Raw genomic sequence first — 55,765 nt, forward strand, 5'->3', positions numbered from 1 at the left:
GGGATGGGGTTTTTAATGGCCTGAGACTGTGTTTTAGCAGCATTCCAGCCACAGAAGAGGTCCTCACGTGTTCTTAGGAGGTGTGGAGGATGGTCAGGTGTGCACCAGGGGCTCATCCTCCTTTTGCAATGGAGATGAACTGAACAGCATTTTCAACTCCCCAAGCCTTGTCCGAGACATGCTGTGAGTTGCCTTTTGAAGTTATCCGTCTTTTCATTAGGATTCACCATGTTTTGTCTCTTCCTCTGGGTGCCTTAAAACTCCAGCCTGCTCTTCCCCTTCCCACCGTTGTCTCCTAACGGCTTGAGTCTGCCCTAGGTTACCCCGAAGGTGACCTGCACCCATCTTCCCACCTCTGCAGGGGACAGTGGTCTTCAAACCTAGGGGGAACCCACCCTGACTGATGAAAGTGCGATGGAAAAAAACAAACCCAGCTGAATGAAGAACAATATTGAGACCAGTTTTGTATCATCTCCTGCAGCAGCGGAGGGGCAGCGTGCTGCTCTCCGGTCCCTTTATCACATCTTAGGCACCATGTGCCAGGGCCTAAGGTGGTGGCGTGGGCTTGGTTGCACAAGAGGAGTCCAAGGACTGTATTGGAGCTGTCTGATGCCCGTCATCAAGAATACATCTACAACACACCCAAGGCAAATGAGTGCATCAGCACAGGTAAACACACGGTCTTCAATTATTCAAGGGAAGGCATCTGCTTACTCGCTCCAGCCTAAGTAATGTATGATCATTTGAGCAGCTTCACACCTCCCCTGGAGCCAACAGACACTAAAAAGCCATGAGATTGTGTTAGGCATTAAGGGATGCGTTGAGTGTCTGGTTATTTAGTATGTCCTGGCGTTGTTGGAGCAAACCTCCACCCGGCCCCGACCACCTGGGGAAGGGCGTACCATATATACGCTGCTTCCCCCACACACTCCTGCCCCCCACGTCTGACTTTTCCCAGGCCAGACATGGTTTGTAGACACGTAGGGACTCCCAGTGATTGGCTTTTTCATCGTTTCAGGGACTTTTTTTAATGAGAGGTATTTGGGAGGCTGGTCGGGCAAAGCACAGAAATGGGGGTGTTTCTACAAGCTGGTGCTCCCACGTCTGGTTGTCCACCGGGATTTTGTCTGGATAATCTCCATCTCTTACCTGTCCAGAGCTGAAAATGGTTCTCTGAAGAGCGCTGGTCCTTCCACAGACCAAGGGTGAGCCCTGTCACTGCCTGTCCAGCCTAATGTTCGGCGTGGGATTGAAAATGTGACACTAACAGTCCAAGAAAAGACCCAGCACATGTAAAGAACCATCAGAAATGAAAATGATTTGACAAAATACCCAAACCTGCTTTTTTTCCTCCTTGGGATGCATCTCACAGAGAGGCAGGGCTCATCTCCCCCTTTGCTGAGAAAGGGAGAGACTGTCCCCACCAAGGATGTGTGTACAAGCTGAGGTTTTGGCCACATCTCTCCACAGTGCTGGAGATACCCCTTCTGCCCCGGGGTTGCGATCTCCTCCAGAAGCAAGAGGCAAAGCTGGAGAAGCAGTTAAGGAGTTGTCGTGGTTTAAGCCCAGCCGGACTAATCACCACACAGCTTCTCACTCACTCCCCTTCCTCAGCTGGACAGGGGAGAGAAAATATGAGGAAAAGGCTCGTAGGTCGAGATAAGGACATAGGGAGATCACTCACCAATTACCATCATGGGCAAAATAGACTTGACTTGGGGAAATTAGTTTAATTTATTACCAATCAAAATCAGAGTAGGATAATGAGAAGTAAAACCAAATCTTAAAAAGCAACACCTTCCCCCCACCCCTCCCTTCTTCCCGGGCTCAACTTCACTCCCGAACCTCTTCCCCCCCCCGAGCGGCGCAGGGGGACGGGGAATGGGGGTTGCGGTCAGTTCATCACACGCTGTTTCTGCCGCTCCTTCCTCCTCACACTCTTCCCCTGCTCCAGCGTGGGGTCCCTCCCACAGGAGACAGTTCTCCACGAACTTCTCCAACGTGGGTTCTTCCCACGGGCTGCAGTTCTTCACGAACTGCTCCAGCATGGGTCCATTCCACGGGGTGCAGTCCTTCAGGAACAGACTGCTCCAGCGTGGGTCCCCCTCGGGATCGCAAGTCCTGCCAGCAAACCTGCTCCAGCGTGGGCTCCTCTCTCCACGGCTCCACAGGTCCTGCCAGGAGCCTGCTCCAGCGTGGGCTTCCCACAGGATCACAGCCTCCTTCAGGCATCCACCTGCTCCAGCGTGGGGTCCTCCACGGGCTGCAGGTGGATATCTGCTCCACCGTGGACCTCCATGGGCTGCAGGGGGACAACCTGCTTCACCATGGTCTTCACCAGGGGCTGCAGGGGAATCTCTGCTCCGGCGCCTGGAGCACCTCCTTCCCCTCCTTCTTCACTGACCTTGGGGTCTGCAGAGTTGTTTCTCTCACATATTCTCACTCCTCTCTTCTCCGGCTGCCGCTTCCCGGTTTTTCCCCCCTTCTTAAATATGTTATCACAGAGGCGCTACCACTGTTGCTGATTAGCTCAGCCTTAGCCAGTGGCAGATCCGTCTTGGAGTCGGCTGGCATTGGCTCTATCAGACATAGGAGAAGCTTCTAGCAGCTTCTCGCAGAAGCCACCCCTGTAGCCCTCCCTACTACCAAAGCGCTGCCACGCAAACCCAATACAGGAGTCACCCACCAGCTACCCCTCGATGACATCCTGCTCCCATGGGTCCCATCCTCGTTGGTACCCCACGTTGTGAAGATGCCTCCATCCTTCCCCACTCCCGTGCAATGAAGACAGAAAGCTGAGAAGTGCAGTCCCTCACCTTCAAGAGCCAACCCCGAATGCTCAGAAGAACCACCACTTCGCCCAAATCTATTCATTAACCCACATCACCACTTTATTTAAGTGCAAAATATGTTTCTTAGGGTGCCCTTCCCTCTTGCTGCAAGATGAGGAGGGGGTATCCCCCTCTTGGGGATGTGCTGCTGGCCAAGAGAAGAAGGAAAGCCCAGCCAAGGTGGTTTCCAGCCCGTCGTCTCATCGTGGAGAGCTTCTCTGTGGCTCTTCGTGCAGACGACAGAGCCCATTAGAGCTGTAAAACGCTGGCAGAAGGGAGGCGTTAGTGAGATGTCAGAAAATAGATCTGTGGCGCTTGGCCGGTGATTTGTGACTGGCAGAGCTCCTGTGAGGGGTATTTTTTATTTGGTGGTTTTGTCACACGCGGTCCAGGGAGAGTGTGAATAAATGGACTCAAATGGGAAGTGTAATCATGTGGAAAAGCAATAAAACTACCCTTTCATGAATCTCTGTCATATCCTGTGCCAGGTAAGATGAGCTTTGAGTGAGAACACATAACACAAGTGATGCATTTCCCATTAGGATCGTAAAAGCATCACTCCAGCCCAACCACCTCTGACTTGAAAGCTCCTCTTTGGGTTTACAGGACCACTGCCGGCTCATAACACCACGGATAAACACCTCCGACGTATCTACAACCTCAGAGTGGGGATTTGAACGCGCCCTGCTTCGAAAGAGCAGCTTCTCCTGGAGGTCCGTGCTGCCAAACGCTGGGGCATCCAGAGGGCTGTAGTTGTAACAGTGGGGAGAAACCAAGAGTATTTTAAGGTGCAGATAATTAAATTGGTTGGACTCAATGATCTTAAAGGGCTTTTCCAACCTAAATGATTCTACGATTCTATGATCTGCGGGCGGTAACATTAGAAAAGATGCATTTTCATGGAAGCAATGGAAAGTCACTATTTTTATGAGTGACTTTGGCATATAGAGTTGGAGATTTCTACTAAAAACTGCTGATCACACCGAGTTGCGCAGCAGCACTGTCAATACTGGAAGACGTGGATGAGGTCGGATGAGCTGGAGTGATGGATGTGACACTGGAGTTCAAACATGCCAAGTTTAAGGGAGACACACAAGCACCTGGCAGAAGGGGAACGGCAAGATTTGTGTGTCTTTGATCATGGGCCAGCCAAAAGCTATCAAGGCTTTGAAGCTATGGGCAAAGCAAATGCGATCCTCAGCTGTTCGGGATGGCATTTTGTCAGAGGCATGCGTAGGAAACCCCCTGGAAAAGGCACCGGTCAGACTCCAGGAGTTCTGCATTCAATTTGCATCACCTACAGTAATGAAAAATGAATTTGACAGGAGACTCTTACTTGTTTCTTTTTCCAGCTCCGATGTGGCTGCCCTGGATTCACCCAAAGCTGCCTACGCAGCTAATAAATGTAGAAAATTATCTGAAATTAAACTTTCAGACAGTTTTCCCCTGTCCACCCCAGCTTTGCCCCGAGATTTACTGTCTGAAAGATCCTTCCTTCCCAGTAGCTGGCACTCAATTCTAATTTTAAACTGAATTACAAATCCAGATGACTAACCAGCTCCAAGAGAAAACTTCCAAGGGGCATTTATAAATCAGTAGTCGTAAAGACTCTCAGGAATGCATCTGTACTTTCATAAACTCCCTGGTATCAAGATACAGACCTGGGGGAGGTTGGACTCCTCAGCTGCTGTTGAATTTCCGTAAAAGGAGGATGTTCACCTTATTTGCACCAAAGATGAAGGGTGCAAGACCAATTTGCAGGGTTTGTCCGTCGCAAGTTTGCATTTTGCAGGCGTGCTGCTCCTTTCCTTTGCAGACAGAAGAGAAACTGCATCCCTGTGCTGCTCTGGAGAGAAAGCCACAGCAGCAGACATTCACAAACCACAGCTCAAAAAAGGAGAGGGAAAACCAAGCAGTATTGCAGCAAATGGAGGTGATGGATTCAGCAAAGGACACCTTTTACAGATTCTCCAGGGAACTGGGGAACTAATCCACTTAGTAAAACACTTTCAGTCCCCATTTTAAAGCAGACAAACTAAATTTTCAGCCAAAAAATTAATCTGCACTGCAACAGTTTCACTGGGGAAAGCAATACAAAATCCAACCTGTTCGGTGGCTTTTGTCAGTTCTTGTATTGCCCCAGAAATGCCAGTTCCCACAAAGCACAGCGGCCCGAGCCTCAAGAGATGTGCTGAGTGCTGCAGGAGAAATTTTAAGCTTTCCATTCGGTGTATCCTGAAGTCCAAAGACTCTGGGTATCTCTTGGTGATGGAGAAATAAAAGATTCAGGAGATACGTCAGCTCTCATCCTTCCACATCTGTACCAAACTCCACAGCGCTGTTCTCCCTCAGCTGGTGATACAGGAGATGAAATCTGAGGCTGGCGTCCACCTCCACAACGACCACCAGACCCAGAATCTGTATTTTAAAGCTTCACAAAAGCCAAGAACTCAGGGTGGGCTGAAAAGCCAACTCACTTCACTCTCGTCATCTGTCTTGACATTTAAAATACATGGATAAACATCTCTCCTTATGTGCACCTCTGAGAGCTTTCTCACGTGATGAAAACTGCAGAACTAAAGCAAACTCCCCTATTTAGCTGGAAACATAGTGGATTTTATTACTATTATTATTATTCCTGCTTCCATATTGGCTATGAGAAGACTGGCAGGCAAGGGGACCCTAAGTTTAGCACAGCGCTACCGTCCTTCTCTTTACTTGTGGCTGGAAATGCCCCAGTATAATTTAGAGGTTCTCCAAACGCTGTTCAGCCTGCCACCACCTCTCATGGTCTGCGAGGACCCACCCAGAGCTTCATAGCTGGTCTACACATCCATTTCAAACGGCCGTAGATCTGAGCTGGTTGGCACTACCAGGCTGCGTGAGAAAGTCCGAGTGGAACGTTGGTCTCAGTCAAAACGGTCTGACTGACCAGCGGAAGACAGCTGTGAGGATGGGACAAGGGGATGCGGTCGGAGAAATACCGGTATGAAGGTTGCTCGGCCACCTGAAGGACTGCGGTGTGTGGGAAGACGGAGGCTGCACGGAAACCACATCCCTAGAAGGGATTCTGCGGAGCAGGATGAGCACCGGCCGCTGGTTAGTGCTACCTGCGCATTCCCCACCAGCGCGACAGGGAGAAGCAGTGGTCCTGTCCTGGTCTGGGAGATAAAAGCAAGCTTTTGTGGTCAGGAGATCACGTTTACATTCTGGACATTCAAAATTAAATGCATTACCGTAGGGAACAGTGCTGAAATTGGGCAGCTGTAACCCGTTCCCAGAGTTTAAGGCTTTATTTTGGAGATGTGACAAACAGCGGCTTACCCAGGGAAGTGGTGGAGTCACCATCCCTGGAGGGATTTAAGAGACGTGTAGACGTGGTGCTTAGGGTCATGGTTTAGTGGTGGACTTGGCAGCGTTAGGTTTACGGTTGGACTCGATGATCTTAAAGCTCTTTTCCAACCTAAATGATTCTATAATTCTATGAATGAAAGTGGGGAAAAAAAAAATCTCAAACAAGTTGATACTGTTTAAATAATACACTCTATTTTATTTTGTCTTAAAATAGTTTAACCTTTATGCTACAGACTTGTTTCAAAAAACAGAAGGTCTCATCTTGCACCAAAAATATATATATTTTTATATATATAACACTCTGTTTTATTATTATTTTTTCTCCAAAGACCATTAAATACTAGATGGAAAATGAGAACTAAGTAACGAGTGTCGAGAAGAATCAAATTTTTTAACTAGAGTCGCACGTTTTAAACATTTATATTCTAAGCAATGATTTGTCTTCACTACAGCAGATTCCAAGTTCACACTCCAGCAATTCAGGAACTGCTAAAACCGTGAAGGGCTTGAGCCAATGCACACTGAAGTCGATGGAAAGCCCTGCATCAACTCCAATGGGTTCCGGATCAGGCCCCAAGTGCATTGGTTCGTAGCCATACAACGGCTAACGTTTCTCTTTCCTGCTGAGAAGAGCAAAACCATCCAGGCACCTTTTGCTCTCTTTTTTAAAAAAAAAAAAAAAAAAGGAAAACAGAAAAAACAAAACAAAACAAAACCACTTCCTAGCTATCCAGTGATTGCGGTTTTCGGATCACTACCCTTTCAAATTTGTGAAGAATAAGAGAAAATACGTAGTGTTTTAAATAAAAGAAAAGAAAACCTGCATCAGACTACAATACATGAATTGTTTAAACAAACACAGTGCACAATTGGAGGAAGTTTGGTTAGGACGCAGTCGTTTTTATATATACATGGAAGTCACATCATATACAAACTGAAAAACAAGAGAGTTAGTTTGCATTTTTCATGGAAGGACTACAAATGGGTCCCTGCAGCTTTCTTCAAAACTGATCTTTAAAAGACTTGGTGAAACAGGCAAAAGCAGCCACACTAAATCACTGTTCCAAAGTTACCTTTACAGCGCGTGTGCTAGCCCACTAAAACGACGGCCGAGTTGCGTGATTAAAATATGAGGAGAAAAGATCGACAGCCACTACTGATACAGTGCCCCAATAGTACAGGGGCTTTTCCCTACTGCGATGCGAATGGGCTCCGTCCACACGCCGCTCCCTCCCGCCCTCCCTCCCACCCCCCGAGAAAGAAATCGCTCACTAGAAGCACCACATACATTTTTCTGGCCATGCAATACACTTACGTTCAATGTTTTCGGAAGCTTGAAATTGGAATATCAATCCCTTACCTAGTTGTTCTTTAAAGTGCAGTCATAACCGTTCTGCTTATTAAAGAAAGAGCTGTTTGTTACTAACTATACCACCACTGCTGGGTTGGTTTTTTTCCTTTTAAGTTATGTGACAACATAGGTAATTTTATTTATTTTTTTTTGCCTACAGATAAAATTATTGGAAGCCAAATAAATTTGGAAACCAGCCAACGCAAAAAGAAAACAGAACTTCCCATGTCCTGACTACCCCCATTCAGCCTTAAACGGCAAAAAAATCTGGTGATAGAGCTGTACAAAATTCCCACTAGAAACATTCTGAATACAAAGGAACATTTTAATTGCACAATAGACGTTTAAAGTGAATATCATCTTGTTAAAGTCTAATCTTTGGTTTTTGCCTTGAGAAAGGCTCAAAATGACAGATGAGGGGCAGGAATTTCCATATACACTACAGAAACTACAGCCTGCTGAAGCAAGCAGTTCCACTGATATCAGTAAATATTCTGGTAGGAAGTGTTCCCTGGATCATACCCTAAAAACAATTCCAAAACTAGGATAAGAGACATGACCTAAAGCCAGGAAAATGATGCAGATCTAGTTAAAAAAAAAAAAAATCATCACAACCTTAAGCCCTGATCCTGCAACATCTTTTAGGACAGAGTGTTAAGCACTTGAATGGCCCCACGAGTTTCAGCGAACTATCCGAGCTGAACGCTATGCAGCTGCTAAAGTGCTTTGCCAGACTAGGGCTCTGGAAAGGGTTGGGTTGGGTTTTTTTTTTTGAGATGGTCAGTGAAGCAAATAAGCAACAGTAGAAATGTGGACTACAAGCAGAATGTTTCGTTTCTCTCCTTCTCCTACTCCAGGCAAGACTTGGATATAGGTAAAAAAGTTCAGCTATATTTAAGAAGGAGAGGGACGCCAGGCCTTTTTATTACTTTTCTTTTTCTTGTGCTTTTGCAATAATCAGCTGCTAGTAAGTCACTACTATTACTATTTTAAACCGTAACAAGCTGTGGGAAATGATCAGTGAAACACAGTAGTCAAGCAGACAGAAGACTCAGCACTGAAAAGAGTGTAAACTATAAATTATACTGAAAATAAAAAACCTTTAATTAAAAGCTGTTCAGTGCATATGTTATGGGCCGTTTGTATTAAAGACAGTCCCTCCTGCTGGTAACATAACCAAATCAGCTTGGGTATAAATACTCTTGGCCCAATTTTCGGAAGTGTTGAATACCCCCAGTTCCACTGAAATCAGTGAGGACACAGCATTTCTCAAAATCTCTGATGCTCACACAGCAAAACACTAACTTCTACTAACAAACTCAATATACTGATAAATTAAAAATGTTCTGAAGTCGGAGGTGGGAAAGGGTGGGAGGACGTAAGTTTGCACACAGTTATTTCTTCAGATTAACACAGCACAAGTTAGTAACTGTAGATGCGTTTTAAATTTGGAGCTATTGGCTTTTAATTCTGGGAGGAATCCTCCTTTGAGAAGGCAAACCCATTTAAAATTATATTGAAATTATACTACATTCTTACAGAAATTAAAAACTTCATGAGTTTGAATTTTGTAATGCCAGGAACAGGGCTTCTGAAGCTGAAGCTTTAACAATGAACTTCTGTGCCACAACAGGGAGAAGGGGTGGGGACACAAACACAGTGACACTGCATTACAGTAGATATTTGCGTCTGGTATCCTCATCCAAAGTGAGGTCTACTACTTCTGGGGGCGAAGACCAATTCTGCTGGGGAGTCACAGCTGTCCATGATTGTGTTTGCTGAGTGTTAATGTACTGTGAGCCTGAGCCATGCTTCCAGGAAGACACACTCTGAATCACACCTCCCCTGGGATGCACACACCTGTAGCAAGGCAAAAAACACAAAAGATTAAAGCTATTATTGAATTTAGGCACAAGATTCTTAGCTTCAGTGTTTTATCACTTAGACATCTTGTTAACATGTCCCTCTCCAAAATGTCCTCATGGTTTTTCCATTTGTATAGTCCATGACATCTTACATACCCAGTAAACAAAGCTGAGACTACACTTAAATTTAAACTTGGGGGTGGTGGTGGTTAAATTATTTTTAAGAACTGAATTCTACTAGTGGGTGTAAAGTGATATTCCTTACAAAATACGTGCATGGATCCCAAGGATCATGAAGAAGTCTGCCCCACCATGTGTAGTACCGTGCATTATTGAGAAGCGGTTTCCTGCTAGCAGTTTTACCCACTGGACTTTTAAAAAGAGAAAAAAATTAAGTGAGGTTTGATGAGGCACAAAGAAAAGCTATCTTTCTACATGAAAACAAAACCATGTTAAAATAAGGACATAACAATACTTTCATTACAATAATTACAAGAGAGATCTTGTAATTACATTATTACAGCCATTACACTTGATTTTTCTTTGGTCTTCTGAACTAAAAATGACAAACATGCTGGGAAATGCTCACTGATAACAGTACAGCCCCACTTCAGCAAAACATTTAAGCTTTCAGTGATTATAGTCAATGAGACTAAATCATGTATTTAAAGATAAGCACACACTCAAGAGCCTTGCTGAAGTGAGGTACATATCTACTTATTTGCACTGTATTTTTACCTATTATATTCATAACAGATACATGACAATTTAAGTCCAAGCTAATAATAATTAGAAAAAAACGAAAATGAAAGACAGACTTTCTTTTTTTATATGATGATGACAAAAATTTACTGGAGTCTTTAAGATGATCACTCCATTCCCAACTATAAATCTTAAACAAGTGCTAGTAAAACCTTATACCTAGTGGTCCAAAAATTGTTTTGCTCTTATAAGCACTGGTGGTGGCTGTAGCTGCTCCTGGCTGCATATTTAAGCAGGAGATGTTTGGCTGCTGGGGTAACCTTCTCCCGTTTCTTTGTGATGGCACGTGTACCATATTTCAGGAACCCAGGTCTTCTGCACTGGTGAAATCATAGAATCATCGAATGGTTTGGGTGGGAAGGGACCTTTAAAGGCCATCTAGTCCAACCCCCCTGCAACGAGCAGGGACATCTTCAACCACATCAGGTTGCTCAGAGCCCCGTCCAACCTGACCTGGAATGTTTCCAGGGATGGGGCATCTCCCACCTGCTCCAGTGTTTCACCACCCTCATAGTAAAAAATGTCTTCCTTATATCTAATCTGAATCTCCCCTCTTTCAGTTTAAAGCCATTACCCCTTGTCCTATCACTACATGCCCTTGTAAAACGTCCCTCTCCGGCTTTCTTGTAGGCCCCCTTTAAGTACTGAAAGGCCACAATAAGGTCTCCCTGGACCCTTCTCTTCTCCAGGCTGAACAACCCCAACTCTCTCAGCCTGTCCTCACAGCAGAGGTGTTCCAGCCCTCGGATCATTTTTGTGGCCTCCCCTGGACCCGCTCCAACAGGTCCATGTCTTTCCTGTGCGGAGGACCCCAGAGCTGGACGCAGTACTGCAGGCGGGGTCTCACCAGAGTGGTTGCCCTGACCCAGGTGTAGGACCTTGCACGTGGCCTTATTGAACCTCATGAGGTTCCATGGGCCCACTTCTTGAGCTTGACCAGGTCCCTCTGGATGGCATCCTGTGCCTCAGGTGTGTCAACTGCACCACTCAGCTTGGTGTCATCTGCAAACTAGCTGAGGGTGCACTTGATCCCACTGTCTATGTCATTGATGAAGACATTGAATAGTACTGGTCCCAATACAGACCCCTGAGAGACATCATTTGTCACTGACCTCCATCTGGACATTGAGCTGTTGACCACTACCCTCTGGATGCAACCATCCAACCAATTCCTCACCCACCCATCAAATCCATATCTCTCCAATTCAGAGAGAAGGATGTTGTGGGGGAGTGTGTCAAAGGCCTTACAGAAGTCCAGAGAGATGCAACCCTTAGCTCTTCCCTTGTCTACTGATGTAGTCACTCCATCATAGAAGGCCACTAGGTTGGTCAGGCAGGACTTGCCCTTGGTGAAGCCTTGCTGGCTGTCTTGAATCACCTCCCTGTCCTCCATGTGCCTTAGCATAGCTTCTAGGATCTGTTCCATGATCTTCCCAGGCACAGAGGTGAGGCTGACAGGTTGGTAGTTCCCAGGGTCCTCCTTTCTACCCTTTTTAGAAATGGGTGCAATGTTTCCCTTTTTCCAGTCACCAGGGATTTCACCTGACTGCCATGACTTTTCAAATATCATGGAGAGTGGCTTGGCAACTACACCAGCTAATTCCCTCAGGATGCTGGGATGTATCTCACCAGGTCCCATAGACTTACGTATGTTCAAGTTCCTCAGAGGGTCTTGAACCTTATCATCCCTTACAGTGGGAGGGACTTTGCTCCCCCAGTCCCTGCCTTGTGGTCCATCCACTTGAAAGGTGTGGGAAGAGAGGCTGCCACTGAGGACTAAGGCAAAAAAGTTGTTGAGTACCTCAGCCTTCTCCTCATCTGTTGTTATCAGTTTGCCAGTCTTGCTCATCGGAGGGGTATACTTTATTTTACCTTCCTTTTCTGGCTGACATAGCTGGAGAAGCCCATCTTAGTATTCTTTGCATCCCTTGCCAAGTTCAGCTCCATCCACGCCTTGGCCTTCCTGACCCAATCCCTACACAACCAGGCAGCTTCCCTACACTCTTCCCAGGATACCTGTCCCTGCTCCCACTGCCTGTGCATTTCCTTCTTGCCCTTTAGTTTGACCAGCAGGTCTCAACTCATCCACGCTGGTCTCTTGCCTTCCTTGCCTGATTTCTTACAGCTGGGGATCGAGAGCTCTTGCGCTCTATAGAAAGCGTCCTTAGAAGATCTGCGAGCGCTGTTCTGCTCCCTTGTCCTTGAGGGCAGTTTCCCAGGGGGTCCTGTTGACTAATTCCTTGAACAGCTGGAATTATGCTTTCCTAAAATTCAGGGTCCTGACTTTAGTCTTTGCCTGACCCATATCCCTCAGGACTGTGAACTCCACCAGTGTGTGATCACTGCAGCCCAGGCTGCCTGCAATCTTGACATCACTGATTAGCTCACTTGCTTTGGTGACCAACAGGTCCAGTATCGCATCCTCTCTGGTAGGGCTGTCTTATTACCTGGCTTAAGAAGTTATTCTTGATGCACTCCAGGAGTCTCCTGGATTGCCTACAGCTCGCTGTGCTACTTTTCCAGCAGATTTCAGGGTGGTTGAAGTCCCCTAGCAGGATGAGAGCCTGCAAGCGCGATGCCTCCTGTAGCTGGAGTAAGAAGGCTTCGTCATTAGGCTCCCCTTGATCGGGTGGCCTGTAGAAGACACCAACCACAAGGTTCCCTTTGTTGCCCTGGTCTCTAATTCTTACTCATAAGCTTTCAACCTGCTCGTGGCTGTTCTTCAGAGACAACTCTTCACACTCTGTTTCTTGATGTAGAGGGCAACCCCTCTGCCCCTCCTTCCTCGCCTGTCCCTTCTGAACAGCTTGTAGCCATCAACAGCCGCACTCCAGTCATACGATTCATCCCACCAAGTTTCACCAGCAGCAATTAGGTTTTAGCTTTCTAGCAGCACGGTGGCTTCCAACTCGTCCTGTTTGTTGCCCACACTGCGTGCATTGGTATAGAGGCACTTCTGGGCTGTCAGCTGTGTCACCTTCTTAGAGGAACACCCCTTAACTCCTTTGAGATATTTCTCTGGTGTTTCCCTGTTGGCTCCTACGCCCTCAGGAGCCCCTGGCTCATCTCTGTAAGACTTCAAATGTGCTCCAGTGTACCCAGCATGTCTCAGAGCAACAGGCTGAGGGCCTTTACTAGCACTTTATCCCTCTAACCTTGGCGTGTCACCCCACAGCTTGTCACACGCAAGCCTGATACTATCCGTCTCTCCCTTCAAGTCTAGTTTAAAGCTCTGTCAATGAGCCCCACTAGCTGGTCAGCAAAGACTCTCTTCCCCCTTTGAGAAAGGCAAATCCTATCTGACGCCAGCAAGCCTGGTGCCACGTAGGCTATCCCATCAGCAAAAACCCCAAAACTGTGGTGGTGACACCAGCCACGGAGCCATGTATTAATAGACTGGGTCTGTCTGTTTCTTCCAATGTCACTGCCCACAACTGGAAGGAGAGAGGAAAAAATAACCTGAGCTCCAGATTCCCTTACCAACCGCCCCAAGGCCCTGAAGTCTCTTTTGATCGCCCTTGGGCTACACGTTGTGGCTTCATCACCACCCACATGGAAGAGCAGTAATGGGTAATAGTCCGAGAGCCATACCAGGCTAGGAAGTTTCCTAGTGACATCCCTGACGTTTACATTTTATTTGTTTTAATTTAAGTAGTGCAATTTATTTACTCCAGTACTACTTAGGTTATGCTCATCTCTCTTAGCTCTGGTTAGAGTTTCATGAAATAGAATGAAAAATCTCATTCTCCAAGCTCCAACTTCTCTGAATATAAATGTCTCATTTCCTTCTGAGATACGCTATTTAGTTTTGGATGTGATGTTCAAAATGCCTTTTTTGTTACTTCTTCAGTCTTAAAAATATATACTTAAAGTACGTATCTACAAAGAATTAGTAATAAGAGACTGGAACTCTAACAAATGTAGGGGATTTATTTAAAAAAAAAAAAAGCTTTCTTTTAAGAAGAAATCTTTTTAAGCATAACTGACAAGAAAAGCTTGTAGCCAAAGCAAACTAAATACGCTGTTCGGTCTCAGGGACGATGGTCCATAGTTCTGATACAGAACAGTCCTCAATGCTTAGGCAAAGCTAACACTAACTCTTCTCCCTGAAGATGACAAAAAGCAAGCTATAAGTAATCTCACAGAAATGGTATCTCGCAATAATAAAAGTGTTCATCCTCAAACAAGTCACACAAGCAGCCAATAGCAAAATGTTCAATCAAACATTAGCTTAGGGAACATGCTTTCCAATCTGTAGCTAAGGGGAAGATACCAAGTAAAGGCAACCAAAAAAAAAGGAAAAAAAACTAGAAAAAACAGAGGAAGACTGTTTTATACACATGCGTGATAAAAAAAATAATCTATTGGACAAAAAATAAAAAAACTAAAAAACATGACTTGGTGTCCTGAGTAGATGCCAAGTAATAGTCCACCGATGGAAACACCACCAATTCACCAGCATCTGAAAAACTACAAATGATGGACAAACTCTTGGGTGTCACGACTCACACCAGTCCGACAGTGACATGGAATATGCAGCACGATAAAAACCAGTGTGAGCAGAAGTACTGAATCCAAACACCATACTAACTAAACATGCAAAAAATACTGATCAAAAACCTAAACCTTTTCCAAATGACAACCCTGTCAGAAGCCCATCAATACTTCATAACTCCAAGCCTAGACCTGCAAGAGAAATAAAATTCTAAATAGGATTCGAACAACTGAAATGTGTCAGTCTTCAATGGAGCCAGTAAGAACTAGTCTTCAGGAGACAGCAGATAAACTGATTTTAAACAGCAACGCTGCATTTACTTAACATTTCCGTTCTTGTACATGGTAAATATTATCGAGGCAAGCAGCATGGAAAGCTTTTGACCAGGGGACCTCAAGCAGAAGGGTTGTGTGTACACAGTGCTAGAGAGATTTACACAAACTGGTAGTAGAGGACAAGTCCACACTGCTTATCATTAGGAGAAAGATCCTCTAAGCCCTGGGTCTGCTGGATAAACAGGCAGGAGAGCTACCTCCTAAGGAATTAGTATCTTCCAAAAGAGTTAGCCACGCAAGTACTTCCACTATTCTAAAAGGGAAGACGAAATCTCTCTTCCTGAAGCACCTTAAAATTTCCTTTTTTCACATCCAACAGCACTGGATTGTGCCCACACTATCCGCACAGTTTCTGGCCTGGGAAATTGGGTCCTGCACACTTTCCTTCTTCCTTTCCTCAAGAAAGATGCGGTGAAGGGATGACAAGGAAGAGCTCTGTTCCTTGTCCCTCACATCCCTTTTCTGCCTTCAAGCATCCACCAGGCAGCAGACTAATTTTGGAAAGAGCTTGTCTGTATAATGTTTTACCCTGCTTTTATTCCACCAAATTACCCCTCTACACTATATGAAAACACCAGTCTTGTTCAACTGCTCCATAATACCTTAAGCCAAGGAAAGATCATAGACTAAAGATGAAGAGTAACATGAGAAAACACCTATCAAGAGTAACAGTTGAAGCACAGCTGGACAGCTTTCTATCTAAGCTTGAGAGAAACCTCTGGCTTCCTTGCCTTCATCTACTCTGGGTTTGAACTCTCTTGTATCTTGAAATAAAACCAAGATTTGTAAAGATCCGATTTTTAATCTAAAAGGGCTATCTTACGACATTAGCCATTGAAACATTGATAGTATTTTTAGAGCTACTAATTAATTAAATAAACCGGAAGCTGAGTAAATGCTTAAAATTAATGTTTTGAAAGGAAACAAGAACCCACATAAATATTTTTGTCTATGTATTTGCATATTCACATTACGCCCTTAAAATCTGAATTCCTAACAATGGTTCCTGAAGTATATAAATTTAGTATCTCAGTATTTGGTATCTCAATATTTGGTATTTTAATACTACATGTGTTTAGCCTGCTAATGTTTGATATTGAATCACAAGCTTAATCTGAATACATATGAAGATGATAATGTTCTAAAGAAAAACACATTCTGCATCACCGTGACCAGCAGAATAAAAAAACCAAGTGCAACGTTTGCTACCCTTTGGGCATCAGCCATGGATGGATAACTACACAAGTGGAAGTCAGCAGTTTTTTTCCTTTATTAATTTTGGCAATACAGATATTCTGATAAAATGAAAGAAATATTGGAAGTGGAAAAAGCAGGAAAAAGGAATTCGTACCTGGCATGTTCCTGAACTCCAACAATCTCTACTTCACTATCAGAAGAGGCAATATTAATTTCTTCATTGATCTGGGCATTACCAGAAGAGGTTTTGTCACTTGCAAGGAAGCCTGGATCCAAATGACCTACAGATGGGGAAAATGCAAATACAGCTGATGTTTAACAGCTTACACAACTCAGAAATCAGCTGGAAACAGAATTTCTCAAGCTAGCAAAAAAAAAAAAAAAAAGGCTGAAACACTGAGATAGAACAATCTTAGTAGATCAAGTTACCCAACTTTCAGTTCATCACCTGATACAGGATGACCACCGGATTTATCCAGTCTCAATAGCTCTAGTGATGGTGTTATCACACAAATGTGAACGAAGCCTGACTATTGCATCAAGGACACTTGATGTAATTAGGCTTTCCAGCTGTTATTTTACAACAATGCTAAGAGTTAGACTGCGCCTAAACCTCTTTGAAATAAAGAAACATGACAATCTATTGTCAATAAATCAAACACAATGATACTGTGGAAAACAAAGCTTATAAGGCTGGACAGAAATATCACACACACCAAGGAAAATTAATTTATTTTCTTTTTAAAAAAAAAAAACAGGGGAAGCCGGTCAATGAAAAAAAAAAACAACAAACCCATCAGTTTCTGGTCATGCTGCTTCACACAGCTGCTCTAACATTATCACAAATACTTGAAAAAAGCTCTGTTTTTCAGAAGTTCCATACACAGCAGTGTTGGTTTTTTACTACAGTTCCTCAATGCTATCCAGTTCATCAGTCTGTCAAACAACAAGTCCTCTCTAAACACTCACGAGCGTAGCAGGTTTTGTCTTTTCTGCCAAAACTGCTAAGGAGGTTTTTCAGCACAATTAGTGAAGCTGTGTTGCGACATATTAAATACTTGCATGGAAAACACAAAACAGGCAAAATTATTATTTGTTTTACAGAAAATGAATGATTAAAAAAGTCAATTAAAAAGTAAGATTTCAATAAAAAGAGATAATGTCTACCTTTTTTTTTTCCTAAAAAAAAAAATTAAAAGAAGATTACTTCTACTGCCTCTCTTTTGCAGTAATTTGGGGGATGCTGGGCAGCCCTGAAGCAGATGAAACTACCTACTTCTTGGAAACCACTCACTCAGCTGTATTACACAGGGAAAGAATCACTTGTCGAGCAGGAAATTTCAGATTAGATGAATATATTATGTATATCTAGTTTGACTGGACACCTCTTCAAAGATGAGAGGAGGATTCAGTAATGATCCACAGAATTTCAAAGGTGTGCGAACATGCAGAATTGATTATCCCCCCAGGTAGACCAAGAGGACACAGAGAAGAAATTAAACTTAGAACAAGTGCCAGGGAAACCTTCTAATGACTGCTTAAAGTACTTGGAAAAGATGCAAGTGAGACCATACTGTATGTTCAGTTTTTGGAAAGCGAAGACCCTTGGCGCAACATCTGATCAGGGTTAGCCAGGGAAGGAAACCTATGTGCTGCCGTGTACCCGAAGGAGGAGTTTCCACCTTGCAAGACAAAAAAGATTTGTCAGCTGAACTTAAACCGAATTAATAGCCCAGGCAGACTTTTCCTAACATTACAGTTCAGCTGAACACTTCTTGGCAAACATCACTGACTGCGAGAAAAATCCCAAAACGGGTCACGGATATTTCTTTAATAGCAGCGGCTGGGCACCGTGAAACATGAAACAGAAGTGCTCAGAGGCTTTGATTCATGTGCTGGCGATGCCAACCGGGAGCTTTACGTGATCACCGCCCCGATGATTCGCATCGCCCCGCTCCTGAACGTCACTGCTGCTACAGCACAGGCAGCAGAACAGCAACACGATCCTTGGTCATTGATTCACGCAAGCTGGTATGGATATCAACCTGCCTTAATATGTTGTATTAACGCATTAATGACGTACCACCATTCTGCACCCTTTGCTAGACAGGGTAATGTCTGGCAGAGGGGCAAAGCAGACCAGCTCTTAAATAGCCCCCAAATGAATCCCCAGAGGTAGAAATGAAAGCCCCAAAAGAGCCCTCATATATTACCATAGCTTTAAGTTCAGACAACAAAAAGGTAATTAGCAGTAGAGAAACCGTGATTAGCAGAGTAAATATTTCAACAGTAGCTGAGTGTAAATCAGGATTATAGCATACAGCTAGATTTACAGCCTCTAGCCATACAAATTTAATGCCTAATAACATGCCTAAGCTGTTATTTCTTTGCACAAACATTAGGATGACGCCCAAAGGAGATGTTTTGTTTGCCCTACAACATCAGGGCTTGCAAAACAGCCCCAAATATTTGACCATGCACAAAGATGTGATAGTGTGTCCTAATAAGATTTTTCACTTAGATAAAGCTTATGTCGTTATTTTCCCATGGGAACACATCATTTAACGTCTGTTAAACTAGATACAGGCTGAAGATTAAATTTGGAAACAAGATCTAACGTTTGAAAATTCTGCTATCCAACTGTGCAATCCCAGACATGGTAAGAAAAGGCCAGTACTGACAAATGTGCAGTCAGAGGGGTATGGAGGCTACAGGGCTCTGGGGCAAGGCGTACGCAGGAAGAAAAAGAGATTCATCCTTTCAGACGTTGAAATGGCCGCAGCACCAGGAGCAAATTTGTCTGGACACGTTCCCATAGGGTCAGGGATGAAGAAGCTTCTTGAAGTTTTCGAGTTTTCTTTTACCTGGCAACCTCTTCCTCGCAAGTCCCCTTGGATGTAGGTGGAAGAAGGAAGACAAATTTCTACCTGCATCGCAGTATTGTACTCGTAAGCAGAAAGTGGAAGAAAGCTCGGTAAGAAACATTACTTTTTATTTCCTTACACTCCTTTGAAGTACCAGTCCATTAGTGCTAGAGAATAAAGTTAATTTCAGCTGTTCTAATCATTTAATAAATCACTTTATAAAGGAGTGCTAACTATCAGTCAGCTGCTATCCTGCAAACAATACCAGTGAGCTTGGAAAACATCGGCTAGCTTCAAACAGGCTGCAACCACATCCAGCCACAGACCACTGTGAAAATAATGCAACAGAGATTCTCATATTCAAATAAGGGACTTGTCCACTATACAATAATGGAACATTTCTTTCAAAATTTGCCATATACTTGTATTTTTTTAGGCCTTATAGAGATGGAAAAGTAGCTCAGAGCTACCAGGACACTTCCAACGTAGGTGCCCTTTGGCAGGTTTACATTTGGAAAACACAGCATGAAACAAAATCTGCTGTGCTCCACCACTGCAGGCAAGACTCCGTGTCTTATGAAGCTAAAAATCTTAACAGCATATTAAAAAAAAAGAGTGGAAACGAAGGCAATATGTTGGTATACAAGGCTACGGGATGAAGTCTACAGGAAACATTCCCTGTTAGCTCTCTGCATCCAAACCACAGCAGCATTTCACGTTGCTGTTTAACTCTTTTGTTAGTGAAGAGTTGCAAGCGCTTAGTGAAGCTGAACAATTTTTATGAGCTACATGAACTTCCCTGAATTCTTCCACAGTATTCCTGCTCTTGCTTTCATGAAGGAAATTTCTTTGCTGTCTCTTGATGCTAAGCCCACTTACCAGCACCTTTTCACCCTTCACCTTTCTCTGATGCTGGTCTGTCCTATTTTCTAAGGCATGTTAGAAATGCAGTTGGAATATGGGAATAATTAATACTTGTATTTTAAAGAAATAAAGAGACAAACAAAGGAGACATGCACAGACAATTACAATACTTAAAATGAGATTATGATTGGTTTACTAGCTGGTGGCACGGGTCATCGTAATCAACCATTCAGTAACAAGCTTATCTCACTTTCATTTAAAAAAAAAACACAACACCAAAACCCCAGACCTAAGTTCCAAGAAGTCATTAGAGGGAAAAGAAGAAGAAAAAATAATTAAGAAAATTAGTGTCAAAAAATACATTGCAGTAATCTTTGTCAATTTTTATCAGTTGTATTTTGGAATAAGTGTCAGACCTTTTTAATAAGCACCTGTACTGTTGTATTGCAAAATCCACACAGGGAGCTTTTAAAGGTGTATAAACTACAAAAGTACTGAAAGCAAGAAAGGGAGAGGCATCACCTGAGATGCTGGACCAGGTATCAGAGGAAGAGAATTTAAACAAACCTGTATCAGCACTCAGTTCATCTAGCAGCCCTCTGGTTCTCCAGGTAGATCCCGAGTCTTGATTTCCTAAAGAATTATTGTGCTCTTGAACTACTGCAGCTGCCAACAGATTGTCCACATTTACCACTTCTGGGTCCGAATTTGTGTCTGATATATCATAGTGAGCTACAACTGGAGGTCCATCTGCAGAAGGAGAGAAAAGCAACACGTATTAGAAGTCAGGGTACTGTGAAAGACACCTTTAAAAGTATAAATAATTTGTTTAAGGATTAATGCAATCTCTACATGAAGCTCTTAAAGAACGATAAATTATATGAATTTCTTAAACTTCAGTTAATGAACACAGTCTGAGATTACAGAGACACTTTGATCTTTGCATACACAGAAAACAAATGTAAGAAAAAAACGTTATCAGTGTATCAGTTATTTGTGTATTATCTTTTACATTAACACATAAACATCTCCATATCTGACAATGTTACATTTACAATCTTAAAAGGATAAAACCTTCAGTTTAAAATAAAAAATAGTGAGTTACAGGACATTAAATTTGGCAAGACAAGATATTTAACTAGAGAATTTTACAAAACTCAAGTGACAGCTTACATTACTTTAGGGTTGACTGAATAAAACTAACTTTTTGATATAACTGATCCAGTGACAATAAATTTAACATTAGGCAACCTTCCTTACGTAATATTTACCTGTCAAGGACAGGGGAATTTTTCAAAATGGCCATTTTTTTTGGTGTTATTTTTTTAAGATCAAGAATAACAAGAAACAAAACTACACTGTGCAGTGATAAATATGCTTTTAATTCAATATGATTACCATACACATTTTTGGCCACCAAAGTGAAGGGGGAAGGAAGGGGAAAAAATTGCTTACATGATTCTGAAATCTATTCTTGAGGAATAACAAAAAGCTATTTTTGGTCTGTTTTGTTAGGACAGACTATTTTCTTTGTGAGGAATGAAAATCACCTATAATTGGAAAGCATGCTAGAAACAGAAGAGGCTCAGAAAAAAGTCGAATCGAAGACAAGGATTAAAGTGGAAGCAAAGAGAGAATGGATAAATATTGTAATTCTGAAAGGATGCACATTTTAACTCAAATGCCTCGTCTCAGCTACAGCTTATTGACTCGGGGTGGATGAAAGTGGTTGGAGTTCCCACTCCCCAAATGGCAGAATCAAAACTTTCTTTGGGCCAAGACTTCAGCCACAAAACCAAGTACAAAATAGAAAACCACGTTGGGCCAAAGCTCAGCAGCTTTGCTACTGCAATTCCTTAACTCTAAAGGAGTTCTGGCAGTTGAGTGTCTGTGGGACCTTTTTGTTACCGGTATGATACATAGAGGGTATAATTTGTAGGGGGTAATATAAAATAATCATAAACTAACAATGTGTTTAGGAAGATAGCACCTTCAGAGTTACAAAATGACTAAAGAAATCCTTAAAAGTCACAAAGAGTAAACTGGAAAGACTTTTCAGGCAATATTGGGTGCTTTTAGGAGTGTTAAGTGCCTGCTGAAGACAGAAAGAACATGATGAACTAAAAGTTTCAAATTTAGTTCTCTGAAAAGCTGTTTCTACCGAGGTTTTTAGGCTGGGTTTTTTTTGGTTTTCTTTTTACCTTGGCCCCTGAAACATAATTCAACCCACTATTATAAGAAACGCCTATTTTGCGATTAGCAACACACTTCATTAAAGAGTGACCATATTGCTTAAGTTGTACTAAAGATCAGTTTTGCAACAAGGTATGAAGAAATTCACAAAATATTTCCAATCAGACCTGCCTCCAAAACAACAATTTCATAAAGCAATGTTATATTACAAACTTAAAACAGACCCGACAAAAATAAATGGGTAGTTAAATGCCAATGTATTAAAGACCAAACTGTTCGCAACATGAAACGCTGATGATGATGACTGGAAAAGAAGGCCTGATAATTAACTGAAAGGCAATCTTTGTCTTTTTAAAAGGCAATTACAAAATAATGGAATACCAAGTTCAAAATTAAGCTGGCTGATGTTCAGTTAATTATTTGTGAAAGCCGATGATTAAATTACATGCAGAAGTTGCAACTGGACTGAATCATGAGAGGCATGTTTTCTTTCAGTCTTATCATCAGAGTTCAGCATGAACATATATAATGTGATCTATAGAAATAAACAGTTGAGTGCAGAAGATACGAGGGTCAAGTACAATATTGACTGTTTGACCATTTTTTCAATAGGTTATCTAAATTTTCAGGAGCTATGTACTGTTCCTTCAGGTCTTTGTTTCTCTCGCTTCTTACTACCATCTCCAAAAGCAGAAGCGGAATTTGATTTTAGATAGACGTGTCTACACAAGTAAAATTATATTTGGACAAAAGGCACCAATAGTCTCAAGTCAAAATTGTACCACTCCTACATGTATAATCATGCAAAAATGTATAATAAATGTATATACATGCAGAGTGATATTCTCATCACCTACCCATAGAAATAACTTGTCTGAAAGTCTTCATCAGTAGGAAATACAAGCATAAACTTGTTATCTGTAGCTCCACTCTTGTATCTTCCACACTTCCAAACAGCACACCTTATAACTTAGCTTATATTTAGTATACATCAAACAGACAAAAATATTTTCAATATAATTTACAAACTGTAATTATATTTGTCAGTGTAATAGCCACCAATTTAACAATCTGGAAAAAAACAAGCTGCCTATTTACAAAGCAATCACAGCAGAGATCTATTTTTGCTTTTCTCAGCCTTGCCTTTCAGGATCAGATTTGGAAATGAAGGGCCCCCGGCACCAGGGTTATCCGTACCTGTCACCAGTAAATGACCTACGAGGTCAAGATAACAGCGATGATGCTGCAACAAATCCTAGGATTCCCAGCGTGTATAAAAGAAGAAATAAGCAATAAATGCCTTTGTGTGCTTAAAAAAACCCAATAAATAAACCAATATATAAGTTGTAGACAACTACAACTAGATGAAAGTTGCAGCGAGGCATGTAAAAAAAAAAAATCCTCTAAAAATCCTTGATTCCCAAAAGCCTGTTTCCTTTTCAGTGCCACAAGGATGGGACAGGAGGGGTTAAATTTGGAAATAAATAATATTTCCCTAGCCAACTACGTGATCATCCGATGATGTGATGCAAAGTGAATGTGTGGTACCAAGAAATAAGGACAACTGGCTTCAGCTAGGAAATAAGGGAAAAAATGAAAAGGTAAAAGGATTAACTACAACCATAGCTGTAACTTATCATCTTCTCTTTGCAACAGAGCCACTCCTCCTAATTACTGACTGTAACAGGATTTCAACCCATAGAAAAACAGGCACCAAACAAACCATGCCAGAATCAAAATTCAATGTAGCACAATTAGGAGGTTCCCCAGTCAGTAATTTAAACAATCTATTTAAGAAAAATCGCGTCTTTTGAGAAGCCGAGGTAGCTGGAAGACTTACATTTCCCTGGTGATAAGCTTTAATTCATTTCTAAAGCAATAAATGCTTGAAAAAGACAAGGCTGAAAGTTAATAAGTACCAGCAGCAAAATACAGCTGTTGACATTTAATGTTAACAGGGGGAGGGAAAGACTGCTTTTTTTATTTTTTTTTAAAGAATTCAGAGGCAGAGGTCATCACGGGGACAGCGTTTCCAAGTGTCCAATTCTCCCTTAATTTACAGAGCTCATCAAAACTAACTCCGCTCGGGACAACTGAATCGGAAGCCACACGCACAAAAATTCACGTCTATACACGTCGATTTTTATTTTAAGCTTGCAACATAGAGAATTCAGTAATTTCTTATTTGCTAGCCACTCACATGCTTTTCACAGAGCCACATCTCAACGTTCAGCGGTCTAAACTGTGCCGTAAGATCCACAGTCCTATTATCCCTTAATTCATTATAATGGCAGCACAAGGAAAAAGGGGGAATCAACCGTAAAATTCCAGCTGGAGGTTAAAAGCAGCGATCCTATACGAAGCACCGTACCTTCACGCTGCAACAGCTGTGTATCAATGGAAGGCAGGACTTTATCACAAGAAACAAAAGATACTCGCTAGCAGAACCTGAATGGGGAATTTAGTCCTTGAAGTCATTAGTTCTCTTTAGCTTTCTTAAATTTAGGCACGTAGGGCCAAGCTCATCACCTAAACTCCCTCCCACTGTAGCCTGAGAGAGGAACTTTTCAGGGTCAAGTAATCTCAGCCTGGAAATTGCAGCCTGGAGCATCATTATCTCCTCTCCTTTCCCAGTAAACAGAAAGAGCTTAGACAACCACCTTAGACAAGACACCTAATTTTTACCCTGCTGAAGTTCAGCAAGATGAATTCCAGCCTTAGGGATGGGATCTAAACTTTGCTGTATTCTCTCTACGAGTAGTGGAAAAAGACTGCAATCTCCAGAGGACTATCCTGATTGAAATAATTTCAAAATTAAAAGCCTAATTTTGGTGGTCTGAATCGCCCTCTGGAGTCATCAGTGTCTTTGCAATGAGGTGATGTGGAGCCTTATTTAGGTGCGAATATCACCCTGTGCTTTAAAACACACATAACAGGTACAACAATAATGGCAATAATAATTACAGCACTTTATTCTTACAAAAAGCTTTCCATTAGTGGATCTCAAAGAGCTCCGAGGTGGTTATTAACCTCCTTTTGCCCATGGGGGAAACTGAGGCAAGCAGAGATTTCCACCGTGCTCAAGGCTAACAAGCAGAGGAGCTCAGCTTTACTGAAAACAACACTCCCCTCAAATTACTGAACTATTTTTAACTAGTAAATTATTGAGGAGTTTAAAAATAGGGTTTAGGAACGCTTTCGTGAAACATGCAAAAGCTACAAAGGCAACAGACAGAGGCACCCGCGTAATGGCAAGCCCGAGGAGACACGGCTTCTTCCAGCCTCACCTCTGCATCTTCGCTGTGAATGTAGGCACTGCTTTGTCTCAATCTCAGTACTCGAAAACTAAATTGCATTTATTTTTCTACAACAAAAGAGAATACTGAGACATCTTAAAATAGTAAAAGATCTAAGAATGCCCTCCTTTACACTTACATTTAAGAGTTAACTCCCATTTATTTCAAGATGAAGCAAAACATAGAATGGACTTTAATACCTATATAAATTTTAAGATCAGATGATCATTACAGTAATGGAAATAATCATATTTTGTGTGCCAAAAACTGGAAGAGTCATCTTAAGTGACTTGCCAAAATAGTTTTACAGCAGACACACAACCGTAACTTTGATCCAAACAGAAAGGCTTCATATACAAGACTACAGTCTGAAGTGACAGTCTTTTTGTTTTACCTAAACAATACAAACCTGATATTATTTAAAACATCATCCAGAGCTACGGTTTCATAAAGAATGTGCAGTTCAAATGGCATAAACTAGCTGAACCCTAAAACAATTCCCAAAGGGGGGTGGGGGGCAGGAGATCTGTGCTTTTTAATGTCATTTGGCAACATGAAACACTTCATTACTATTTGTATTTATTTATTTATTCCAGGTTACAGTAGTTACATTTCAAAATTTACAGGGTTAGGCAAAGAATACATTGTAAATACAATAAAAAACAATAGTAGTGTAACAACATTCTCTCTAAAATCATAAAGTGAACAAAAAGTTATAGATGAATCCACTTTCCTCACATTTTCCTTCATTTCCCACAGTAAAGCTTTTGTGTTTGGTTTTTTTACCATAATAATAAAATAATAAAATCAAAACAACATCATCAAATGAGTATCTGTTCTCAGACTGGATCATTCTTAATATATCACATCAAAAGAGATCTCAGAAATTCAAGTCTTGCTGATCAACATTCATTCTTTCAGGCTTTTTGATGACTAGATGGAAAATATCTTGGGTTTGTTTTAGCAAATTATATATAAAGACTTTATTATGTCTTTTTCATTGTGCGTTAAGCAAAGGCACATGGAACCTGGCTGTGGATTGAAAATATCGGGGAGCGGTGTGCACTTTGTATCTCCCGATAGGATTTATTTTCCCTGATGCCACCTAATGACTCATTAATTATGGAAGCACATATATTAGCCAGATCTCTTCCCCCGTTTTACTTGCAAAAGTGTAGCAGGAGGGTTTTGGAAACCATCACAACTTACTCTTACATAGCTGTGACAGTTAAAAAAAAAAGAAATTCCCTATGTAAATAGAACTTACATTAGGAAGAGGCAGGCAAAGACGCACCCCATACGCACCCCTCCAGAAAACATCACATTTTTGCAAGTCCAAGCTACATCTTCCGATGGACGGACCGATACAGCCTTGATGCAAAACTTTGGATGGTCCAGACTAACCCCCCGCTCAGTCAGTCTGCGAGACCGAACAGAGTGCTTGAAATTGCGTCTAACTTCATAAGCCTATTTTCCATGTGCCTTCGTTTTGCTGATCTAACACTATGAGACTAACCAAATCCGTGAGAAAGACCGGTTTCCAGCTGCGTGTTTTGCAAGGTACTGTCCACCTCTATCAATCAGCCTGAATATTTTAGCTTCTACAGTAGAAATTACACATCGCGTTTGTTCTAATGCTTCCAAATGTAACTGCAGTGGTCACAGTGCAGACCTTGATTATTTTAAAACCCATCTACTCAGCTGGCCTGATTTACACACACTCATCAGGCAAAGACTCCCCTTAAAGTCAGCTGAAGGATTCTCTGACCAAAAACTGCAGAATAAGTTCAATTCCTAATGAGGTGAAATGCTAGCCCCATGGAAATTAGCAGAAATTTTCTACTGGTTTTAATGGGGCTAGGATTTAATTTCTTAATGCCCTTGAATTATTACTTTAAAAAAAAAAGTTGTACAGTATGTGGATACAGGAAGAGACAAAATATATTAACAAGAGAAATCAGTGATAATAAATACGTTTCAACTTGCAAAATAACTGCCAAATATAATGCCATTTCATTGAAGTTAAGCTTGGTCCTCCAGTCTTAACTCTAGCAGCTCAGATAAAATAACCTAACAATCCTGCAAAAACACTAAAAGACGCTGTGAACTTAAAAAAATAGAGATGTATATTTCTGCCTGAATTGTTTTGTTCTAATACTGTTAAAAAGAACACTGAAGAGCAGTATATCTGAAAGGTTTAAGATTTTTCTTTTTTCTTCCCCCTGCTCAGTTATTTTTTGCAATAGAAACACTGAATAAAGTTTCACTGCCTTTACTTGAATTTGTCGTGTATTACCTTAATAATTTTTTTTTCCTAAATAAAACCTGAAAATTCAGATGTTTTATCAGAAGCACGTGAAGCAAAACCCCAAACCCTCAGATAAAACAATGTGTGAAGGGTGGAATTTCCTAAAGACCTTTCTTACCAAACCCCACTTGAGGGAGGGAAGGAAGCAGCACAAACGCCCGGGGAAGAACCTGCAGCCCAGCCTGCAACAACACTGCACGCTAAAGCCCCTGGACTTCCAAGGACTCCTACAGAGGGTGCAATTCTAGGAGCAGATCCTTTAATTTTTCCTTTCTTGAATTGTCAGTTTGACATTTAGTGACATTTAAATCGAGCCTTTATATAAAGCCTTATTTCTTTCGCACTCGCACAAAAACCACCAAGTAGCTGTGTTTCACCAGCTCCTAAATCCCAACTGCAGTCATGCGGGTGTTCAGTTGCTCCCGTGCAAACAGCTGCCACATTGAAAACATATAATTTGATATTAAAAATGGCAATATAGAAACTTGAATAAGCCAGTTGGGTTTAAACTGGCACCATCCTCCCTGGAATTACCCCAGTCTACAGCAGCTGATCTGACTTGATGCATTTGCTCTTTCCATCCATAAGATAAGTAAAATTCTTTAAAGAAACTAGAATATTTCTTTACTTCTATTCTGAAGTATAAAACCTAGGGCAATTAGAGAAACCCTGAATTATCACCTCTGATTCTCCACGTCTGTGCAAAACTCCTAGTGATTTCTCCTCTACTTGTTAGGTTTGGTGGTTTTGAAGGAATTTGTTGGGATGTGAGCATAAACACACATTCCAAATGTAACTCCTGGTTGGGAAGTAGAATAACTTCCTTCTGATAATCTTAAGATAGTTTTCAATAAGGCCAGACCGCTTTAATGAAATACAGAATGGATGGGATTAAAATTTATCTTAAAATTTCAGCTGAAGAAATTTTAACTCCCTGAAAGTTTCTAGTCAAAGCCCTTTGAAAAGAAGAGCTTATAATGGAAATCATGACAAACTGCAGCCATATAATATAGCAAAAACAGGAAAATAAATCTGAAATGATGTATTAGGAATCTGTTTGCTCAGAGATGCCAAAGGCTGCCGCACGCACATTTAAAATACAGACTCATCACTAGTATTGGTATCTGAAGGTTGGTTTCTTCAGTGCTCTGCATCTTTCAAATTCCCAATGCAAAGCAAGAAGAGTGATGCTCCTGTGTAATTGCACAGCCTGCCAAATCCTTCATCGGGGTCGGTTATACTACACCTGAACAACGGAAAGGTGGGGTTCCTCTCTCAGTTCCTAGAAGGAGAAACATGTTTCTTCACATGGAAAACAAGCTAATGGACCAAATATTCAACTGTGTAAATCAACGCACGCTTTTAATTTCAAAAGGAGTTGATTTATGACAGCTGAAGATCTGGCTCCAGTTTTGAGGCAAGTGAAAAGAGCGACCAAACAAAATAATATTTACCATTTACAACCATTGGTCTTGCACAGTGTTCTTAACACTAGGTAGCTCTTGTGGGGAAATTAACTTAAAATTATAGCTAATATGATCTATTCCCTCAGTTTTCTGGGTGCCTTGGAATAATTTTATCATAAAAAGAATACAGCTTTAAAGACTGTACGCTTGACTGCTGTAATCCTCTTCTTGTTCTTTCACATTCATAGCTACTTGCATTCAAAAAACCAATTAACATAAATGGATAAAAACGTTTGACAGTTTTTCGGTTTTGCCTATAGTAACCAAACAATTTTTTCATCTATTAATACACTGAATGATTTCAATATTTTTTTAAGAGATTACCTAACCAAGACATTGAAAGTTGGCAGAAATTTCACTGGCTATATCCCTAACAAAGTTATTATCCATTTATGAGATCAGTATGTAAAAGTCTGTTTCAGTCTGAGAGATAAATGAGTTCAACTGATCTCCTTACACAATTTGTTTTGAAATACCTAATTGCTCCATATATACTATTTTATAAAAAAGGTTAAGGGCATGCTTACAGACATACTGAGTTAAGTGACTCTTACACATTAAAAGAAACCTGTCACTGCAAAAAGCTGCTTCTGCATGCATGGAAAGACTTGTAAAGTTGTCATGCTTTAAAATATGCTGCTCTTATCGTCATAAACATATATATATATATATAAAATCTATGAACACCAGAAGGATTGATTTTTTTTCTATCAGCAAATAATTTTCCCTGAAGGATCTTATATTTTAAACAGATGAGGACAAGTTTATTAAATTGCAATCAAACATAAAATAACTCATTTAACTTTCACCTATAGTTAAGTTAAAAATGCACACAATGTCAGATGAGGGAGTTTTCTTACAAGTTCATATCAAAATCTTTGTATCAAAATTATGCATGAAGGTGATCTGTAAAGAATTTATTCCAGTACTGAAAAATATTTCCTGCATAGTCTTTCAAACAGTTACTCTGAAAATAACACAGCTCTCTAACCTCTTTTTTTTTAATGAAAGCATCACATACTTAAAAAAAAAAGTAAGTCTGGGCCAAGAATAATGTTAAAACACCAGTGTTAGTATTATACTGATAACAAAAAGCATTTCTTGAGTTCCTGATACTGGTTTGATCCAAACCCCCATATAAATTGATGGAAAAAAATCCCACTGACTTCAGGGAGGAAAAAAAATAAATAAAAAAATCAGACCTACAGAAGATACAGTGGTTATTTCCAACAGGAAGAAAAGGAATTACACGGAAATAATCGGGGGAAAAAAAGTGACTGTGGTTTAAAAAGCAAAATAACAGAGCTAAAGGAGACCTATAGTGTTCTCTTTACTTAAACTATGTCTATGCAAAGATTCTCGATTTCCATTATTAGAATTTTAATTTGAATTAGAAACTTTTAGCAAGTTCTAACTGATGATAAATATACATTTTTGGTAGCTACGGAGATGTTACTTCACATGAAGAAAGGCCTTAATGGAGAAGTGACAAAAAAAATCCCTGTGTGTAGTGATAGTAGTAAGAATTAAATAGAGATTTCTAATATATAGTTTAAATTAATCCTACTTTAAACATCACAGTTTCAAGCCTGCCTATTCAGGATAACTATCAGTATAAAAAAAATCCACACAATAGCAAGTTATTGTATTATTTCAATGAAACTAATGTTCTGGCATTCCCCGTCACAAGTAAATCATGATTTCAGTGGCATTCAGACATGGTTCAGAAGAAGCTCTTGCTGTCTCACCCAGACCAGCAACCCATACCTTCAGACCACCACAGTGTTTACTAATCTGACTGTCAAGCCTTCCTTTAAATTCCTGTGCCAAGACTTAATCCATCCACCGACGGCTGCTTATCTTAGGACTGACACGACTATTTTTATTCCAGCATGAAGGATGCGGTTTGATTGTATATACAGAAGGAAGCAGCAGTGCTTTGTGTGCACAGGTCATGCATGCACACGCAGTTGGGTGTGATTCATCTCACCTAACTTTTGGCTAAAGTTATCTATTCTAAACTGTTTATAAGGGAGGTTTAGACAACTAATGGAAGAGAAAGACGCTGCCAGGAGGAATTCTCTGTAGCTGCTTCTCTCTTCCCATTGACTCAGGAGGAGATCCACAGAACAGCAAACTAGACACCTAAAATTAGAGGAGATGACTTCCACCCAAACCGAACACATATATATATGTATACATGTGCGTATTCGTGCACACAATATAAGACAGCTGCTTCCATAAATATGCCATGTGCAACACAGCAGTGACATTAATAAAAACTCTGGACAGAAAATGAACTACCGAATGGGAGACAAAAAAAAGATCAGTTGTGCACATTTGTTATATATAGCTAAATCTTTAGGGTAAGCTTATTTATTACTTCTGCCTAAAAAAGGAAGAAGGAAAAAAAGGATGTGTGACATGTTCAAGCTGCAAAACTTGGGAGTAAACAGACAGTTAAGGAAATGTTACGGGTCTGTATCTAGTCTGGTTCTCTAGGGTACTTTACATCTTTAAATATAAAACTTATTTCCTTATATAAACATTTTAACATGCAAAAAGAGCATTTGGATGGATACTCTGAATGCTCCTATTGTAACAAACATAGCTCTACGGATTTTGGGGTATCTAAACAAGGATTCTAAGTTATATTTTCCCAAGTTTGGTAATGAAAGCTTAGGGTGGTGCCCCCACACACCCTTAAAGGTGTTTGTATGTGTGTGCTGGCACATGCACATGGGCATACTGTGGGTTTTTTTAAACTACATATATATTCTCTATAAATTAAAAAAAAATTATACCATGGTAATAAAACCCAAAAGAGAAAACCAAAACAAACATATACGAAGAGAAAAGCAAACCTTGTTTTTAGCATAATCCAAAGTAACATCAAGACTGCAAAGATTGGATTTTTTTTTTTTAAGTTTATGATTGATTCAGATCAGGGTCTGCAATATTCCCATTCTCTGGAAAGATAGGTGGAAAATTGTTATTAAAAGTCGCTGGAAACTCTAGCGTAGCATCGACATTTTGATAGCCCATGTAAGAACTGAACGACTGCTGTGGATGTACTTGGCTATCAGGCATCTGTATGAAAGCCCCTGACTGTGTGGTAGGGGGGATTCTTTGGCCAACTAGTTGAATTTTAGGTTCCCTGGGCTCCAGTTGTTGCTTGCTTTCTTCATCCGTGTCAAGACGGGTTAGCTTTTCTATCCACATGCGAAATTTCTCCTCTGTCTGCCTCTGCATCTCGGCAAAGCAGTTCATGGCCTCTTCCAGGACATTGCCTATGCAGTTCCTATCCCACACGGTGCCCCTGTCAAGCAATCCTGGAATTTCCCTGGTCGCTCCTCCAGATCCCCCAGCACGACTGAAGCCAGCTTTAAAGACATTGAGGCCATTTGATAAGACATCATTAAGTAAGAACATAGTATTGTTTATTAAGGCATGTTAACTCAGGAAAACAAACTTTTCTAATCGTGTCCCTTGGATATGACAATGGGGGAGGAATTAGCAAATATTAACCAACAGTATTACCGTCAAAAAAAATAACATTTTACACTCACTGAGGTTATAATAGAAATTTTGGCTTCAAAATCATTTTTATTCTAGAATTCTCAGACAATTCTGTCACAAAGGTCTTTTTTTTAAATAAACCAAATTAGTCCAATTCCCTTTTAATTTCTGTTTTGAATTCAACTGAAGGTGTCAAAAACATTATACAATAACATGTCTAGTTCTGTTAAGCTGTGATCCAAAATATTACTGTTTAACTGATAAACCTGAATAATTATGCGTATTTTACTTACGTACTTGAACCCTTTTATAACGGACTGTTAAACACAGACAAAATTGTACACAAGATAACAGAGATAAAGGCTGATATAGTGATTGCAGCATCTAAAGTAGCCAAGCCCAAAGCTCTTGGTCTGATTTTGGAAAACACACTAAACACCAATGAAGAGAACACACAACACAAACACATAAACATGGAAACATATGTGAATGCTATGCTAATACATGAGGTGAAAGCACCCTCTGTTAGGTCTGATGGACACAGCTGCATCGCGGGGGTAATCCACACGACATGTAGGAGTGAGCAACCTCACACCAACTAGAAGCATGCCCTTCATGGCACGAGCCAGCGGCTGTGTGGCATTTCTAGCGTTACTTCTAGCCAAGGCAGAAAACAGACAGGGCATAGTTGGAAGGAAATTGTTCTCCTTCCTTCTATCCATCAAAAAGATGGTTAACATGACTGGCTTTGGGATTATCACGAAGAACTTTAGCAGCAAGAAGAGGAGGCCATCCTCATTATCTTACTCTACACATCAGTAAGAAAGGCAGTGGTATCTATATTTTTAAGTTTAGTGTTCACTCAGGAATCCTCTAGGAAGCAATAAAACCCCAAGAAAACGAGGCTCTGTATATGTTTGAGGAATAATAAACAATATGCACATGCCCTCCGAACACACAAACATTACCTAAGGTAATTCCAAAACAAGACAAGCATCACATTAAACTACACAAAGCAGCTACAGAACCTGACAATATAATATCTAAAGGTGAAACTTGGGGGATTCTCTAGCTTAAGAATAATAGAAAATATCCTAAGAATAAGAGAAATCATTCCACAACCTAAGCAAATATTTACTAATAAAAACATAAGGCACTAAATCTTTATTGGGATTTCACTGAGTACATGAAATTACAGTATTACTTAAACAATACATTCTTTTTAGGAGCTATTTAAATGAGGTATACGTAAGTCCTTCAGTAACAGCTAAACAAAGCCTAGGATTATTCTCTTATTTCCGAGCAGTAGCAATGCTACCCACCGGGGGCCAAAAACCTTCTATTAGAACTACTGTTTTTTAAGTCCCCTCTCCCGTCTCTTTATCTATCAGACAGGCTGGAAATTCAGCATTCAGATCCTCTGCTCAAAAAGAAATCACTTTACAGCAACTAATTTACATCCCTCCAACTGCATTTTAACTAAAAGTAATTAAGTAAAATGGTACCTTTTTCCTAAAACGTGGTTCCTTTTGTATATTCAATGTCTTTTTTCTCCCTGAAAAAAATATTCCTTCTGTTCATATACTCCTAGTGTTGAACATCCAATATGATTCTGTTCATTCGTCTTTAGTCAGGGATCTTATCCCAAGATCAAATAATTAAATGGCAGTCTTTCTGATTTCCATAGGCTTATGATCAGACAGCTTTAAGTAACATTGAGTAAGTTTTAATTGCAATTTAAATAAAAACTGTTGATGGCGATATGTGAGACGTAATCTAGTTAGGCTTTTAAAGTTAAGAATGAACTAGCATGGTCAAAGTTGACAAAACTGTTTTGTAAACTGAAGAGACTATGCATTGAAATATATATTATGCTGCAATATTATTTTTAAAAGGCATCATTCATAGTATATCTACAATTTACAGTAGCAGCAAATCAATGCTTCAAATGCTTCCCTTGCAGTTCTTACAACAAGACTTACTCAATCTTTTGTTTACTGGTAGCCTTCAGCATTAAAGAAATTTAATCAAGCCTAAAAATGCATTTTTATTACATTAAAAAGCTAGCTATCCAATTGGTCCCTTCGCTATCTGTAAACTTACAGCTCTATAGTTTTGAAGTTAGACCAAGTTAAAAGGCAAAGAAATTTGCAATCACAAAGGGGTCAGAATCCAAGATTTGTATCTTATTTTCAAGACAATACCTCATGCAGAAAAGTACCTACGAAATTCCCTAATACTGCCTCTCTGTGGGATCTATTAAGTACTATCCAAATAATGACCAAATCCAAAGTTATTTAATTTAGGAAATCTGACAATGTGACAATTTATTCTAATTAGCAATGGTGGATTCTTCTGTGTCATTATGCTACCTGACATTTCCAAATGAGTATTTTACTGCAAACCACTCTTAACATATTTTTTTCCCCCCTCTGTTCTTATATAATTGTCATCCTGCGTTACTTCAACCAAATCCATCCCTTGCAAAATGCTTCATCCAAGGTCTATGCACAACTCTTAGGAGAAAGTAACCTGGCTGAGAGTCCCTCACACACATTGTTCTCCTCTCTTTGGACTTCTACATACTAAAACCCCTTTTCTTTTTTAAAATGTGAGCTGCAACACCTTTTTTAACATCAATACTCAAACTTTTTAACAGATTTTTTTGAAAGCCTAACGCTATTTCAATTCAGATTTTTCCGAGTTGTAGAAAGCACAACAGTGGTGAAATGCCAATTTTTTTGTATATTTGGATTTTTAAAACCCCCTTCCTTCTTCCAAAGAAAAGTATTTACACAGAAATAAATATCAATTCCCAGACTTGCTCTCATGCCAATTTCATTCAGAGTTAATTTGCATGGTGAAATTTGAAATCATTTAAAGGAAAAACTTTCAACAGCAGCAGGTCTAGGAGAACCTAATTTCAGGACACAAAGATCATCCTCTTATGCTGTGAATGCTATCTGGTGTTTAAGAATGGTAAAATCCTAAATGCCAACAGAGAGGCTCAATCATTAAAAGATAAGAAATTGTTCCTCATCTGCAATAATTCAAAAATGACGGCATTCCCTGAATTAAAGAGCCCAAGATTATGACTGCTCAGGTCAGTGAAAAAGATTCTCAGTATGAAGTTTAGATTGAACCTGCATTTTCAGGTATAAATTAACACAATATATTCAGAATAACATATCCTATTGCGCTTAGCTCCTACTGAGCTCACAATATTTGTATTGACGTATCACCAGTCAGACCTCAACTCTTTACTCTTCAATCTTTGTTGAGAAGAAAAACAAGCCTGCCAGTACTTTAATCCACATTACGTTGGAGTTCAGTGGAGAGAACTGACTCTCTATTGCACAACTGCTCAGTTCACAACTTGGGTGCACACACAAAATGAAGCTAATAACACTACAGATGTTCACAGCATTATTATGTATTTCACTGAACATTTTCCTTACCTTACTAATTTAGCCAAACATATTTCAGAACCAGTCACACGGATGGTTTGAAAAAAAAATAACTACACTATTAAAATGGAAGAGGTTTAGTAACATGACATAGAAGACTACTACTGTATTCTCAAATGGGGCACTTAAATTTTCAGACTGCACACAAGCAAATTGTCTTCTGTAATGCTATGTGCGTTGATAGAAGGTTAAGAGCCAGAGTACATACAACCTTTGTACGTGAAGGCCACATTACATTAACTGTCACTAAAAATTTTAGAGCATCTCTGTTGGCAAAGCTATTTTTCAGACAACAGACATTGAAAATCAGTCCCATTAATAAGCTCTGTGTAGACAGTAACCAACATTATAGCTGAAGTGTCCAAGTACAGTAAGACTAAGGGGAAGAGAGACTACCTGTAAAACTTTTCTCCATCAATGTGTACAGACTTTTTCAAAAGGAAAGGCAAAAGTTTTTTCATGCTTATGTCCTTCTGACAGGTGCATTGTAGTTTCTTGACACTCAAGTTCAAGTATCAAGTTAAACCTGAAGTTTTCTCTCAGCTTTTAACTGTTTGCAGAGGACACTCATGGCCTGAATTTCCAGTAATGCTTTTTGATACCCTGTATTATTTTCTAACTACGTGTTCGTTCCCTAAATTTTGAGGATATTCACAGTGTAATGCTAAGTGCACTAAAATGGCTTTCTAGTCAAAAAAATAATTTAAGTTCATCATTTTGCCAGTTCCAAGAGGGATCGCAGATGGCATGTGAACCTACCACTGCGATGGAGAGCTGGGAGTCCTGCTCAGACTCAGAGCTCCACTGCATCTCTTAAGACCACAACGTTTCATTAACCCGCAAGTAGCACAGATGCCCTTATCTCTACAGGGAATACTTTTCTCTTGTACTTGGAGACTCTTTCCCACAAACCAAAGTCCTTTCTATTTAAAGGAAAACCGCAATGTGACAGGTATGCATTGCACCTAATTCCAAAAGGACAGCTCAAAAGTTTTAATGTTTTAAATGCAATTTAGTATCAAGCAGATGATACAGGCTATGAAACAAAAATAAAGGCCACTGGTCCTCGGGATGTTTTTTGCACTCCCACATTTTGCACTACAGGTAAAACTGGGCCTTTGTGTAATCCTCACTATATCATCAAGCTCTTTCGTGCACTGCAATGGGACCTTTTCACTGCAAGCATCTCATGGTTAAGACTGAGAGCTCAAATACAGAAGAGCCTAATGACACAGAAAAAGTACCCTGGAGTGGTTTCAGGTCTCCGCAATGGAAATCAGAAACCTAGGCAGCACCATGTGGTGCCTTTCTGGGTCGCAAGGTACTTTTATGACTCAAAAAAGAATATACCCTGGGGGATTTATTGTGTGTGCATTTGGGGTTTTTATAGGGGTGGGGAGGAACCTGTCCCAAAACTCAATAAAAGAGTCTTCTTCGACGGGCTCTAAATCAGGCTTTAATTGCCCAAAGTGTAAATATAGTAAATAAAAAGGCACAAAACTATGAAAGCTAGAAGTTTGAATAACTACTAAATTGGTAAAAATTATTTTAGAATTCCTATTAAAAGTTTACTACTCAATTAATTATAGGAGGACTATGCCTTTCCCAGACTTTCTAATAATAAACATTAACTTCCTTTGTGCAACCTGCTTCCTAGCAATATGTGGGAAAAATGCCAGTTCTCATGGTGACAGAATCATTCACCATAATCAAGCCAGTTAAAACACAGTTATTTGTAAAATTTGCTGCAAATATTTTAAATAATTCATCTAGCAAACATTAGTTCAGCAACTTAAGACTAATTATTGCAGTTTTCCTTTAAATGTTCTTGCCCTATGTAAGCTGATATTTAGCTCAAAAAAAAAACCCTTCTAGCACAAGAGGCAAAAAGGCATGTAACCCAGTAAAAATTGGCAAGCCAAAAAGTTTATTTTGATGTGATTTTATTTTAATTGCCATATGAAGATTGCCATATGATGACGGTTCTATGGTATAATATGCTGCAAGAATAATTCACACAAAATCCTGTCCATGGCACTTGGGCTAATAAAAGAACAAAGACTCAGCAGACAAAAAACTTCAAGAATTCATCTTTCTTTCACTAATAAAATCATGAGAAGACCCCTATAATTTGCTGCCTCCAATCTTAACACAGATGTGTCAGAAAATTAAAAGTATAGAAATTATAGATCCTTATGACATAGGAAAATGGTAATAGCTTTGTCTAAAATGGTGAAAATTTAGGTGTGAATATAAGCTTGGGCACCTGCGTAAACAAATTCATATTTATGTCCTAAAATAGGTGACCAGCTGCAGTCTGGAAGAATTTACAATAAGGCTAAGTAGGTTTGTCATGCACTGAAACATAGAGCTTAAAGCACAGCGTAAGTGCAATAGTGAACAGGGCCTTACTGTAACACGGGCAAGAGGTATGCCATGTTATTTCTAACACAGCTGCCAAGCTGTGGTCTTAATATATTAAAGCAAAGCTGGCCACTTATCTTAAGAATGTATTTATTAGATTATCACCATCTAATGGGATTTGACAGCACTGATAGGAGTTCATATAGGCTTACAAAGGAAAAGATCTGAAAATTCCAGAAATCAAAAATAGTCCTTCCTCCAATTTACCATTTCTATGTTTTGTTGGTGTGCAAAAGTGCACCGAAACCTCAGAACAGATTTTAAAATTTGCCCATGTCTTGTTAATATACTGCAGTCTTCAAATTTACACAGAGCTGCAGTTCTCCTGGTTTTTCTCAAGTGTCACTCATCTAATTTAGCATGACAGCTGAGAAACGATGTCAGATGCGTTACAGTTCAGTTTAAAAAACATCCTCTACCTGGTATCTCTGCAGTGATTGTCTTGCTGCTCCCTGAAACCTCTTCGTCATCATCTGATGAACTCGTGCTCGAGTCACACGTCAGGTCACTATCACTGGTACTGCTGTCCTGCAGCAGGTTGTACTTCTTGCGAGCAGCTGCCTCCCGTTTCTGTCTTAAGAGCCGGATTCTTTCTTTGTGCTTTTGGCTTCGATGACCTTTTACCTTGGTAACTCGACCATTCTGCTTATCACTAGACTGTCGGTTTTTCTTGGCAGCCATTGTTGAAGTTTCACTTTCGGACCTGGATCGCCTGGATTTCCTCCCAACTGCAGCCCCAGACACCGCAGAAGGGTCTCCCTCTACAGCAGCTTCAGCTTGACAGGGCTCATTCTCTTCTGTGGAAGACAATGTATCTGAGTCAGCCAAATGCCCACTGGAAGAAGGGGAAAGCATGCAATGATTAGAAGAGTCACTCTCGTAAACTCGACCACCCGTTGGCTTATCGCTCTCTGTAGATGCTAGCTGAGACTCGGAGGAGTCTCGCCTCAGTTCCATCAGTAAGCAAGGCATTGAAGAGAGCACCGCAGAGTCTGCTGCAGTGGGCACGTTGTCTTTCTGAGTTTGTGTCTCCAGTTCTATAGGTCCGTCTTCATCAGGAGCAGTCTCTTGCTTTTCAGGAGTCTTTGGTGGAACTTCCGAATCAACAAGTTCTTCTGCTTTTCCCACTGCCTCCATCTTCATTTCAGAACACCAAGGTCCTCCTGGTCTCAAAGCATGGAGCACGCAGTCTGGAAGACTGGGTGAACTGGATATGGACTTCAGCAATACAGCAGCCTGCACAAGAACAGAACAGTAAGAATAATTTACCCAAATAACTCACTCAATCCTGCTCTTCACAGTATTACCTAATCAACTCATTGCTTTCAATTTACAGACAGTATGGTTCAGTATCACATTGGTTTTCTTAATTTACTTTTTCCTAGTGAACTCATCCTGTTACACCAAACTATTCTTCCTTTAACACACTCATGAAAGATGGTACTGGAATCACATTAAATGTGGTTCACCTCACTAGAATAATCAAAACAGATCAGAAAATAATAAAAATATTTCTCAACTCTTACTTTATAGAATTTAAATCAATATATTATAAGCAACACATGCTAAACTTCTTTACCTAGAACTTTGAACATATTTTAATGGAGAATTTTAGCCCTTATGAACAATGCCAGCGTGAAAATTCCCAGACTTGGTAGTCATCTACCTGGACAGACCAGAATATAGGTCAGTTTCCACATCTATGAGAAATCTACTTTCAGTTGAACAGGACCTCAACTGTATAAAATTACACTGTTTTTATGGTAATTTGCAAACTTACAGTACTAACATGACATAGGAGAAATCCATTCACTTTGAGCTGATGCCAAACAGCCTCTGAACATTACAGAGCAAGACTACAAACACCTTTTTCCAGCGGAACCGCTCTGCCAGTAGATCTCACGTCACAAAGATGCATTTACAAGAAGCACCATGAAGTGATACTAAATTGTCAAGGACATGGGGTTTATGACATCTACAAGCAAGGTCTTTAGAGCCATGAGCTATGTGTAACACAGATTTCTCAGCAGAGAACCACCACGCTGGTGAGTTGTGTAAAGACTTTTTAGGAGTATCTAACATATCTAATACACCATTCAAGTGCTCCTTGAGTGACTCCCATACAAGTCCTGGTTGTATGAGAACCTACCGGTTGACCTAGTTTCTCTCAAATCTGCCAGGAAGACAGCATCAAATAGTATGGACTGCAAGCAAGAAACAGCATCCACCCACACCAGTATCCTACATTTTACTTCAAGTTATAATTTAATAAATGGCATTGCTTCAGTGCAAGCACAAAAACCCAAGCTATTTATCTGATTGATAACTTCCATGTTATCAACCCAAAAGTACCTGAAGCACCTTCAGGGAAATTTTCTTTTAGAGGTCAATCTTTACCATATTATCTTCATTAGTCACACTCTGCCATCCACCTAAATTTTCACTTGGATTTCAACATAGAATAAAGATCTTTGAATTACCACATTCGCTTACAGATGAATGGTATGGAACAAATTGTTTATGGGTTTAGAAGTATAGTAAATTATAAATTTATGGCACTTCAAAAAAAGTATAGACAAGAAAAAGCAGTGTTAAGATTTAATCTACTGGTTTTTAAACATGCATTTCTGCAGACAAGGGCAATTAGTACTTGAGCAGCCTGAGAAAGCATGGATGGTTCAGAGAGATTTTTCTATACTCTGACAATCGTTCTTCAGATTCCTGATCCATCCCAAGCTGCCTGTAACTGTACGTAGGTAATTGTACGCTGCTTCCCCCCTCCATCTGCAGCACGCAATAAGGCTACTTCCCGGCTTCTAAAAAGTGCTGTGAAAAGCTCAATGTTGTCCTGTCTGCCCTAACCCACTTTGAAACTTCATTTTTAAAGAATATTAAAATAGAGTTCATGCTTCCTTCAGGCTAATGAACGATATGCTGGATGGTGCAAGGGAATTATGAAAATATTTATGGGAGAGAAACACCAGTTAAGGAAAGCAAGCTTAGTTAATATCAGACAACACAAGAAAGATGGGGATGACAATTCTAGGTCTGCTAAACATGACAGAAAAACAAAAACCAAAAAGCAAAACTAGCATTTTACTTCCAAAAAAAAGAATAAAATACATATGAAAAAATACAGGAACACATATATAAGAAAAATATTTGCCAATACTTGCAATACTCCCTTGAAAGCCACTTAAAAGAAGAATTTCTGGAGATGGTAATTTAATGTAAGCAATCAATATCACGTAAGAACCAATTTATTTCCAAGGCCACAGGACAGCATCAACAAACCCAAATGATGAATACACATATTCCGAGACATAAATGTGTCCCAATACTGTAATAAAATCAGTATTTCTACATATTTCATCTGCAAATCTACATTATCAAATAATTCTCCTATTGTACACGTAAGTAAAACACAGATTTGATGATTAAATGACTGGCTGAGAGCTATACAAAGTGGGATATGTATTGCACCTGCTAGTGCAACTCCCAGCTTTGCTCTGGCTATGCACTTTGAAATGAAAAATATATTTTCTAAGGGTTTTGAAATGTAGATGCAAGGAAAAATTTGATTGCTCAACCACATACAAGAATAATATGAGCCTGGCCAAAAGAAATGTGTTTAAATATTCATATTAATAACTGCAGAACAGCTTCTGCACTATTCATCCTTTTAGCCTGGGGAGCAGAAAGAACAGAGCTCGACACAAAACTAAAGGGCAGCCAAAGTGAACTAGAGACTCTTTTTTTCCACCAACGTCCTACTTGGGAACACCATCTACCTCACAGCTCCCAAAGGGACTACAAGAACACCGGTACTTGCCTTTCCATCTCTCTGGCCTATCAACCAGAAAAAATTATGTTTCATCTACATGGTACCACCTTGCTAACAGTCTATTCAATGACTTCAGAAGATTTTTTATTACTAAGTAGGATCTTTCTTTAACTACTCAAACCATGCTGGTTTGATCCCTCACTCAGGGATCAGAGATTTATATTTTCAGTAATAAGGCAGCACAGGGACTGGTAACTTCACAAGAGTATATCTGGTCAACATTTATGTGTGTTTCTGTATGTGGACAAGATACTTGCTCTGATGAGGTTTGTACTCTCCAGGTCCCTTGAACTGGCTATTTAAGAAGTCAACAATTCTAGTATTAGTACACATGTAAAAAAGAACTTGGTATTTACCTCGGTGGAAAAAAAAGTCTGTCGTGACTCAGACTTTGCTGCAGGGAAGAATACAGACAGTTCAGGGGGAAATATCTATGCCAAGGAAAGCCTGTCTCAAAGAAAGAAAAAATGTACTGATTTAGTTCTACTTGAGGAATGTATAGATCAGACAGAGGAAGGGACTATAGTGAAAAACTCCCAGTCCTTTCTTGCCACTCACTTTTCTAATAGCAGTGCTAGAAAAGCTAATCTCAATAGGATGCTACACAAAAGACCAGTTTCTTACTTAAATGAGAACAACATAGCACTGAAGAATAAGTTGTGATGCTTACGACACAGATGGATACTTAATTAGACATTGCTCAGAAATGTCATTCTCTTTTCTGATGCACAGATACCGCACTGATGATGTTAAAAGGCAATTCTGTAAAAACTTCTGTGCTAGATTTTTCCAACATAAAATTATTTTATTTTCCAGCCACACAAAGAACACACGAGAATGCAGAAGCCATTCAATATCTAAGTGTACCTTTAGCTGGGAAATATTTTCAAATCATGGACTCATTTGTAAAGGCACACAATTTGTACACTATGAAACCTGCACTTTAGTGAAGAAATCCAGAAGGATCCTGAAGGTCAAATTAGCAGAGACAGCCCAGCCAGTCTAACAGCTCGCTGCCACTAACAGGGATGAGTTTTACCCGCTACTCTTTTACCACCTAATCGTGACTGCGCAGTCATATTCGTTCCTTTGCACCAGAACTGGCTGATCCTTTCTTGCGTAGACTCACTTCACTAAGTCAGCAGAAAACAAAACCAGAGAACAAGTGAAATTTTCAGCCAGGGCTGGCAGGAAGATAAGGGAGGGGTAAGCAACAAATCATCCCTTTAGAAAAAAAACTAAACCTGATAAAAAACTACCTGCTGTTTGGTCTTATCACACCTTGAACTCACAGGTTCCAACTAGACACAGGAGAGGGTACTGAGTGTTGCTTTCACAGCACTCTTTGCTCTGAGAAGAGATTTTTGCAGATAAAAGTTATTAAAAAGCAAAAAATTTAATTAAAACACAGGTGTTAGTAGCTTCCTAAAGAACAACTATCATGGAATATATGCTATTAAGTAATATATACTACTGCAGAAAGAGTTGTATCGAGGATGGCGTGCATACCCCTTATCAATCAATAACTGGCCACTCACACATCCTTCATAATATTTTTGTTTGGTTTGCTCTCAGTGAATGCTGCTCTTTATAATTGTATATCCTGCAATGTCAGAAGGAAATGAGTTTCACCGAAACAAATGATAAGACCTGAAATACTTAAACACCACGACACCCTAACCTTAATTGTACATTGCCATTTTAGGTGTTATTGACCTGATTAACGATAAAGAATGCCTAGCTTATATGAAGCAAACCAGCTCTTTTTCTCAGCAGCTGTGGATATGACAGATTCTTACTTCAGAAGTACAAAGTTTTTCATAGCAGCTTACTGTTAAAAGTCACTTTAGTTTATTACTGACACATTTCCTCTTATTCAGAGTCCAACAGACCACTTCTTTGGCATGCTTACGACCATATCACCTTCTTCTGCCAGTTCTAGCGATCGTTTCAATGAAAAAAATTATCTAGCAGAACATTGTCTTTTAATGCCATTTTAGCACTGAAACCAAACAGTTTGAACAACCTACCTCTTCTCACCACTAGCCATTCATTCGCAAGCTGTAATTAAAAAAAAAAATGAGAAACTGTACCTACATTTTTGCAGAAAATAACATCAAGTACGTACTTCAAGCTTTTTCTGACTACGTAAATGAAAAGTTAAACTGTGCTGCTGCATAGGAGTTACTTGTTTGGAATACACAGCTAACTACAGATACCATTCCAGAGCATGTACTACCCTACAGCTCCAGCATCACAGAAGTCAGTATTTTCATCTAAATCTGAGTATGTTTTTGTATTTATACAGAACTAAAGACTATAGGGGCTCATACTGACATAAACAATTATTTCCATCACCAGTGGATTACATTATCTCACATTTACCCAACATAACTGAGCAAAGATGGAATAAATCAGAGGTGTGAGAGAGGTAATGACAAATATAGACAACTGAGGCTAATAAATTATGTAGAACAGTTGACTTTTTTTAAATTTAAACACTCAGGCAAGCCCATCAAGAACTCTGAATCAAACACTTGACAGACTGTGTGTCTAAGGATGGTGGGTTGGGAAGGGGCAGAAGCAGCACATGACCTGGGTACTGAAGAGTTGACAGTAACGCACAAGTCCACTTCATAATACAGAAGAGACTCTTGGCAACGACCAAAGTTATGTCCTCTTCTGACAGAGAGCCACATAACTCTGAAGATGCGAAATGCTAATGGCTCTGGCCCCCCCCGAAGCTTCACCAAAATCTGTTGTAGGTGTACCTGCATGTTGGTCATGCTTTTTTTTTCCCCTCGTACTTGAATCACCTTCCTTTCCATTAAAACCAACACGCTTAATTCAGCAAACTCACCACTGACATTCTGGTAGGAATAACACAGACATTTTGTTGTTGGGCAAATCTGTACAAGTAAAAACTAATCAATCCAAATAATTAGATCTCTATCAGAAAAAACTAATCTGCATCCAGAGAAGCGTAGAAGTACCAACGCTTTCTGCGCTTCCCAACTACTGTCTTTTGGACTTGTTCACCTCCTCCCCAAGATACCATACATTCTTTTTTATTTTCTTAAGTGTCACACATACCCATGCACTTAGAACAGCAGAAGTGTGACCAGCACTCAATTTAACTCAAGACAGTTGACTCAGCTCTGTGTGGATGTGTGTGCACGATGCTCTAGAGCAGATTTTTCATAACACTAAGCCACCCCCACACGGATACTGTGTAATTTATATAGTGTTCCTTTGAAAATGCTGCCCTAAAGCTGACTCACTGGCATACAATTCTACCTAAGGCACATTTCTGGGAGTGGAGCTGGCTTTTTATCAGATGATTCATAAATCAGGCCTGGTAGCAATCCTAAAGAATAGGACCCTGGTAAGAGAATTGCAGTGCAAAACAAAAGAAGAACGGATTAAACTAATGCTGTGTTTCAACTGGTTTTGCATAAACAAACGAAGGTTAAAAATAGGCTGCTCCTACTGAGTGCTCAACAGGCTGCATATACAAATTATCCATGACTGAATAAAAATTACAAGTATATGTATTAAAACAAAGGTTTGCGGAGCATCCTTTGCAACCTTGAAAAGCAATATTCTTCATCCTAAGAAAGAAGCAAGGCTTTATATTTAAATACAGGTTTTTGCATTGTAATGCTTAATGCACATATTCTGCCTCTTTCAAATGAGAGGTAACTACCAGCTATAGGGTAGTTCACAAGCCTGCACACAGGCTTCCAGAAACATTCACCAGCTGCACTGGAATCCCACAAAAAAAAAAAAAAAAATCACAGCCCTCGTAAAAATAAATTCATTAGCATACAGATAAAGGCACACGGGGTTGGCTGCACTTACTCTTCTACAGTCTCATTTCTTTCTCATAGTGAAACCATTTTTCTCAAGTATGCAGCGATTTAAAGTCTACAATGCTCTCCACTCTAAAAATTAGAGGGGGCATATTTTTATTACTATCTGTTCCTAAAATTTTAAGCAACTCGCTCTTAGATTTTTCATTATTCTTTCAACAAAACTAGTGGCAGAAATCAATGCTAGGATAGCTGTGCTTCATTTCTTTTTCTCCCTGCCATATATTAGCTTGCAGAAGATCAGCCTACTGAGGATAGTCATATGGATATACCATCTTTTTCTAAGATTTTGAGTTTAACAAATTTTCTCACTTCACCTATCCATTTCTGTTACTCAAAGGAAATGTATTCCGTGCTTCCTCCGCTGGTTCGTGCCATTCTACATAAACAGACCTCCTCTTCTCAAGAAATGTTGGTCTGTTGTTCTACCACGGTCAATAAAGTAATGCTCACAGAAAAGCCATATTTTAAATTGCTTGAGCATGACAATAACAAATTAATCCTGGTTTTCAGAGCACAGATTTTCTTTCTATTAAGAACATCTATCTGAAATTTCCTGAAAGTAATCAAACATTGCATTATTTGCTAATAGCTCCAATTGGCAGATCAGGACAACTGCAGTGTAACTTCAAAGTAGTAAAGTCATATCAGTACTGCAGTATTCATTCACGAAGGGCTCGTGCCTGCCTCCTGCAAAAATGAAAGCCGGTCCAGCATGGACAGGCACAAATGTACGTTGTTATTGCTGTTATTTGGAAATCTTGAAGCAGCAACAAGTGCCATGGGACACTGCTGCAGTTCCAGGAGCCCTTAAGTCCATCACCACTGTAAAGAGGTAGAACTGTCTACCTGCTGGGACAGTTAGCACCCATCAAGTCCTTTTGTAATTCAACTTCCCAGAGGAAAGCTGCACACCTTATGGCAGGGCTAGTTGGCTGAACCAGGTCAGAGTCAGGGTCCAGAAGGAGAGCAAGGGGAGCATCTTACACAACAGACAGCAGCAACAGGAGCAAGGGAGCGCATTGGATGATTCTCCTGATCTTGCAAACCACCACTCCAAAATTGCACAACCCTTGACATCAGGAGGACAGATACTGTCAGCAGATAAGAGAGCTGTTTTGTCAAGTTCTGTGTAACGTTCCTTTCCACTAACAGTGCTGCCTACCTAACCGACGCTACAACTGCCTGGGCTGTTTTGCGGGTACTTCTGTAGCTCACGTAGCGACTCGCCAGCATCTCCTCATCTCTTACAGCTATCTAAAAGCTCAAACTGGTATGGATTTATGACAGGCATTTAACAAAGATCAGTTAAGTGATGTTAAGCAACTCTACAGTTTGTAAGTATTTTATGATCAGTCCTTTTTACATATCTTTGCCACATGCTAGTAGACAGGAAATAAACAAAACCGATCCTCAGGTATTTTAAACCTTCAAATACTTTAATTCAATACCAGCGCTGTCTCTTTGCCTTAAGCCAGTATCTTCCTGCCACAGGGCAGTAACATACCCATTTTATGGTCTGGCCAACTGAAGAAAGCTAGATCGGGCAACATGCCCAAATTCTACAGGAAGGCTGCAAAGGAACTGTAAGCCAAACCTTGGATGTCCAGTCATTTTCTCATCCACCAGTTACTAAGATTATTTGTTTGTTGCTGTAATTATTAAGTTAGTAGCATAAAATCTAAATATTGCAACTGAAAAATAAATGGTATCAATACACTAAAGGCAAAGTCACTTTGCATTCAAATCATGAAAATTTTCATAACAGTAAGATACCAGCTGCTGTTGGGCTGTCCTTCACACCAAACCCTTGATCGTTTTTCGACCAGTAAAAAGAGGTGCCAACTGAGTTCATCATCCACCAGATTGCTAACAATCGATACCACGGTCTTTACATGTTCAAAGTGCTCCTAATGAAGGAAGCACTCATGACACTGGCCTGTCATGACCTAATTAGGACTCAGTAAGAAACAGGTACAGCTTCACTGGAAACAACCCGCTACCTTCTCACGAAGAAAGCTCACCCGTGCCTCTGAACCATACTCAAGAGCCCAGTTAACTCAAGATAGCTAACCTTTGAGACTGTATCTTTACAAATCCTGACACTCTCCTCCTTAGTTGAGCTTTCCTAAGAAACTAATGCAACAAAAAAGTTAAATTCTTGTAGGATGCCGCAGGCATAGACAAACATCTGTGGACACTGGCAGAATTAGAGGGACTGTGGCTCGGTCTGTTATAGGAGGAGAACGAAGCCTGGTAAAGAAAAAGGACAGTGCAGGAGAGGGTTAATTTAGAATAAGCTTTTGACAAACAACAGATGAAAAAATAGTATGAAGTAAACACAGGTTGGTTCTACAAATGAACAAAGGCTACTTTGGGTATTTCAAAAAACAGAACTGACTGGGTCAAAAGCCAGTTACATGTGCATTAGGAATAATGACTCTACCACAGGTTTTACTATCAGATACTTCCTACAGTATTTACTCCCAGCTGGCAGAGGTGAAGAAATTTGACCTCTACTTCGAGAGGATAAGAGACAGACCAGGAAACAGACATTTCTTTCCCACAACGTACAGAAGACTTTGCATATATTTGACTACAGAAATTAAATAACAGCATGTAAGAGAATGCCAAGTTACCAGCTATTAAAAGAGCAATAGAAAATTAAAAGGTAGTTTTCATCAGTACCATGCAATATTGACAGGAGAAAACAAAAACAACAACAAAAAAACCCCAAAAAACCTTACTTACCCTTAAATAAAAGCACCATTTAACCCAAAATGATTTGTTGCATTATTGTTCTTGATTTAGGAAAAAGAGGCTCAGCTGCCAGAGCTTGCTTAAGAATAAAACTAATGGTTAGCAACAGGAGACAAACAACATATACAGCTTCCCCAGCAAAAGGGGAGCTAGAATAAAAAAGAGCATCAAGTCTGAAGTATTAATTCAACCCCATTCTGTTCATTCAACACAGTCGTCTTATTGCTGTAGCTTGATGAGTTCCATACAAACAGTGAAATCCACTACAGGTGTTAAAAAGTAGAAAAAACAGTTTGATCTTGTAAAACAAAAAAGGGAAATCAAGTGTCTGTTATTAAACCAACTTTAAATTGATGTGAGGTCTGTAACTTCATAAGCCCCCAATAATGAGCTAACTCTGGCAAGAGACTCACTACATTTCCCTAACTTGGTTTTATGGTACTCAACACCTTCTGGATTTTTTTTTTATTACAGTGAGCGGATCCAAAGCCTGAAAATTGCCTTTAAGATCACTTATTGATATCAGTAACTAGAACCATGGAAAATAAACCTTTACCTTGAAGGCTTTTTAAAAACAATACTCAGAAATATTTTTTTTTTTTTAACAACTCCTCACAGATTCTGCATAGTGCTGATCAAAAGGTATCACCAGCTCTGGAGGAACCATAGCTATTGCAACTCAAATTATATTTATCAGTAATTCAGCTCTTGGGCACTGCTACCCACAAGCCCATTCTTTCCCACAGTGACAAATTCATTTCCAAAAGACATCTTATTAAATGTGATGAGGCCTCAGGCTACCAGCATTTCATCCAATTTCATTAGGAGACAGCCTCTACACACCCTTATCTTACATTGTGTTTCCAACCATAAAGCACATGGAATTAGTAAACAACTTCCTGACCTACTCTTTACCAACCTTTTTCCCTAACATTTTTCTCTTTTGCCAGATTACGTAGAAATGTCTCTCCAGCAAGAGTTGGCATTCCCAGAGAGCAAGAACTGGGGGAGTGAGGTGAGGAATCAGGAGTTTACCACCTGATGAGAAAGCCACAGTACAAGAGAACAGTACTGTCTTAGCGTTACCTAGCTATCACGTTATAAGTTGCTTCTTTTTACTCCAAAAAGTTTGACAATACTATTGGAGCATATAGCGCCAGCCTCAAAATGGTATCACGGAAATGTAATATTCCCAATGAAAAACAAATTATTGAAATGGTAATAACAGCATCATCATACAGACAACTGGTATTATAAAGTCTGGCTCTTAGTTATTCCCACCTCTGCTACTGTGAGTCACTTGGTCTCTACCCATTATGGATAAATGAAAGTGAAATCTGCCTTCTCTAAAATAAGTCTTGAAAGGCTAATGACCAAGCACTGTGAAACAAGACATTACAGCAGAAACGTAGCAAGAACAACACTTATCCAATCATGGTCAGGCTCTTCCTGCTCATTTCCAGGAAACTTTGAAGCATCAAAGCAGAAGAGCATTGTGCAGGACATTGCGGAAGTCTCACTATTAAGTCAAAGCCATGATCCAAGTATATTGACACAAAAATGCTATCTTGAAAGAGTCTTGCATACTTGCATTTAATTAAAAAGTGACTACCTGTTCTGCTTATGTTTAAAAAGCTGTCAGATTGGGTCCTATACAGCTTTTAAGCTGTCTTCTTGGAGACCAAATATCACAAGGCATGATACGGCTGAAGCCTGTACACTATTCTGTTACTTAAATCAACTTCTGAGCATTCAAGAGGCAGACTGCGTGGTCAAATTGATATAAAACCCTAAGTACCATCTTAAATAAAAAAGGATATTAGGTTGGATCATTCTGAATCTAAAACTGACTCACCATCTGACCACGGGTGTGTTACTTGACCTCCCTGTACATTCAGTAATGCATCTGCAATGGTGTAACAGCAACACCTCAGTGACAGAGCCGCATCTCATTTTCAGTCCTGAATGAGTAATCAATGTGTGCCCAAACTGCAGAAAGTAAGTCATATCCGTGGAGAAATTGCTGTACAGTACAGGCTCTATTCATGCTGATCAGACATGTCAAGAGGGAACACTAACAAGTGGGAACGGGCAACCACAAATTTAAATTCTAACCCTTAGCAGTAACACTGAATAAGTGACAAGGTATCAGTCCCTCCAGCCTAGCCCAGAGATGTACTCTGCTATGATAAGGTAACCGCAGAGGCTAATATTTACACTATATGCACATTTGCATTTACAGTCTCTTTCATCCAGTTTTCTTTTTGCTCAGAATTGCGCATTTGTAGACGTTGCATTCTAGACCTCAAGTCGCAAACTCAGAACTGCATTATGCATTAAGAACCTGGAACACAGATGTGACAGGAAGACAACATGAATCACCACGAAAATAATACAAAGTTCCCCGCAACAATATTTGCTGCCACAGATTCTGCACTCGTAACAGTTCACCTGCTCCTGAATTACAGTGCTAAAGTTAAAGGCACAAGTGTTGGTTCTCTGCTGAACTTCAATTCATGTACTGGAAAACTGAGATAAAAGTTGTTCCCTCACCATGTAAGCCTCAGGTTATCTTGGAGCTGTAACTGCACAGCAACACGCACTGTACCACACAACTTTACCCCAGAGCTCTTTCCCAGCACTACATCTGTCTCTCTCTCCAACTGCTGCTTCATTTTTGGTTCCCCGTTGCTACCGATAATGTTCAAGCCAGCAAAGATTTTCAAGTTTTGGTACTTCTTTTCCAGAGCGCTTGTTCTGAGGCACGAGTTATACACTTGCAACTATGGTATTTAAATCTTTCACTCTGATCTGGTAAATGTGTTATTAAATGCGCTGCTCACTTTCTGTCAACGTTTACAGTTTTTTAAGTCATTTAGTCAACTGCAGATAAAAACACAGAAGCTGAGATTGACCATAGACCCAATTCTGTCAAAAAGTACCATCAACAAACTAACTTTGAAGTGTTACAGAAAATTAAATACGGGTTGCTCGAAACAATTTACTCATTTGAAAAGTTTCCAAAGCTTTAACATATCTAGCGGTGACATTTCGGTCAGAGGGTAACCTGACAGTTGCAAATGCTTGGTCTGCAGCGGCTTTCACAGTGTGGTACGTAGAAACTCCCATCTCATTAACAGATGTTTAAGTGAGATGTTGATATACAGGTGGGTCATAGATGGCACAGACATCCTTGGTGGAGCAGGGAGTTGATGTGTGATAATATACAAGAGATAGTGAAGAGAGTGGACAAAATCAAGACAAGGCAAAGAAGTTTTAAAGGTAAATACGCAGCAAGGAGATGGGGGGTCAGGACAACCAAGGCAATTATTTCTTGTTGCTCTGATCAAGTTACACCAACTTATCTCCCTCACGCTTAGTGTTCAAAGCCCCTCATGATTCTCTATATTTATTCTTTGTTCATCCAATCTTATCATACCTCATTAATCCCCACCTCCTCCACACTGTCAGCTGCCAGCGGGATCTGCCCGTTTGTCAAACACACACAAACATCCTTCCTACCTCTCTTTTATCAGTTAGAGCAGTGCTTGGTTTGTGTGTGTTGTGACCACTCCGTATCGACCGTTCTCAACTGCCTTGTGGTTGGCTTCAGGTTCCTTCCCTTTTCCCCTCCCTCCGCAGTACTCAGTTTAATGTATCCACTCATTTCCCAGCTTGTTTGTGCACTTTAATTTCTACCAAGCAGGCAGCTTTCGTGTGTTTATCGAGCGCAAGCAGAGAGGGCCAGGCTGTACTGCCATAGACATCATAGGCTTGAACGTGTAAGACCACAGTCCTTTCCTCTTCCTGATTTCTCAGGAACTTCTCATCGCACCTCTTCACGATGCCAACTAGCAATTAGGCTGAAGAGCAAACAGAAATAGTCGACACATTATAATTAAAAATTCAAGTGTTTAAAAATGAGTCAGAACTGTTATCCTCGTACTTGAGCATAAATACCAGCTGCCCAACCTCACGTACTACCTTCCATCACCCCCACTGTCCCTCCTCCTAATCCCCTGGACAAAACACCAGTGTTACTGGTATACCAGAACCACAGAAAACAGCATTTTACTAGCTTTTAGTAGCCATGTAACCACCCCCTTAGGAGCTTCTTCTGCCAGCACCAGACCGCTCTAGATCACTAGATGTGAGAAATACTCAGAAAATGATGCTTAAAAGTGATTGCTGTTGGGCAGCCGAGTTCTCTGCACTTCATCTCCCTGCTTTTGTATGGTATGTGTATATGGAGGAGGGGAAGCTTGTTTGGGTTTAGCAAACACATGACAAGCAATTCCCTGTTCTCTTTAGAGCTTGTTACAAACCTATTCCCTCCGCAAGGGCAATGTTTCCCTCCTCCAGGGCAAGAAGGGAAGCTGCACTGTTGTGACTGCCTGACTTTCAGCTCTTATATCACAGAAACAGCAATTACAGGTGTTAACTAGGGCAGGAGAACCACAAGATGAAGACCTCAAAAGAGCCCCATACCTGGTTTCCACCTCAAGGTCAAATATTAAGTTTTTTAATAGACTTAAGCAGCATAAGATACTTTAAGAGAAACATTCTAAACGTAATGTTTGTTTGCTGTTCTGAGGGGAGAGCTGTTATTGTTTGTATTAAAATTTTAGCTTGAAACTGGAAATAGGCTATCACTTGCCTGTAAGCGAAACTATTGTTTGGGCTTGTGCATGACAAGTACCAGAGAAGAGTTAAATAAAATCTATTTGGGGACAGGGGGAAGGGGAATTAAGGGAAATTTTACATTTTTAAAGCAAAGCTCAAGGGTTCAAAGATCTACTACCCATTCATTTTTAAAAGCTAGCATTACTTGCCAGTGAAAAAACAACCAAAGCCAAACAGGATTTACACTTGTGTCATAGCACCTCCGCGCACAAGTTTTTTCAGCCTTTGAAATGCTGTTAGGTACTTTATGTCGGTTTAAAGTATGTACCTAGTTACAATCAAGACCTTGTTTAACTAAGTTATTGCAGTTACGGATTCACAAAGTACCTGCGAACTTTAATACAAGTAACCTAGTTCCACTATTAACAAATGAAGACATAAATACAATTAGATACTACTTAACAAAAGGTGGAAGGTCTCCCCAGCAGCTACACAATGTAAACCTAAGAAAACCCCACCAATTCTTTCAAAAAGTGGCCTTTTAAGTAGTTGTCCAATAACCTCAATGCAAATAAAGTTACAATACCGGAATTGGGGAAACAGTTAAAATCTTACAAGTCTGCTCAGACTGCCTTTTTCCTTTTTGAAAAGAACAAGTAGCACAGTTAAATTTTATATTCTCCTCGGATGGCTGTGTGGCTCGAAGCCACATCTGCAACCCATTAGATGTTAGGAGCTCAAGGGGAACCCAGGCTAGATAAGCATCGAACAACTTGAACTTTTTTTCCACATAAAATATATATTCCCACATCATCCAAGGTAAACAAAGAGGCAAAAAACCTAGAGAAGCGTAAAACTAGAGCAATTACACGCCTCGTTTTTCAGAGGGTTTTTCTCCGAACAGCTAATAGGATCCCACAACACGTTACAGAAGTCCTAGGAAACACCAAGGGGCCAGAAGTTGCTTCCAGGAGCTGTGGCAAGGCTTTCAGCGGCTGACTCCGGGCAAGGCTAGGACAAAAAAAGCGGCAACTAGGCTGGACTCCTGCGTCCCGGGCACCCTGATGGAGGTCACCCCTCACCGAGGCGGTCAGCGCCGAAAGCCACCCAACGGGCACCCACGTTTTCCTGAAACCCCTCGGCCGGCGCGGAGGATGCCCGGCGCGGGCAGGGCCGCCTCCCCGGCCCCGGTGGGACCAGGCCCCCCCAGGCGCTGCGGGGGCCGTGCCCGCCCGCTGCGGGGCACCGCCGGGCCGCCCGCTCCCGCCACCGCCGGCCCCGGGGGAAGCGGGAAGGTGGGGGGGGGGGTAGGCCGGCACCCACCCGCCCCTCCGTGGCGCTCCGCCGCCTCCCGCCCGCGCGCAGCCGGGCTAACGGCAACGGTTCCGCCGCCCGCCCCGCGCCCCCGCGGCTGCGGTGAGGCGGCCCGGCCCCGCCGGAGCGCGCAGCGGGCGAGCCCCGGCCTCACTCACCTGGACGACGCAGGGCCCCTCCTGGCCTCCCCCCCGGGGGGCAGCAGCTGGGGCATGGGCGGCCGGGAGGAGCCGGGGAGGAGCCGGGTCTCAGCCGCGCCGCCGCCCCCCCGCCCCCGACGCCAGAGAAAATGTCACCGGAGGCCGCGGGGCTCCGCTGCTCGGCGTCACTTCCTCCCGCCGCCGCCGCCGCCGGAGCAGCCGAGCGCCGCGCAGAGCGGCCGCCGCCCGCCGCGCCCGCCAGCGCCACCTCGCGGCGCAGAGCAGCGCCGGGGGCGGGGCCGGCAGGCTGGCCCCGCCCCCTCCCTCACCTCTCCCCCCGCCCTCGCGGCGGCCTGAGGGGAGCGCCGGGCGGGCGGGCTGTCCCGCGCGCAGCCCTCGCACCCTCCGGGTGTCCCCCCCGCGACACGCACACCCGCCTACACGCGCGGGGGAACCCCTCCGAGCAGCCCCGGGCCCAGCGGGGCCCCCCGCGGGGCGTCGCCTGAGGGGACGCAGCCGGCCTCGGCCAGGCCGCCGGCGCCCACGGCGGCGAGAGCGGCAGGGCAGAGGCTGCGCTGCGGGGCGGAGGTGCGAGCGGCCCACACCGCGTGAGGGGCACGG

At 41.0% G+C, this 55,765-nt stretch overlaps 1 protein-coding gene across 2 annotated transcripts; it reads right to left on the reverse strand.

Moving 5' to 3' along the window:
* Window positions 1-7,449: 7,449 nt before the first annotated feature.
* Window positions 7,450-55,228, reverse strand: ARK2N (arkadia (RNF111) N-terminal like PKA signaling regulator 2N). Of its 2 annotated transcripts, XM_059833744.1 has the most exons (5): window positions 55,163-55,228; window positions 39,011-39,827; window positions 20,486-20,668; window positions 16,345-16,471; window positions 7,450-9,396 (listed from the first exon to the last, which is right to left on the reverse strand). In XM_059833744.1, exons 2-5 carry the CDS (start codon window positions 39,732-39,734, stop codon window positions 9,207-9,209), a joined length of 1,224 nt encoding a protein of 407 aa, XP_059689727.1. In that variant the 5' UTR covers window positions 39,735-39,827; window positions 55,163-55,228; the 3' UTR covers window positions 7,450-9,206. The 2 variants fall into 2 exon arrangements, with proteins under 2 accessions (XP_059689727.1, XP_009810001.2); XM_009811699.2 differs by lacking the exons at window positions 20,486-20,668; window positions 55,163-55,228 and having other exon boundaries at window positions 39,011-39,785.
* Between the last annotated feature and the right edge of the window lie 537 nt (window positions 55,229-55,765).

This window comes from Gavia stellata, chromosome Z, assembly GCF_030936135.1.
Source record: "Gavia stellata isolate bGavSte3 chromosome Z, bGavSte3.hap2, whole genome shotgun sequence".
Lineage (NCBI taxonomy): Eukaryota > Metazoa > Chordata > Aves > Gaviiformes > Gaviidae > Gavia > Gavia stellata.

Excerpts from the sequence above, each read along its gene's own strand:
- ARK2N (XM_059833744.1), bottom strand. The coding sequence starts at position 39,734 with ATGAAGATGGAGGCAGTGGGAAAAGCAGAAGAACTTGTTGATTCGGAA. Across the intron at positions 20,669-39,010 it reads AATCACTGCAGAGATACCAG|ATGGACCTCCAGTTGTAGCT; the intron begins GTAGAGGATGTT and ends CTCCTTCTGCAG. Across the intron at positions 16,472-20,485 it reads TGAACTGAGTGCTGATACAG|GTCATTTGGATCCAGGCTTC; the intron begins GTTTGTTTAAAT and ends CCCCATCTGTAG.